Below are 72,089 nucleotides of genomic sequence, written 5' to 3'. Positions count from 1 at the left end.
CATCCGCAACTTGGATTTCTTGGAAATGTGGAGGCCTTTCTTCCAACCATACCATCTCATCATTGTGCAAGATGGTGATCCTAGCAAGGTCATCAAGGTCCCTGAAGGCTTTGATTATGATCTCTACAACCGCAACGACATCAACCGAATCCTTGGCCCCAAGGCTTCTTGCATCTCCTACAAGGACAGTGCCTGCCGATGCTTCGGCTACATGATGTCCAAGAAGAAATACATCTACACCATAGATGATGACTGCTTTGTAAGCAAATTCACTTGTTCTTTCTCATGATGTAGAATCATCATACTGTCATAATGTAGAACTACCGTCCATTATCATGCTTTCCATAAGTTTTAGGGTGATTCTCATGTTTTCCATGATGTAGATTCAGCATGCCTGATGCAAGTGTTATTGTCCATGATGTGGAATCACCATGCATGATGTAACTGTGACCCCTATCATGTTTTCCATGATGTAGGTTCACCATACGTGGTGCAACTGTTTCCACTATCATGTTTTTTATGATTGAGCATCACCATACGTGATGCAACTGTTAGCACTATCATGTTCTCCATTAATAGAATAAGCATACATGATGTAACTGTTACCACTATCATGTTTCCATAAATGATGCCACTCTCATGGTGTCTATGTCCTAAAGGGTTTCTCTCCATCATGTTTTTACTGTCGAACTCTACATTAAGGCTTATGAGGATCTCCTCCTAACATATATTCTGTTGTTTATTTCAGGTAGCCAAGGATCCCTCTGGCAAGGACATCAATGCTTTGGAGCAGCACATCAGAAACTTGCTAACACCATCTACTCCCCATTTTTTCAACACACTCTATGATCCCTACCGAGAGGGTGCAGATTTTGTACGTGGCTACCCCTTTAGCCTTAGGGAAGGAGCACCTACGGCCATATCCCATGGTCTTTGGATGAACATTCCCGACTATGATGCCCCCACACAGTTGGTGAAGCCAGCTGAGCGCAACACGAGGTAATTTGTTGTATTTGTGGTCAATTTGAATCTTTGCAAGCACTGCTATGGGGTATGTGTCTATCCAACACGAGGTAATTTGTTGTATTTGTGGTCAATATGAATCTTTTCAAGTACTGCTATGGGGTACGGGAGGCTGATAAAAATTGTTAGAGCTAACTAGCCTTCCTCGCTATTTGTGTATGTATGTATGTATGCATGTATGTAATGGATGGATGGATGCATGCATGCATGTATATTTGTATGCACATACATCTACTTATGCAGGTACTACATACGTATGTATGTATGTATGTATGTATGTATGTATGTATGTGTGTGTGTGTGTGTGTGTGTGTGTGTGTGTGTGTGTGAGAGAGAGAGAGAGAGAGAGAGAGAGAGAGAGAGATCCCCAGCATTTCATTTTGGCCTAATAACAACTCACCTTATGCTTTGTAGGTATGCTGATGCTGTGCTGACAATTCCAAAAGGTACCTTGTTTCCAATGTGTGGGATGAACTTGGCCTTTAATAGAGAACTCATAGGCCCAGCCATGTATTTCGGGCTTATGGGGGATGGTCAGCCTATTGGCCGCTATGACGATATGTGGGCGGGTTGGTGCTGCAAGGTATGTGTTTTACACTAACATGATTTGAAGCACTACCACGGTTTGAAAAGGTTAGATTGGATGCGAAAACTCTGGTGTTTTGACCATCACATCTATGCTTGTTGGACTTGTCACATTCCTTTGTGTCCGAAAGTGATATGTGCTCTTGATGTTAAGGTGATTTGTGACCATTTGGGCTATGGTGTAAAGACTGGACTACCTTACATTTGGCACAGCAAAGCCAGCAACCCTTTTGTGAACCTCAAGAAGGAGTACAAGGGGATTTTTTGGCAGGAAGAAATTATCCCCTTCTTTCAGGCAGTGAAGCTACCAAAAGATTGTACAACAGTGGAGCAATGCTATGTTGAGCTTTCAAAGCAGGTCAAGGAAAAGCTGAATCTTGTGGACCCATATTTTGGGAAGTTGGGAGATGCCATGGTCACATGGATTGAAGCATGGGGGGAAGCGAACTCTGCAAAATGAGGCAGATGGGTCGTATGTACGGGTTTTAGAATCATACACAAAGCTCGAATAGATCCAAAGAGTTGTTAGAGAAGGCATTAGAAGCAGATATTAAGATTAATTGAGTTCCCAAGATGATTAGGTTGGACGTTATCCGGCATCTTGCTAGAATAGTAAACATGTTATTGAGTTTTTCTCGATCAATTCCAGTGTGATTTATCATGATTTGATCCTCTCTATTCTGTTTGTCATGCATATCCATCCTTGACTGGACCTTAGTGCCCTTGCATCAATGCGTTGGCTTAGCGTGTGCTGCTGGTTGATACTGTGGATGTTTGGTTGGCCATCACTGGGCATACTTTTTGTGCATTTTGAAGGTGATGTATAGCTCAGAAGTGCTGTATACCTGTTTGTATGTAAAGGGTATGCAAAGAATGGTCTATGCATGCAGCTAAGTCCTCAAAATTAAGGTGGATGGATGTTTCCGAATTCTGACGATCGGGTGGTTGTGAGAGATTCTAATAGGGTAGTGTCATTCTAGTGCCTAGTAAACATAGACACTTTACTCAGTGTCTACTAAACGTGGACGCTTTGCTTGGTCTCATTTTGGGGGAATGGGATTAATATGGCTCCTGTTGAAGTAAATCCTAACTTCATTTTATATGGTGAACTTTTGTTTTTGTTTAAGCGTCTTGTCAAGGATATTTTTACACAAACAACCAGTAGGGGGGAAATCTTTTTGTGAGCTTTTTGCCCGAGTCCATAATCTTTGTCAGCTTTTTCAAGAGGTGAAGACCCTTGTATGCCTCTGCCATGTCTGAACTCCACCCATCCCTCCCCTAAGCAACCATGACCCCTTCTAATATCAATGACATGGTGACATTTGAGGTTTAACCTCACAAAATCATTTGACATAAAAGCATTCAAGTAAAAGCGTAAATTCAATCCAAGCATTTGGTAAGACACCGACCATGGATATTGCATTTTACAAAGTAAATTCAAAAGGATCGTTTTGCACCAAAAGGAACCTTTACAAGGACATGTGAAAAAGTGCAACATGCCTTGCTTTACTATGTGATGATCCTAGGGTGGTGAAGGGGCGAAGAAACATCTGTACTAGAAAGAAGCATATCTTGATTTTTATGCAATCCCCATACATGGATTAAAATGAAATATATGTGCTTGCAAGCCATGTATGGTTTTCTACCTAGCTCTCTTTTGGAAATTGAGACATGCATTGAGCTCCTTCATTACTCGTGGCTAACATGTTCCATGCTCCACAAGTAGCCTCATTTATTGTCCTTGAAATTCCATGGGCTGGATCCACTCTTTGAAGGCTGAAACCAATGTTTTGCTGCTTATCTCCAAACTTGGTGTGATGTTTGGTTCTAAATCAATCTTCCACACCTTTCAAAATTCAAGCTTGTACATGATATTAGGATCCATGTGCTATGTGTGGGTGACATCATCAGGGCAGAACCACATCATTTGAGGCTTTGGAGCTCTCAGCCTTGGGTGCCTCTACCCATAGCTTCGTTCTCAAACGTGATCTTTGGTGGTCGTCCTCTCTCCTTATAATCTCTAATCCATCACATATCTTGGTCTATGCACATTGTTGACCACATTGTTGTTCAAAGGCTTACTCCTTTTCCTCTAGACATGTTCCTTGTCTCCATGAAGAGTCCCTAGTTCTTACAACATTGGTGTTCCTTCTATTGCTTCATGCACCATCCATACAACCTATAGTGGTATGGGTGTACTTTGAGTGGCCGCCCTCTAAACCAAAGTTTCCAAGTTTGGGCCATCCCCAACGTGCCTTCCAATCATGTAAGCATGCTGGTTTGCACTCTGTAACAATCCAAGGCTATTTTGGTTTTGTGGAAAATGATAACCTAAGGTCTTTCCCAATTGAAAAATGGGAGTTCTTGAGTGTTCAAGACTCTTTCATAAGTATAAGAGGTGTTTTATTACTCATGAACACCAATTTAGGAAATTTTCCACTTATTCAGGTGCCATTTTTTTGAGACCCCTTAAAATGTAGCTAGTTTTTTTTGGAAAACTTAGATTCATATCTAGTAATATTATATATATTTTTAGCCTTTTATTGTAGGATTTGATAAAATTATGTGAGTTTTGGGACTTACCCAAGCCAAATCACTTCACATGCAACCAATAGTAACTCCTCTTTACTTTGCCTCCATTGTTCTAGATAATGCAATTGTGGGTTGTTTCTTGCTACTCTAGCTTATAACATCACAAGCTAAATGCATACCCACTAGTAGACCTCATGTCATGATAACTACTTCCCTAGCTAAATGCATACCCACTGTGGATCTTTTGTCATAAGAACTTCCTGCCCAATCTACATCCTTGTAACCATACACCATCACATCCTTACCATTCTCATAAAATAGACCATAATGGGTAGTGGTCTTTATATATTTCATGGTCCTCCTCACACCATCCAAATGTGGATTCCAAGGACTACATAAATTGGCTAACTAGTTACACCATATTACATAAATTTGGTCTAATGATAGTTGAGTAAATCAAGTTGCTAAACATATTCCTAGACATGATAACTTCTTTTAACTCTTCACCAAAATTAGTCCTTATCTTTATCTTTTTATCCAATGGTTTCGCCATAGGCTTGCATCTAGTATGCCATAGTTTGCCAACATATCCAAGGCATATTGCCGTTGCACCAACCATATGCCATGTGATGTCCTCACCACCTCAATGCCAAGGAAGAATCTTAACTTTCCCAATTCTTTCTTATCAAACTGGCTACCTACTTCAGTAATATCATTCGCACAATCATCTGTAACTATCAAGTCATCCACATAAATCACAATCTCCACAAAACCATTCTTTATCTTCTTCACATATAGTGAAGAATCTGAATTTCCACCAATACAAAATCTAATGTTTATGAGATACCTGCTAATCTTCTCACTCCAAGCTTATGTTGATTGCTTTAAACCATATAATACCTTCTTCAATCTACATACATGTGTGGGAAACTTTGGATGTGATGTTCCAATGGCTACTCTATAAACACCTCTTCTTGTAACTCCCCATTCAAGAATGCATCCTTCACATCCATTTGGTGTAACTCCCAATCTTTAGACATAGCTAATGAAATCACAGAACTCACAATAGCCATCTTAGCCACTGGACTAAATGTCTCATTATAATCAAGTCCATGCATTTGTGCATATAACTTGGCTTGCTTTATGTCTTTCCACAGAACAATCCGACTTACATTTGAACTTGTAAACCCGTTTGTAGTCAATAACATCCTTGCCATTTGGTAACTCAAACAAATCCCAAGTATCATTATGTGTGTCGATGCATCCATCTCTTTATCCATAGCTTTCTCCCAAACTTCTTTTCTAAGTCTCATCAAAACAAGTAGGCTCCACACGTTTCACCACCATAGATACAATACATGCATAATGCATAGCATATTCTCTATATGTCAACCTTTACACTGGATATCTCACTATTGATATCCTTAATGGTTATGGATCACTGTGAGCTCCTTGAGCTCTTGCATGTGGCAGTACATACTTATTTTGCTTCACACTTGAGGTCTTCAACATTGGAATTTCCAACTTAGCATCAAGCCATTTTGAACTAGACAACTTATAACGTGAATTTTCAATATCAACACCTTCAACTTTCTTCTTTCCTTTGTCCAATGCACTATTCTCAGTGCTGACCACATCATGCCTCAACTTCCTGACTATGGACTCACATTCCCACTACTAGAAGTCTCATGTAGCCCATACATACATAGAACTCTCCAATGGCAATTGCACATCCATATCCGCATCAATGTCATCACCCATCACATTCTCTTTTTCTTTGTACCAACTAGCCAACTCATCACATTCTCCAATGGCAATTGCACATCCACATCCACATCAATGTCATCACCCATCACATTCTCACTTTCTTTGCACCAACTAGCCAACTCATCAAATATGATATTCCAAATAACGAGAACCTTTTTTGTGACTAGATGGTAGCATTTGTATGCTTTTTTATCTTGTGCATAACCAATGAAGATACATTTTTCAGCTTTTGTATCCAACTTAGTTCTCTTCTCATCCGTCACATGCCCATGTGCAATTCATGCAAAAACTTGTAAGTGTACAATGCTGGGCCTAAATTGTATCAACCTTATCTCTAGTATACTCTCATGTATATCAGTTGTATGTGTCTCGTTCAAGATATACACCACTGTAGCACATACTTTTCCCCAATAAAATGATAACATACCCTTCTCATTCAACATAGCTCTAGCCACTTCACCAATCACTATGTTGTTTCTCTTAGTAACCCCATTTTGTTGAGGAGTATACCTGCATATAAGTTGTCTTCTAATCCCATGTTCTCTCAAGAACTCATCAAATGTACATGATGTGTACTCACCTCCACCATCTATCCTTAGGCACTTGATCTAATGACCGTATTGCTTCTCCACAAGAGATTTAAACTCTTTTAGCTTTCCAAAAGCTTCACTCTTCTCTTTCAAGAAGTAGATCGATATCATATTGGTAAGGTCATCAATGAATGTGGTGTAGTACTTACTACCTTGCTTCCATTAATGGATTGGGTCTGTGTAGGACCCTAAATATCACTATGCATAATCGCTAAAGGTCTTCTACTTATTTAACCTTCCTTGGGAAATGGTAATCTTGCTTGCTTTCCAAACTGACATGCATTACATACATGTGAACTATTTGAGCCTTGGCAAACCACCAACAATGCCTTTTAAGTCCATATTAGGGAATTTGGAAAAATCCATGCATTTTGGAAAAAATAAAATTTGTCATCTTTAAATTAATTTTGGTAATTTTGATGACTTTGGTAATTTCACAAAATTCGAAAGAGAAAGTGTTGCTACTCAAGGTTGATAATAACACATATGGGGTATTTACAAACACTGTTTAAGATACAATGTAGCCAACAAAATATCCATAAAATTTGAAAGAAAAGTATAAAAAATCAAATTCTAAATAGTAGGGGAGCACTAACTTATAAACAAAAAGTGATCAATATAGAGCCAATTAGTACTCTAATAATCTAAACTCACCAGCCTTCATCATAGTCCTCGAATGTTGCCAAACTCTCTTTTGCCTTTAGCACACACATTTGCTGGAATGTTAATCTTTTGTGGCATCATTTGCCCCTTAGTGACCCATGTAAAAAGTATCGTATCTGATAGTTCGTAATGCATAGGATCCTTCTTGTTACACATCCAGAATTTGTTCCAGCAATCTCTATAAACCTCAGCATTACTAACATTTCTCTTTTTACATACAAGTGCACAATATTGTATTAAAATCTTCTTGTAGTTTTCAGATGATCTGTTGACATCTATGTTACTCTAAGATACACCCAACCATATAGGATATATTGGTTCCAATTTGTCGAATAAGAAAAAAGTCTCCCTTTCTAACATCAACCATGGGCTAAAAAGCTTGCTTCGGTCTTCTACTTTATGGTTCGTAATAGTGATCATCAAATTCCTTCAATCCTAAGAGTTTAACATCTTTAATCGTAAATATTATGACATAATTAAATAACAAAAACTTGATTAATACATATTGTATACGAAGACAACATTGCATAAACAATGTGAAAATAGAAAGTAGACTCAAATCTCTTCTTCTCCTTAATTATCCATTTATTGATTCATCATTCTAATGAGATATTGTGAGCGGGTACATAGTTATTGTCTTTGAGAATTAGAATGACACATATGATTGTTGGAATCCTATTCTAAACTACCCCTAAGATAAGGTTATAAGATTATTATGGTGGGTTATTTCCTAAGCTAAGTGGCCCAAGGGAGTTTGTTTACAACCCTCTTAGGGGCTTGGCACCATGTAGGGCTCTTCTTTGTTGATGGGAACGGAGGTAGGTATAGACATTGCATGCAGGCTTAGTATTTCTTCTTGTTGCTTGGTGTCGACTAAAGCTTCTAGCTTCCTAAGAGGTGTTCTACGTGGTGGTGTTAGCTCGTGAAACAATGTAGAGCATTGGCTCTCCATTCTTACTTAACCTTTGGGGGTGGCATCAAGGCATTACTATAGGCATGTTGCCACTCCATCTTTGGTTTAGTGCATATGGATGAGGATGGTAACACATACATCCCAAGAATGGCCTAAGAGGTGAGACACATACGAAAGGTCTGGGTGGCACAGAGGGAAGTCTTCACTTCCAGAATAGACCTAGAGCATAAAACTTTGAGCCCAAGAGAAGTAAGGACTTCTCCTTACTTCTCATAAGGAAATCACTTCAAGAATAGGAAAGCAACAAGGTGGAAAGAGGAGAATTTGCATTCTATTTTTCAATTAAAACTACCCACCACCATAAACCCAAAACTTTGTTGCTTGAGATTCCTTCTTGGCATATTTTTTCTCCTTGGGAGGCTTCTAGATAAATGATGTGACTATTGAGTCTTTTCTTAGGCATCATAGGTTCCTTGGCTAGATTGGGTACCTACTCCTTTTTGGGGTGATAGCCCCAAAGGGTTGTTGAGGTTGACATTTTGGGGATAGCCTTCATCTCTACTGGTAAGGTTTTAGATCTCCATAATGGTTTGCAGGGGTTTTAGATCTCCATAATGGTTTGCAGGGGTGGCTGGATGCATCAAGAGGGCAATAGAAATTTTGAGTATTAGGGGTTTTTACCTAAGATGATGATGTCGTGTAATTGGAGGCATCTAATTGGAGATGTCCAATTGGAGAGGAGGCCTAGGATGTTGAAGGATTCAAGGTATATTCATCCACCAATGTCCCACTAAGGGTATGATAAGCATTCTATGGGGAAGTTAAAGTGTAGTAGTTCTTTTTTGCCACTTGACTATGTTACCAGTGGCCCCCAATTATCATATCCTTTCCCAAGGATGATGATATCTTTTCACTGTACCAATGAGGGTCATATAAAACTTGTAAGGATACACATTTAACTTTGCTTCAAAATAATCAATGATAATATATTGGAAGCTGTCTATTATGGTGATGGTAGCTATAGATGGTTTTAGGGGTGGGTGGCCCAATGAGTTCACATCTCCTAAGGAAAAACATTATGGCCTAATGAGGTCCACATATCCCAAGGTAAAATTTTTTGACTAGCCTCAATCTCAACCAACTCGAGCCACATAGCCTTTTTGGGAAGGAACTCTAGCTCAAGGCAAGCAAGTTCTGCCATACTACCATCCACCACTACCATCTAGCTCAAGGCAAGCAGGTTCCGTCATACTACCATCCACCACTACCATCTAAAGGTCTTGATTTTTGCATTCTAAAGGATGTCCAATGGTTTAGTTGTGTCTATAAGTAAACTTGATCATGAGGCTTGTGCCTGTACGTGGTGGCCTCCTCATAGTAATCCTTGGTGATTATGCTGACACTGGCATCACCATCCAAAATTATCGAGACCATCCTTCCCTTAAAAATAATAGGTAACACGTCGTTCATTTAATCACTTTTAAAATAGTCCTAGCTTGTTCATGGGAACTTTTATTTGTCCTTTGGTCTTGGGTATGGAAGGAGAGTGCTCATAGGGCATGGCTCATCTTCCTCCTCTTCAAGCTCAATTATGTGGGCTCTTAGATTCCCATTCATCTAGTCAAATAAATGTCTCCAAAGTTGAAAATGTCCTTAGAAAGAGAACTTATTAGGACTCGGACTTTGAAAAACAAGAAGGGTGTGATGCATGCTATGTTATGTGAGTGATATAGTGCACTCACTTGGAGGGGGCTTGGACCTCATCGGTGCACTAAATCTTCCCTAGGAGTCTAGAGGCCATGCCTTTGACATGGTTAAATTTAGACATCACACCATCATAGCAGAGGCCATGCCTTTGACATGGTTAAATTTAGACATCACACCATCATAGAAAATATTAGTCTATCGAGCTTCTACCTCCTTCCACCACTGGGTCCTCCTTACTGCATAGAAATGAACATAGAAATGCGAGGTCTGGTTAAATGTTGGTTCTAGAAGTAGAGGCTCCAAAACTTCCTCTAGTAATAGTGGCTAGACCAATTTCAAGTTTTGAGTGGCCTAGTGTGAGCACTGGTCACTTATAATAGTGGTCGAACCAATTTTAAGTTTTCACAGGCCTAGTGTGAGCATTGGTCACTTATATATAAGTCAATTTTAATAATGCACATCTATTCCCTTGTAATAGAATATTTGTGAGTTTGTCTCTTCTCTACTCTTTCTTGCGCTCTATTGAACCTTACATGTGATAGAGGTTTGAGTGTAGGTTTCTCTATTCCATTAGCTTCTTCCCCATTCCACCTCGCATGCTTGATGGATAGGATTGATTGTAGGTTTCTCTATTCCATTAGCTTCTTCCCCATACCACATTTTGTGAGAGACAACCAGCACAAAGGACATCCTCTTCTTGCCTCCATCTAGGCATAGAGACCTCTACCTTCACCCCTATAGCCATGGAGCATTTGATGTGATAAAGGAGTGAGGATACGATGACATGGAAAAGCTCGCACATTTCATTCAGCTTAAATACAAGACCCAACAACACATGATTTGGCAAGGCTAAGGTAATCACTTGACTTGAACGTCTTCAAAATGAGAATGCAATAGCCTTTATAATGAAGGTGAAAGATCTCCATTAAAATTAAAAGCAACAGGTGATCAAATTTTAGACAATGAGTTGGCCACAATCATCCATCAATTGTTTAGGAGAAGGTTATGAAGTTCTTTTTCAAGGCCTCATCATTCAAAGGCAAAAGCCTTCATTAGATGAGATAGACAAAATCCTTAGAGATGATAATCAAAGACTTGAAGCAATCATAAATCTTTGTGGTGCAATCATAAATCTTTGTGGTGGTAATGTAGGTAATCCTAAATAACAAGAGGAAGAGGAAGTTAAACTTACCAAAGAGGTAGAGGAAACTACATGAAAGTACATTCAATCCAACTATATTACTAATAATCGCTATGATGGCCCATAATCATCTCATGGAAGAGGTGGTTACTCAATTCATGAAAGAGGGTCACATTGTAAAGGAAGAGGTGGTTACTCAATTCATGGAAGAGGCTCACAATGTGGAGGAAGAGGAAGAACCTTCCACATCAATGAACAATATTTCTATTCTCAAAGACATGGGCATGTTGAGAAGGACTGCCGAGAAGTAAGCAAAAAGAAAAATCAACTAGTCTTGTTTGATGAAGGGAGTTCTCAAAGCTTCCACAATGATTCTACATTTCATACAAAGTGAAGATAATGAGATGGTCAATATTGCAAATGGTGATATGCATGGTTATAGAATCCATGGTGGATTGATAATGGGGCTGGCTCCCTCATCGGCTAATTTGTGTTGTACTAATGGTGGGATGATGTAACAGTTGATAGCATGTCTAATCCTATTGTCAAAAAGGGAGATATTCCAATAGTCTTAAATTCAGGCCAAAAGAAGACTACAATTGGTAACATCTCTCACCAAGAACCTACTCTTAGTTGGTGTCTAATGGTCTAATGTGCAAATGAACCTATTAAATCAAATATAAATAATATAATATTAAATTCATCATTTGATCTCTTGTGGATCATTGTGTGTGTACATTACGATTTCATGGAATCATTGTGCACTACCTTATCCCATGATCGCTTAAAATATCATTTTTCTGCTTTGTGCTATCTAAAAATTATTTTTTATCATGAAAAATAATTTTGAGATATGTACATATTTTTATCTGTGTTACATTCATGGCCTCAAAATTGACATTTATAGATTAAAATGTTGTTCTTTAAATTTTCATTGTATATTTATTTGTGTCACATAATCTAAATTATCAAGTTTAATTTTTTAAACTTTGACTTATTTTAGACATAGTCTAGGGGGGACAAGAGACCGAGGATCAATGGTGGCCACTTCATGTTAGGTCATCTCGATTGTTGGCTTGGATTCCACCTCCCAATTATCTTGGAAAGGGAGCATCATTATCTCTCATTAGTAATTCACATCCTAGGAATGCTTCTAAAATCAATTCACATCCTAGGAATGCTTCTAAAATTAAAATTTTAAACTTTGATTTATTTTATGCACATCCTAGTTTAGACACATAAAGTACATAATAATTTGATATTCTCAAACTTAGATATTTACTAAAATTTTAGAAAAAAATATTCATGGTTTATCAAAATTTTAAAAATGTTTTGGTACATATGAAATTCTAAAATATCGTTTGTATTTTATGATAGATCATCATGCATTCTAGGGAGAAGAGAAGAGAGCCATTAAAGCCCAAGTTTTGATGCTTTATTGATAGTGTCATACACTTTATTCTGAAGATAGAGGACATAAAGCTAACACAAGAGTTCCAACAACTTCAATGCACTCTTGCTTGAGTTAAGCAATGAGGCTTTGCATACATGGCATCCAAGTATCTACAAGAAACTTGGATAAGCCACAGTTGATAGAATCATGCTTGAAGGGTGATCTTTGAAGGATATTTGGAAAATTGGATGCATTAAAGTTGTTAGACACAATTGTTGATACTTTGTAAGGTAAGGTGTAGCTTTGATGTTCTAGAGCTTCAAGTCTTAAACCACAATGGTAGAACTTGCTTCCTCTGCCATTGCCCCCCCTCCCCCCCGTGAGAGCTATCAAAGTGAATCTTTTGTCAGGAAAGGTACCACCTTGTTAACCCCTCTACCCACAATCCCTAGCACACACTCATGAGTGCAGATCTAGTACAATAGCCTATGGAAACAAAGGAAAAGTGCTAATTATTACCTTTAGATGTCATGGAGAAGGTAGTTACAATGTGGTTCCAAATTTGTAGAATCTATCCTTTCACATATTGGTGGTTGCAAGTTTTTAGCATCAAGCCTTTATATTTCATTTCTTCTACTAACACAATTGTTTTTGGTCACAACTAATTTCCCGTGGAGTTAATCGAATGGGCTCTTTAAGCTGAGAACATCAATCACTAGTCAACACATCCGACACCTTTTATGAAGGTAAGCTCAATTCTAAAGTGTGATCATTCTAGTTGATGTTGCACTTGTTAATAAATGAGCAATCCAATTAGGATTATCTCCTTGCCCATTTCACATGTGTTCATGACAAAAAATACCTTCCAAGGAATTATTTCCAATGTAGTAGGAGGTCTTTATAAGCCAAGGTAATGGAGAAAAAATATTCAAGAAGTATAGCACTAATTTTATCTTTTGAAGTTTAGGTTTTCCTAGGCATACCCATGTTCAAGTTTTCCTAGGCTTTTACCCATGTTCTGTTGTTAAACATTAAGTTTTTGTTCACTACAAGACTGGGAGTTCAATGGTTTTGGTCAAAGTCAAGAACCGACCTAGTTCTCTTTCTTCATCTCCTCTTCAGAGTTGAGGGGAATGGCTTCGACCTTATTTATGTACACTCTAATTTGTCATAGCCTAGCTTTTTATTTAGGCTTGATTTTTCATTTCCTTTTCATATTATTTACGATTTGTCCTAGCCTAGCTTTCATATTATTTCCAATTCGTCCTACCCTAGCTTTCTCTGTGTGATCCCTTGCTTAATTTTCCCTTGCCTTTTTATTTCCAATTCATATCGTTTCTAATATTTTTCTTGGGTTTCTATAAGCTTAGTGTGAGCTTCGATAGCCCCCACACATACCTTAAATGTTCTTTGATGAACTAGACACTTGTTTCTAAATGACCAACATGAGTGCAAAGTGATATCAAACTCAAGGTCAATAGAAGCTCGGCTAAGATGATGAGCCCTATGACGTGCCAAGTTCAATGGAACGGTCTCCCCAAGATAACATCATAGTTAATGGGATTTTAAAAGTCCATGATGGCAAAAGTATGTTTGAATATCATTCCAAAGGTATCCATATACACTAACTGAGCTTCTCTAGAGGTCTTTCAAGTGAGTAGTCAGTAGCCGTTTTTACCAAGACTCTAGTGGGCTTTAGCTAGGATTTCCTTGCTTTTCCCAATAACATGCTCTTGTGGTGATGTTGCCACACTCTAGCCCCACCATCTAGGATGGAAGATATTTTATTTCCTTTATACAAAATTGAAATATTCACATTCATATTCTCATCCTTGTAAAATTTGTATTGACCAAGCTTGTAGATTAAAATCTACGGAATACTTCCTCAATGTCAAATTTCACCTTGTCCATCTTCCTCCTCTATGAAGTCAAAACACCTACCTTTGGGATTTCCCTCAAGCCATTCTCATCACATCAATGTCAAATTTCTCCTTGTCCATCTTCCTCCTCTTTGAAGTCAAAACACCTACCTTTGGGGTTTCCCTCAAGTCATTCTCTTACATCCTTCCATAGTGTAGGAGTTGCTGCAGAATTTTGCCCAACAATATAGTCACTGGTGTTGACAAAATTGTTTTCAACAGATCAGATGTCTCAAGGTTTTCTTTTCCAAAAAAAGGAGATAGACTTAGGAATCAAATGGATCTTGTTGTGAATGGTCCAATGTTTTCTTCTTCTTCTAATTTGACATTGTCACCTCCAACTATTGGAGGAAGAGTTGCCAGGTGACCCTATAAGAGAGCCAAGGTTGATTCCTCCCTTCATAGGTTTCTAGGGTAATGTAGCATTGACTTTAGTCCTTGGAGGAGATATGGGAGACAAACATTACCACATGGTGCTAGAGGATTCTCACAATGGAGTTGGAGTCTTCTTGCTCTTGTGATTGAAGTTTCTTGTGTGCTTTTCTTCTCTTCCTTGTTTGCATGCATGCTTAGGGATTATGTGGGTGAGTAATGTTGTTGATGTTTGCTCTCTTCTCCCTCTCTCCTTCTCTTGTCTACTCTTTCATTCTTTCGCTCACCATGGTATCAAAGTAGAGATTGAGATTTCCATAGTTGTCTCTCTCTTTGCTCCCAACCCATTCGCAAAGCTCATTTATTGTGATAACAAAGGAGGTAAGGTTGAGGACCCTAGCTCTCCACAAGAGAGAGTTCTTCTACAAACAGTGGCTTGAGGTGCAAACCGGTATGACCCTTGAATTTTTCTCTCCTTCTCTCTATGTTGAAATGCTTGAGTGTTCTCTCCCATGAACATCTTTGCCCACGGGGAAGTGCCTTTACTTAAGACTCCCTTGCTATTGAAGTATTGACATAGCCATGTTGGACTGTAGAAAATCCACCAGTTTTAACTCTTGTTTGTTATTGTTTTATGGTTTATTTTTCTTACCTTGATGCAATGGAGCATGGAGCAACCCTTTAGGCTTGACTCTACATGGATACAAGTAAGTGTTCAATTCAATTTTCTTTGATTTTGGTTGATTCCTTCTTGTATTTATAATTTTTTTAGTTTTTGTTTATTTCAGGACTTAATCTCACCATAAATCTTTGCATAAAGACCATTAGGATGCATTGTGGACATCATAGATAGGTTAGGTAAAGCTAAAGCATGCAATCAAGTAAAATTTGGATTTTTAGGCCAAAACTTAAAAAAAAATACTCTTTGGTTTGTCTGTGTGTGTGCTCGACTGGGCCTAGGTACACTCATTTCCAAGTTAGAATGCAGATTCACAAGTCTAACAAGGCATATCTACACATTATTTCCATTAAGGAAGGGCCATAAAATATTCTTCACATAACTTGGATGATTTTGTCTTTGATGATATTCTGATTTACTCAAAGAATGCAGCTGACCATGAAGCTCACGTCCGTAAAGTTCTTGAAATTCTAAGGAAGCACCAACTCTTTTGCAAAAAGAGCAAATGCACTTTCTCTGTCGACCATGTTGAATACTTGGGCTTTGTGGTATCCAGACGGAATTTCTCCAGACTCCGCAAAAGTCCAAGCAGTCATAGATTGGCCTGAACCTAAGACAATGAAAGAAGTCAGGGGATTCTTGAGATTAACTGGTTGGTATAGAATTTTTATACCTAAGTATGCTCTCATAGCTTCCCCCTTGACTAATCTTCTCAAGAAGAATAACCTGTTTCAATGGTCTGCCAAGTGTCAGAGCGCTTTTGATAAGCTGAAGACCGCCTTGGTAACCAATCCTGTTCTGAAGTGGCCAAATTTCTCTCTACCCTTTGAGGGTAGTAAAACTGATGCCAGTGGTTTTGCCCTGGGAGGTGCGCTCATGCAAGAAGGTCATGCAATGGCCTATGAATCCCGAAAACTCAGAACGCATGAGAGAAATTATGCTGTCCATGACCTAGAGCTACTTTCAGTAGTCTATGCCGCCCTGAAGTTGTGGAGACATTACCTACTGGGTCAAAGATTCACTTTGATGACAGATCATCAGAGCTTAACTCAGAAGGATCTTAACATGCGCTAAAGAAGGTGGATGCAAACCCTGCAGGAATTTGATTTTGAAATCAAGTGCCGCCCAGGCAAAGAAAATGTGGTAGCAGATGCCCTCAGTAGAAAAGCCTCCTTGCTTGCAATCACAGTGGTGTCAAATCCATTGATTATTAAAGCAAGAGAGAAGATCATGTAGGATAGATTCTTTGGCCCTATTGCTACCTTACTTATGGAGGAAAGCAAAACTCCTCAAGAGTTGAACCGAATTCAAGGGTACAGCTTGGATGAAGGAATTATGTATTATAATAGCAGGCTATGCATTCCCAATGATGAGGGGACTAAGGGTTAAATTCTGAATGAAACCTATGATATCCTTATATCAGGACATCTAGGTTTCATCAAGACCTACATGTCTGTAAAGAAAAGCTCCTTTTGGCCTGGACTAAAAAAGGATATACTTAACCATGTATGTCAATGCCTAATATGTCAGAAAGTCAAAGCCAAGAGAGTAAAAATGCCTAGGAAGTTACATCCATTAGACATCCCCCAATGAAGTGGAAATATATCAGTATGGATTTTATTACTAGACTACCTTCAATGCAATCAAGTTACAACTCCATCTTCATGGTAGTAACTGCACACCTAGTAGAGTTCGCGTACAATGCTTCTTATCACCGAAGTATCACGATGAGCCCTTTAAAAGCTCTCACAAGATTGCCTAACACCATTAACTTGGTCCGACCCATTGATTAGGGTCGAGATGTCTAGACATATGCTTGATGACATGGAGCAGAAGATGTAGTCAATCCGCAAGGATATAAAAGCTGCCCAGGATAGACAGAAGTAGTATGCAGATAAGAAGAGGTCAGATAGAAAATTCGAAGAAGCAGATATAGTCTTCATTCGAGTATGCCCCAAAAGAAGTTCTCTATCTCTTGGGAAGTACAAGAAGCTATCCCCCAGATACTGTGGGCCATATCTGATTACAAAGAAAGTAGGTAACTTAGCCTATGAACTTCTTTTGCCTCCTCATCTCAAAGTACATAATGTATTTCATGTCAGCCTACTTAAGAAGTATGTACCGAGCCTGAATCATGTGCTTATTGATGAACTCTTAACTTCTTCAACCCAAGGGCAGATGGAACTCCAACCTAAAGAAATCCTTGATGTTCGAGAGAAGGTTCTCAGGAACAAAACTTTGAGAGAATTATTAGTCAAATGGAAGTTCTATCCTTTTGAAGAGACCACCTGGGAGAATGAAGCTGAATTGATGCGGGATTACCCCCAGTTTGCGAGATGAGGACATCTCGCGTTTTTCAAGTGGAAAAGGATGTAAGATTCCTCTCAAGCCCCTCAAGATGTCCAGTTTTTTCCCCTATATCACTCCTCTTTTCAGAATAATAAAAGATCTTGTTTTTACCTGTTTTAGCCTAGAGAAAGACCTTAGCCTAAGGGTCTAGATTTTCTGAAAATTTTGGATTAAGGTTCTTATGGACCAATAAGATTAATCCAAATGTAGGGAGGAGATAAATTGAAGAATGAAAGACTCCCCCCCCCAAAAAAAATGAGTAAATGCTCACATAAGATGAAGAGTGGACTAAGGACCAAAGAAAAGATTTAAAAAACTGAATTTTGACACCTCAGAGTGGGGATCTCCCCTCATGAAGTAGGCAGCTTTTTCTCATCATTACCCCCAAATTTTAAATCAATTAAATGAGATATTTCAGCCTCCTCTCTCCTATTTCAAAACTAGATCCAAAAATTAAGGTAAATTGACCCAAAAATGGTCAAAACTAGATCTAAAAAGTAAGTTGAACTGATCCAAAAAGTAAGCTGAACTGACTCAAAAATGGTCAAAAAGTGAGAAAACTGATTTGGGAAATTCTAGAATCAGTTTGCTTGGTTTAAGGCTCACTTTTTCCTATAAATAGAAGCCTCTCCCTTTGTAAAAGCTTAATGGTGTTTATGCACTATTACTCTACTCTTGCCCTAAGCCATAAACATTGAATTTCTTGATGATTCAATTGTTTTTGCCTAATCCTCTCCAAAGTGAATTGGTGGCCACTCTTGCTTCAAACAAGAGTAGAACCCTCAATCCCTCAAGCCAAAGAAAAGCTTACAAGCTCCATGTAAGCTAATTTTTCTAACTTGTTTGATTTTTAAATCTATAGTTTTCTTGATTTTCATGTTTTACTGTTGATTGAACTAAATTCAAATGCTAAGCCTTTGAGGAAAAGGCCACCCCCTTCTCTTCTTTACATTCCAGCCTTTCTTAATCCTAGAAAGATTAACTAAAAGATTAATAAAACTTTTCTTATTGTTTACTCTCTTCAATTTTGAAAATTGTGTAGATAAGAGTCCTATACATCTAATTTGGGTTAATTTAAGTCAATTAAAGAATGATAAAATGAGAAATGGTCAGCCATACAAAGGAGGTTACTGGCAAAATTTTCCAAAATTTTGTGGAAAAGAAAGTTTGTTTTTATGTTATTCCAAAAGAGTAATTCCCACCACTTTTGCATCTAAAAGAAATATTCTAATTACTCCATGTACATATTTACCTATGAATATGCATGGATATCACTGACATTAATTATTAAAATTGATTTCTATGCAGAGAAAGATGCATAATGGAAAATTTTTTATTATAGAAGTGTTATTCTCAAAAAATTCCCCATAGTTGAAATAGGCATCGATATTGTTGTCAAAATAGGCATCAAAAAAAGCATCGAAATTGAATAGTGTGTTTTTGAGACCCACTTTAGCTCACTTTTACATGTAAATTCTCATTCAAAATTTGAATTTTTTGGTGCAGCCCGATACCTTTGTCCATTAAAAATTAGAATATACCAATTAGGCTATGCATTCAAGAGTGTAAACAATAAGAAGAGTTGAATTAATCACTTAGTTAATCTTTCTAGGATTAAGAAAGGTTGGAATGTAAAGAAGAGAAGGGGGTGGCCTTTTCATCAAAGGCATAGCATTTGAATTTAATTCAATCATTTTTAAAACATAAAAAATCAAGAAAACCATAGATTTTTCTTAAAATTCATAAACAAGTAAGAAAATTAGCTTACATGGAGTTTGTAAGCTCTCCTTTGGCTTGAGGAATTGAGGGTTCTACTGTTGTTTTTGAAGCAGTAGTGGCCACCAATTCACTTTGGAGAGGATTAGGCCAAAAACAATTGAATTATTAAAAAATTCAATGTAGATGGCTCAGGACAGGAGTAGAGTAATAGTGTATAAACACCATTAAGCTTTCACAAAGGGAGAGGCTTCTATTTATAGGAAAAAGTGAGCCTCTAACCAAGCAAACTTATTATAGAATTTTCCAGATCAGGTTGGTCAAATTTTAACCATTTTTGGGTCATCTCAGCTTACTTTTTGGATCTAGATTTGAAACAACAGAGAGGAGAGATGAAAATATCTCATTTTATTGATTAAGAATTGGGGGTAATGATGAGAAAAAGGCACCTACTTCATGAGGGGAGATCCCCACACTGAGGTGTCAAAATTCAATTTTTTTAATTCTTTTCTTTGTTCCTTAGTCCACTCTTAATCTTATGTGAGAATTTACTCATTTTTGGGTGGTTTTTCTTTTATTCTTCAATTTATCTCCTCCTTACATTTGGATTAATCTCATTGGCCTGTCAAACCTTTGTTTGGACCTTAATCCAATTTTTTTTTGAAAACAGGGGCCCTTAGGCTAGGTCTTTTGTGCACATTATAATTTATTTCTAATGCACCTTAGGAATTTTTTTTAAACTTCAGTTTCGGGAAAATTTATTTTAATAAGAAGGGATATTTTTCCATCCAAAGATATCTAAAAATTGAATTACCTCTCTCTAAAACATTTTCTCTCTCTAGAAGTAAAAATAAGATCTTTTATTATTCTGAAAAGGGGATTGATTACAGGGGAAGAAATTGGACATCTTGAGGGGCTGGGGAGGAATCTTACATCCTCTGCCACTTGAAAAACGCGAGATGTCCTCATCTCGCAAACTAGGGGTAATCCCACATCACTTCGGCTTCTTTCTCCCAGGTGGCCTCGTCAAAAGGATAGAACTTCCATTTCACTAATAATTCTCTCAAAATTTTGTTCCTGAGAAACTTCTCCTGAACATCAAGGATTTCTTCAGGTTGGAGTTCCATCTGCCCTTGGGTTGAAGAAGTTAAGAGTTCATCACATTAAGCACATGATTCGGGCTCAGTACATACTTCTTAAGTAGGCTGACATGAAATAAATTATGTACTTTGAGATGAGGAGGTAGAAGAAGTTCATAGGCTAAGTCACCTACTTTCTTTGTAATCAGATATGGCCCACAGTATCTGGGGGATAACTTCTTGTACTTCCCAAGAGATAGAGAACTTCTTTTGGGACGTACTCGAATGAAGACCATATATGCTTCTTCAAATTTTTTGTCTGACCTCTTCTTATATGCATACTTCTTCTGTCTATCCTGGGCAACTTTTATATCCTTGCGGATTGACTGCATCTGTTGCCATCAAGCATCTGTCTGGATATCTCGACCCTAATCAATGGGTCGGACTAAGTTAATGGTGATATGCAGTCTTGTCCATACAAAGCTTTGAAAGGGCTCATTCCGATACTTCGGTGATAAGAAGCATTGTAGGCGAATTCGACTAGGTGCAGATACTTAGCCACTTCTTGGGTTCCCTGCCATAGCATGACCGAAGTATATCTTTGATTACTTGGTTCATTCTTCTGTTTGACCATCGGTCTCAGGGTGGTAAGCTATGCTGAGATCCAAGAAAGTTCCTACTCCTTCGAAGAATATAGTCCAGAATCTTCACGTGAATTTGGGATCTCGATCGCTTACTATTCTACTGGTGGGTAGGCCATGCAATCTGAAGATTTCCTTGAGGAACACTCTGGCCACATCCACTGCAGTGTAGGTTTCTTTTACTAGAATCAGATGGGCAACTTTGGTTAGTCTGTCAACTACCAACAAAGATGGAGTTATAACTTGATTGCACTGAAGGTAGTCCAGTAATAAAATCCATACTGATACATTCCCACTTCATCTGGGGGATGTCTAATGGATGTAACTTCCCAGGCATTTTTACTCTCTCGGCTTTGACTTTCTGATATATCAGGCATTGACATACATGATTAAGTACATCCTTTTTTAGTCCAAGACAAAAGAAGCTTTTCTTTACAGACATGTAGGTCATGATGAGACCTGGATGTCGTGCTATAAGGCTATCATGGGCTTCATTCAGAATTTGACCCTTAGTTCCCTCATCATTTGGAAATGCATACCCTGCTATTATTCCTTCATCCAAGCTGTACCCTTGAACTCGGTTCAACTCCTGAGGAGTTTTGCTTTCCTGCATAAGTAGGGTAGCAATAGGACCAAAGAATCTATCGTGCATGATCTTCTCTCTTGCTTCATTAATCAATGGATTTGACACCACTGCGATTGCAAGCAAGGAGGCTTTTCTGCTGAGGGCATCTGCTTCCACATCTTCTTTGCCTGGGCGCGGTACTTGATTTCAAAATCAAATTCCTATAGGGTCTGCATCCACCTTCTTTGGCGCATGTTGAGATCCTTCTGAGTGAAGATCCACTTTAAGCTCTGATGATCCGACTCATCAAAGTGAATCTTTGACCCAGTAGGTAATGTCTCCATAACTTTAGGGCATAGACTACTCAAAGTAGCTCCAGGTCATGGACAGCATAATTTCTCTCATGCGTTCTAAGTTTTTGGGATTCATAGGCCACTGCATGACCTTCCTGCATGAGCACACCTCCCAGGGCAAAACCACTAGCATCAGTTCACTACCTCAAAGGGTAGAGAGAAATTTGGCAACTTCAGAACGAGATTGGTTACCAAGGCTATCTTTAGCTTATCAAAAGCGCTCTGACACCTGGCAAACCATTGAAACGGGGTATTCTTCTTGAGAAGATTAGTCAAGGGAAAGCTATGAGAGCATACTTAGGCATAAAAATTCTATACCAACCAGTTAATCCCAAGAATTCCTTGACTTCTTTCACTATCTAAATAAGGAATTAGTGTCTGTTCCAAAAACCTATTATCTACATCTCTCTCAAAAGGTAGGGGTGATATATAAGTGTGCTATAGATTAAATATCCCCTTCTCAGGGGTATCATCTATCAAGCAACAAAATATTATGTATGTCAATAGGTGGATGGATAATGGCAAATGGCTTAGTGTACAGTGGCACTCTCTCTTTGCTTGGATGAAACATACTGAGATGCACTTCATAAGCCCTTTGATCATAGATAAAATAAAAGTCGCTTAGCTCAAAACCTGTTTTTGTGCAAAGCACTCTGATCATAGATTCCAAGTTCTGCTGAGCCATTGAGGACCAAATGGTAGCTCAAAACCTGTTTCTGTGCAAAGCACTCTGATCATAGATTCCAAGTTCTGCGGAGCCATTGAGGACCAAATGGTAGCCCGAAAAAAATAGAGCACAAACTTGACAAAATCTGCCACTCCTGGCCTCAGCATCATGTGCATATACCCTATACAAAATGTTCTCGCCCCACTAATATTGAAAGGAACAGACTTCCTTTTGAGAAGTAGACCATTTACATCTAGAATAATCAATCTCAGAATTTAGAAAACATTTCAATTAGTTTGATAAGAAATGTTACAAACCTTCACTACTAGTGGGCATGTCTTTAAAGAATGTTACAAATAAATTGTCTACTGGCTCACATCTTCATTTGTGTCCTTGATCTCAACTCCCTCCTCCATTTTTGTGGTAGTTGACAGACTAACCAAAGTTGCCCATCTGATCCCAGTGAGAAAGAAATATACACTGCAGTTAATGTTACCAGAGTTTTCCTTAAAGAGATCTTCAGATTGCATGGCTTACCCAGGAGGATAGTAAGTGATAGAGATCCCAAATTCATATCATAATTTTGGACTGCCTTCTTTGAAGCAGTGGGAACTTTCTTGGATCTCAGTACAGCTTATCACCCCGAAACATCTGGCCAGACTGAAAGAGTAAACCAGGTAATAGAAGATATCCTTCAATCATGCTGTGGTGGCAGGGAACCCAAGAAGTGGTTAAGCCTTTTGCATCTGGTCGAATTTGCTTATAATGCTTCTTATCATCGAAGCATTAGTATGAGTCCTTTCAAAGCTTTGTATGGACAAGATTGCCTTACACCGTTGACTTGGTTCGACCCATTGATCAGAGTCAAGATGTCTAGACAAAGCCTTGATGACATGGACCAGCAAATGCAATCAATCGGTAAAGATATAAAGGCAGCCCAAGATAGGAAAAAGCAGTATGCATATAAAAAGAGATCAGAGAGAGAATTTAAAGAATCAGATATGGTCTTCATTCGAGTATGACCAAAAAGAAGTTCCTTATCTTTAGGAAAGTACAAGAAGCTCTCTCCCAGATATTGTGGGCCTTATACGGTTATAAAGAAAGTGGGAAATCTAGCCTATAAACTTCTTCTGCCTCCCCATCTCAAGGTACATAATGTATTCCACATCACTTTACTTAAGAAATATGTACCCAGCCTGAGTCAGGTGCTTGATGAGATAAACAATTGATTTCTCCGACTCAAGGCCCAGATGGTACTCTAACTTGAGGAAATCCTTGACGTTCGGGAGAAGATTCTCATGAGCAGAGTCCTCAGAGAATTTTTAGTAAAGTGGAAGTTCTTCCCTCTTGAAGACGCCACCTAGGAGAAAGACGAAGAGTTGGCGAAAGATTACCCCCACTTTGTGAGATGAGGACATCTCACGTTTTTCAAAGTGGGAGAGGATGTAAGATTCCTCCTCAGCCTGAATAATAAATAAGCCTTTACCTCAATCCCCTATAATCATTCTTTTCTGAATACAAGAAAATATTATTTTTTCTTGTTTTTGTCTAGAGAGAAGAAAAATTCTAGAGAGTGGTAATTCAATATTGAGATATTTTTTAATATAAAAATTTTACAAATACCAAAAATATATTTTCCTCAAACAAAAAATCAAAATAAATTTTCCAAGGTGCATTAGGAATCAATTAAAAATGATTTAGAAGACCATAGCCTAAGGGTCAAGATTTTCTAAAATTTTTGGATTATGGTCCAATTAAGGTTCCTATGGACCAATAAGATTAATCCAAGTGTTGGGGTGAGATAAATCCAATGAATAAAAGAAAATACCCAAAAATGAGTAAAGGCTCACATAAGATGAAGAGTTGACTGAGTACAAGGTTTATTAGTTAAAAACTATGAGATATTACGAAAAAAAATGAGATATTTTGGTATAATGATACATTTTTGACACCTTGGTGTAAGGAGGGGGGAGACTTCAAGGAGGCACCTATTTCACGCATGTGAATGAGTTTTAAATTCAAAAATATTAAGATATTTTTATCTCTCCTCTCTCCTAGATCAAACCAAATGAAAAAGGGAGACAAATTGGTCCAAATTCAGCCAAACTGAAGCTGGAAAATTCTAAAACTTAGTTGGACTCAGTTAGTGGCCTCCCTCACCTATAAATAGACCCTCATTCTTTTGTATTCTCATCTGTGAACTAGACCATGCCAGTATTACATTAAAATAAGCATACTTTCTATTATCCCCTAAAAATCCTCTACAATTTGGAGAGATTGGAGCTTCTCTCTCTCTCTTCAACCTTCCTTGGAGCTTTCCTCTCAACATACTAACCAATTGATTGGTTGGGGGCCTCTTTTAAGAATAGAGAAGCAAGAAGCAAAACAAGAGGTAAGATGTGACTTTATGGTCTTTCTCTAATATTCTCAATGTTTTCACTTCTCAACCCCTCTCTCAAGCTTGAGAAGTTTCAAATGAATGGGTTTTTCATTGCAAATTAAGCTCTCCAAAAAAATTTAATGAATAATCACAAAAAGTTTATCTTTATGCTTAATTTAAGATGTTTTTATGTATATCTCTCTCTCCCTCCAAAGAATGGTCATTCCTATGACCAATTCTCTATTCAAATGATGCTTCTCATGGAGCAATTCTTAATTCTAAAATCAAACTCTATGCTAGTTAAGCTAGAGGGTAAAGAAATGGCTTTTTAATGCTTTTATGTTACATAAATTATGATAAACTTATGATTTAGATCCATAAATTGGATTTAGATCTATTAATAGTTAATACATCATAATTGTATTACTAAGTTTTATTCTTTCAAAATTTATTAAAAATTATCAATAATAGCAGAGCGGAGCTATGGTAAAAATTTTAGAAATTAATACATAAATCATTTTTATGCATAATGTGAAAAGAGGACTTCCTACCATATTCTAGGATTAGTCATCCTATGCTAAAAGAATAATTCTCATCACATCCATGAAAAATTAATTTTTAATATTTATGTATAATTAATTAACTAGAGAAAAAGATAAATTTTTATTAAATTCATTCTTATGCAAAAAGAGGAATTCCCATCATAATGGAGATCCATGTATTTCAATGGAGAAAGAGAAAATTAGGTATATTAAAATAATAAATATTTTTATTTAAAATTGAAGAGGAATTTTAGATAAATTATTTTATGCATAAGAAAAATTTAAATGATAAAAGAGGAATTTCCATCATATTTGGAATTCAATCATTTAAATAGTAAAAGTATTCTTGTCATATTTAGATTAATGGATATTTTTATTTAATTTTAAGAGAAATTTTAGTTAAATTTATGCATAAGAAAAAATTTAAATGATAAAAGAGGAATTACCATCATATTTGGAATTCAATCATTTAAACAGTAAAAGTGAAATTCTTGGTATATTTGGAATATTAACTTTTTTTATTCAATTTAAAGAGGAATTTTAGATAGATTTATTTTATGATAAAGAGGAATTCCCATGACATTTGGATTGCACTCATTAAATGAGAAAAAGAGGAATTTTAAGCTTATTAAAACAAATGGATATTGGTATTTAGTTAAAAGAAAACTTTTTATGATATTTAAGTTGAGAAATTAAGTGGTAGAAAGAATATCTTTAGATATTTTATGTGGTTAAATCACTAAATTGGTATTTACCCAAAAATAGATGTTTATCTAAAGAAAATCCTTATTCGAACTAAACCAAATGATTTTGGTTAGACTACGAGAGGGACGGACACTAAACCTACTTGTCCATCTCTCGATCTGAATCAAGCAAAAACTTCGTGACCAATTCCAATTCTTAATACAAGGAATAGACTGCCGTAAAATTAACCTAGTTTTTCCTTGATCAAAATCACCAAGAATCTAGTTGGACAGTCAGTCAAATGATGGGTAGATTACCCTGATGAGAGATCAAGGATTCTCATTATGAAATTGGGGATTAAAGAAAAAGGGTTTTGTGGAACCAATCTTAAACTGAGAATTTTACTTGCATAGAATCTCTATTTTCATTTAAGGACTGTTTTACGCCAGAATGATGGAGGAAGCATTTGGCATGTGTTTTACTAAAGAGGAGGTTCGTTGCAACAGCTGGCGGGGAGTCATCGAGGGACATCGCTTGCGGGCAAAGCCTGCCGAGGTCTTGACCAGCCTCGGTACATTTAAAATGGTGTGCTTCCGGTACGATGGGCGAGGACCGATGAAGCGGTCCCTGAGTGAAGTGCTAGGATACCCAAGTAGGATCCTAGAGGGTTCTGACCAGGTGATGCATGGGCTCGCGGTTGCGAGGACACCCATGCATGCGTCGAGGAAGATTCGGATGGACTAAGAAGAATAACTTTTGTGAATCAAATTTTAGATATTGGATCTTGTTGGTTCGCCAGCTGGTCTTCAATGGAGAGTTCAGATGACATATTTTGTAATACAATGGACTCAGAATTTTGGAGGATGATGATCAGTAATATTATGATTTTTATTGAAGGATTGTTTTAAAGCCAGCCGAATCTGTTATAAATGGCAATTTTATATTGGGTGTGTACGTGGTATGTCTACCTTAATTTTTTCATGAATCACCCACTAGGGGACCTGGGAACTCTTTTCCTCGGTAACCAATCAAACACATAACCAAATCTTTATAAAGGAATCCTACCAATACAGTGGTCGGTGGGTAGTCGGCTAACCCATGGGCCGGTTGGGGCTAGATCAGAGGATTCCTACAAAACAATTAAGATGCAATTAGTTACGTTAGTTAGATTAAGTCCTGAGAAGACCTTGTTCTATAGGAGGGGATCAGTGGCTATGCCTCATTTTAAAGGAGGAAAAAGCGGTGATTCTATGGACCAAGTGCAAGTCTCTTCTTAATCTGACCATGTGACTTTAGGTTCGGTTAGATCAGTTTAAATAGTGATGACTTTGACTCGTTAGGATAATTCCCCCGTTTTAGAAGATTTTCTCTGGAGGAATTGCCTGTGCCTTCCAGGCGGCGAGGGAAGTTTTTTCGGGCTCAATTTTGGAGGAACTGTCGGGCAAGTCTCTCGTCCGGACATCCATGGGGCAAGGCCTCGAGTGTGGATCCCTACCCCATGCGGGAGGCCGATGTTGCTTCTGTCGTTAGCGCCCTCGGAGGGGGATCTCATAGCTGGTATCAGATCTTTGTTGAAAGATAATAAGGACAAACAAATTCTTATCAAAAATTGATGATAAAAACTCAGAAAAAGCATTTACATATTGTATTTTCATTCCGTAAGCTTCATTAATGAAGAATTTTCAATCAAAGAAATTGTTTTTATAGATGGAAGTTTCACACTTATTTGGTGTTCCCGACCTCACCCAGTCACAAGACATGACTGTGTTCGCCTTCGAGCATCTCATCTCTTTCGCTACAACTCGAACGAGCCGACGAGCTAGAGTCGCAGGCCATTTCGAGGATCTATATTTCCCTGACCCTGCGAAGAGACGGCAGCACAAGTGGTTTGCAGGGCAATATGTCCACGCCTCTTGTGTTGAAATATACAAGTGAATAGGGTGTGTGTGGGAACAAGCCCTTGGCTAGAGGCTGTAAAAGAGAATCTATAAATGTGAGAGAACCTGTGAAAAGGTGAGAAGAATCTACTGGGAGAGAATAAAGGGTAGCATGAGGAGATTTAGGAGGTGTGGAGATATTCTGGGAGAGGTGGAGAGAATCAAGCAAAAGAGGTGGAGTGAATCAAGGAGAAATCAATGGGATTAGATGCTTGGATGTAAACTCTATAAATTGAGGCATTGGTCTAATGAGAACTTGTTGCTAGTTTTTTATTATCCATGCCTATATTAAGCTATTAATGAATTACTCACTAATCATGTCTTAATTATCATCTAATCACTTTGTTAATGATGTTGATTCTAGCATTTGATCCACCATAGCTCATCACATTGCTGTAATTTTAACATGCTATCAGAGCCTAGCCTAGAATCCATCAATTTGTGAGTCCATTATCTTGCTAATCACCTAGTTAATTAGGATTAGTAGAAAATTAATATTTTTCACCTCTTTTTCAACTAACCTCTGCACCCCCAGCCAATGGAGGAGCTCCCTCTCCTTGTAGGCTCAACATTAGCTCAAATGCTTCTAGCCCAACATAGCTAACTCAGTTGTGCTCCAGCCCATCAAGTCAGTGCAGCAAACCGCCGATTACAGCTCTCGATTTTTACAGATTTGCAAGCGCTATTTTTTTTGAGAAAAATTGACATCTTGTCTTCTCCCATCTAATTCCTCTTAGCGTTGGGGGTTTTCAAGCATGCTCTACAAGCTGGTGAAGTCAGAATTTGATTTGATCAAGTCTGCAGTGAGATCCAAGCTCTTCATCAAATCTGCAGGTGACTTTGGTAAAATAGAGATTAAGCATTCAATGTTTGGTCAAATCTTGTGTTTCTTGGCTTAATCCTCTACTAGACTAATTACTATTGATGGCCTTGAAAGGATTTGAGCTCATTTGAACTCTAAGGCCTCAGATATGGGCTCCTTGCATACTCTGTTTTCTGCACACAAAACAAAGGATTAATTTGCTAATCAATGATTAATCAATACTAATCACTATATTTTGGTACAATTGAGGATTCAAATTAACCATTAGTTATTTGATACAGATCCCTATAACTTCAGATTACAATTTGGAGATGGTTTGATACTCCAACCATTCTATACAAATTGATTACCCTTGATTTAATGTAATTTTTGGTGATTTTATGCTGATAAATCTATTATAATCATCTCTTAAACAACAGATTGAGTTGTAAAAGGGTAGACACTGCCCTTGAATCTTGAAATTTGATCAAGAGGTAAGACCCCCTTCACATCATCATGAGTACAGTAGAAGAGATAGCCAAATTTAATGGGGAGCAGTTTTACACATGGCAGACAAAAACCATGTATCTGCTCATGAGGAAAAATCTGTGGGGGCTAGTTGAGGGAAGAGATGAATGCCCAGAGGTGAGAGGGGAAAATTAGTGGAAGAGCAAGAATGAAAAAGCATTGGGACTTATTGCACTCAATTTAAATGATGAAATCATTCATCACATCATAGGGATACAATGGGCAAAAGATGCATGGGATGAACTCAATAAATTATTTGGCACACAAGCTAAAAATTCAAAGAGAAATCTGTTAATGCAATTCTACAAATTGGATATGAAGGAAAGTGAACCTTTAATCACACACTTGAATAGATATAAAAGCATTAAGCAACAACTAGCAGCTATTGGCAAAAAGGTAGAAGATGATGAGACACTAGCAGTGCTTCTGAAGAGTGTGGAAAAAGGTGAATATGAAAATATTGTAGCAACACTAAAGAATGTACCTGAATTGAAGCTACACGAGATAGAAGGAGCTCTACTAGAGCAAGAGAGCAGAGGCAAAGAGAAGAAATGGCTCGACTCAACAGCAGGAGAAGAAAAAACATTCTTCACCCGAGGAGGATTCTCTCGAGGACCAGGACGAGGAAGAGGCAGAGTAGGAGGAAGGACCTTCACTTGCCACAACTGTGGAAAGCTAGGACACATGGCAAGAGACTGCTACAGCAAACCCACCACCAGTGGAGAAGGAACGACATCAGCAAACTTCATGGAGGCTCCTAAGAAAGCGGAGTCGGATCATCTTTTGTGAGAGAGAGAGAGAGAGAGAGAGAGAGAGAGAGAGAGAGAGAGAGAGAGAAACCCCACAACCCAATGTAACCTGCCCCAACAAAGTAAAACCACCTCTGAGCCACCGATGATGTAGGCCATGTGGTAGATGTATGTGTGAGCTCTTTTAGTCAAGGTCACGGGCACTTATAGTAGTCTTGGACACATAGAGAGAGAGAGAGTGTCAAGGACTATGAGTTTAGGGACTTGAGGCACTGGTCGTGGACTATCAAGTAGTAAGAGGGAAACTTGGTATAGGGTCCAGGTGTGCTAGGAGTATTCACTTGAGGGGAGGTGTTGAAATATACAAGTGAATAGGGTGTGTGCAGGAACAAGCCCTTGGCTAGAGGCTGTAAAAGAGAATCTGTAAATGTGAGAGAACCTATGAAAAGGTGAGAAGAATCTACTGGGAGAGAATAAAGGGTAGTATGAGGAGATTTAGGAGGTGTGGAGATATTCTGGGAGGTGGAGAGAATCAAGAAAAAGAGGTGGAGTGAATCAAGGAGAAATCAGTGGGATTAGATGCTTGGATGTATACTCTATAAATTAAGGCATTGGCCTAATGAGAACTTGCTGGTTTTTTATTATCCATGCCTACATTAAGCTATTAGTTAATTACTCACTAATCAAGTCTTAATTATCATCTAATCACTTTGTTAATGATGTTGATTCTAGCATTTGATCCACCATAGCTCATCACATTGCTGTAATTTTAACATCTTGCAACCAGTGTGCGATGCTGAGGGAGAATCTCTCATTGACCATGATTCTGATGAAGCTGAAAGTGATACATGGTGTTATTTTATATCACTCAATGCCTTGAAATTTCAGACTTTCCTGCCAAATCTACAAAGTCCTTAGTCGCTTTCTTTCTAAGGAGAAGATAGTAGCTCCCTTGGCAGTAAGGGAACATTTGTATCAGGGCATGTCTATAGCCCAAGTATCATCGTCTTATGCGTCTATAGAGGAGATTTTCACTTCTAGAGCCGAGCTGCTCCATGTCTATAGCCCAAGTATCATCGTCTTATGCGTCTCTAGAGGAGATTTTCACTTCTAGAGCCGAGCTGCTCCATGTACATATTGCAACTTTTATATAAATAAAGAAATGTTTTGTGGAAAAGTTCCCTGTTGTATAAGTGATTGTTTATTGACGAATTGATAAAGAAAAATCTGTTACCGGACATATGTCATAGATCGCCAATAAGATCATTTATCTTGTTTATGAAATTATTTTCTGAACCTCTTAAGTTTTAGGATCTCGTGGACTATATCAAAATAAAAATTTAATAAAATATCATTTTTGGCAGAATCATGAGGCGAGGGAACCGTGGCCGTCAGCCAGGCCCTCTCTCACTGATGAAGAAGAGCTTTTAACCCCGACGTTCACAAGGCTCTTCACAGAACTCAGCCCAGGACCCTTCAAAGGAGAAGGGGAGAACCTGGGCGAGGCTGTGGAGAAATGGGTGGAAGCTATGGAAGAGTATTTTGATGTCACCAGTTACAATGAGTGGAGCAAAATGGCTCTTGCCAGGCTGAAAATTGTGGAAACAACTAGGGTGGCATGGAAAATACCATTGTGACACCAACCATCTGGACAAAAATACCCAATCCTGGAATGATCTTAAAGCCTATTTGAGGAAGAGATTTTGTCCCCCCGGGTTTTTAGAAACCAAAATGAATGAATTCTTAGAGCTAAACCAGGGGAGAAAAACCATTGAAGAATATCACCAGGCATTTGCTCTTCTCCTCAAGTATTCACCCCCTCTAGAGACGAGGAGAAACTTATGGCCAGGTTCATTCGGGGAACGAATGAACCCTTAGACACACTGGTCAAGAATGCCAAGCTAGTGTCCATGGTAGAAGCTGTCAGAATGGTGAAGGACTTTGCCAAAGCCTTCATCGTGAAAGTCCCGCCAAAGCCACGTCCCTCATTCTTCAAAAGATTCTAGACACCGGGAAGTTCTTCCAACCTTCCGCCTCCAAAGAGACACCAAGGTCCCAACCAAAATCTGGAGACGGGAAGCTACAGGAATGAAGGAAGACCTTTCCCTCGAAGTACTTTCTGAGGAACTCTGGCTCTCTCAAGAATGCAAAGGGAAGAGCTTCGAAGTGAGAAGAGGTGCTTCGGATGTAAGGGGTTTGGGCACCAGCTCAAGGATTGCCCATCTCCTTCTGTGGGCCAAGGAACCCAGGGTCCCGAAATTCAGAGACGGACTCCTTCATATCTTTCCAAGCACGGTCCCCCAGGCCAAAATTAGGGTAACCCAAGAAGAGTGCTGCCAGCTCAGCCTGCAGTCTCCATGCAAAGCCTCCATGCAAAGCAGTCTCCAAACTCCCTCCCAGAATTGGAGTAACCAAAGAGAGAGAGTTTCACCTTAGACTGTAGCGGCTAGAGCCGTCACTATAGCTGATGAAGTAGAGGAAGAAAAAGGACAGATCTATGTAGCAATAGAGTATCAGGGGAGTAACCATCAATTCTTAGTACTCCAGACTCCAGCAGAGTACCATGGTAAGCAATTCAAGCTTTTGATTGATTCATGCAGTACTCATTCTTTTATTTCCCCAGGATGTCTGCATGAATTAGTCCTAAATCAAAAATCAAGGAAACCTATGCAAGTGGAATAGGCCAGTGGTGGTGGAAAGATTCTTTTCACACACCTTGAGACAAACCTTATTCAATTTAGCCTAGATGGAAACGTAACAGAGTGCCAGTTCAGAGTCTTACCCTTGGGAGTCTATGATGGAATCCTTGGAATGGATTGGCTCCATAATAATCAAGCTGACATTCATTGTCACAAAGGAACCATCTCTTTCCTTGACCTTCACAGGAATAAAGTTCAAGGAACTGGAGTTTTCGAATCCCCAGTACTGCAATTAGTCAAGGCTTCTAAATTGTTAAAAGGGCTCAGAAAGAGGCAAGCTATTTACGTCGTTAAGATGAATCCAGTAGACATAAAATGCAAGGCTAAAGAACTAGAGTGGTTAAGTGAGTATGCAGATGTGTTTCCTGAAGAGCTGACTGAGATGCCTCCATCTCACGAAGTAGATCATGAGATTGAGTTCTCTCTCGGAGCTCAACGTGCATACAAAATGAAGCCATAGAACTTAAGGAACAGTTAAGACAACTGTTAAAGTAGGGATTCGTTAGACCCAGTGTCTCACCTTGGGGTGCGCCCATTCTCTTTCAAAAGAAGAAAGATGGAATGTTAACACTCTGTATTGACTACAGAGGATTGAATCAATTAACAATTAAAAATAAGTATCCTTTTCTTAGGATTGATGAGCTTTTGGATCAATTAAGTTGGACCCAAATGTTCACAAAGATAGATCTCAAATTCGGGTACTACCATATCAAAATCAAGGAGCAGGACATCCCGAAGACAGCATTCAATACTCGCTATGGGCATTATGAGTTCACAGTCATGCCGTTTGGATTGACTAATTCCCCGACGACGTTTAATCGTCTTATGTAGGATATTCTCAGGGAATACTTGGATGATTTTGTTCTTGTCTTCTTTGATGATATCTTAATATACTCAAAGAATGCTGCAGATCATGAAGATCATGTGCAGCACAAGGTCCTAGAAATCCTAAGGAAACACCAACTCTTTGCAAAAAAGAGCAAGTGTTCTTTCTCTGTTGATGACCAGGTTGAATACTTGGGATTCATAGTATCAAAGGATGGGATTTCTCCTGACCTCGCAAAGATCCAAGTAGTTGTAGAATGGCCGGAACCCAAGACGGTAAAGGAAGTTAGAGGATTCCTAGGATTAATCAAATGGTATAGGATCTTTATACCTAGGTATGCTCAGATAGCATCCCCTTTAAACTAACCTTCTCAAGAAATGTACACTTTTTCAGTGGACTGCAATGTGTCAGAGTGCCTTTGATAAGCTAAAGATAGCCTTAGTCACCAACCCTGTCCTTAAGTTGCCAGATTTTACCAAACCCTTTGAGGTAGTTATTTACTGATGCCAGTGGGTTTGCCTTAGGCGATGCTCTTATGCAAGAAGGTCTCACTAAGGGAACGTAACACATCATAGTAGAGCTAAAACTCTATACATGTCACGCTGACGGGAGTAGTGCACACAAACCATGGCTTGCATCAATTAAAAGATCTTTAGCCAATCTTGAGGTGAGGGTGTGCCTCTACAAACTAAGTATATAACTCAGTTTGACTCACCTCAAGAAAGCAAGTCCCATGTTTGATGAACACACCCTTTGGTTTTGTAATGCTTTCTTGAACACTGGTGAGGCTCTACAATTCTCAAGGACCTCGGTGCCCGCTCTCCTCTCTTGATGCTCTCACCAATTCTAGCCCGATACTCGCCTAGGTTAGGATGGTCAATAAGGGATGTGAGAACAACAGATTGTGAGAAGGGAGTGAGATCCTACCCCGGTTAGGTAGAACTACTTTCAAAGAAGATGGGGCCCTGCAATTCCTCCTTTGATGTAGGAATCTATTTTCACCAAACTAGTGACACATTTTTAACAAACCTTAGAAATGGTGTGAATCTTGCATCTTTTGACACCTTCCCTCAAGATCAACATCTCAGAACCTTTGTTTAGATAGCTGAATCCATAGGCTAGAAGCTAACCCCGACAGACTGATTCAGTCAGCTAATTTAGTTAGTTGATTCAAAAAGCTAACACTGACAGAGTCCATATGTAGAAAACTAACTCCATCATCTGCTTCAATTAGCTAGTTCCGATAGCTGAATAAGTCAACTGATTTAGATAACTAACTCATACCTACAAAATTAAAAAATATATAAAACATGTTTATTTTGTGGAAGACTATTATTAAGCCTTCCCTTGCTCCAAGCATGGAGCAACTGTGGAGCCTTCCCTTGCTCCAAGCATGGAGCAATTGTGGAGCCTTCCCTTACTCTTCAAAGCTCCAGCATGCCAAGGCCTACTCTATGCTTGAACAAGAGATCTTTGCCTAGGGCTTTAGTGAAGATGTCTGCGACACTCTCTTTGGTATTGCAATGTTGGAACACTATGTCACCTGAGTACATCTTCTCCCTAATGAAATGTTCTTTGACTTCAATATGCTTGGTCCTTTGATGCATGACTAGATTCTTGGCTAAGGCTTCAGCTGATATATTATCACAAAGAATAGGAGTAGGATCATCAACTCCATTAGGACCAAGTTCCTGCAAACATCTTTTCAGCCATATAACCTCACGGCCTGAGGTGGTTAAGGCTTTGTATTCGGCCTCTATGGATGATAGACAAACTGTATTCTGGTTTGTAGAACACCATGAAATAGCTCCTGCACCAATAAAGAATGCATTGCCACTAATGCTTCTTCTATCCATCAGAGAAAGCTACATAGCCAGAATCACTAAATCCATGCAGACTTAGTGTGTCACCTGCATATAAGATACCCCAAGGCTGGGTGCCTTTCAAGTATATGAGCACTCTTTTGGTTGCAATCCAATGAGATAATTTGGGGTTTTGCATAAATTGAGCAAGATTATTTACTGCAAAACAGAGGTCAGGCCTAGTGATAATCAAGTAAATGAGAGAATAAATGAGTTTCTTGAACAAAGTATTATTAGAAGGATGACTTGATTCATCTTTTGTCAGCTTCAAATTGGACTCCATTGGTGTAGACACTAGCTTGTAGGTCTCTATACCAAACTTCTTGAGAATAGTCTTGAGGTACTTTTGCTAAGAGATAAAGATACCACCTATTGTGGTCTTGGCTACTTCAATCCCAAGGATATAATGCAAGTATCCAAGATCTTTTATTTCAAAATCAGCTTAGATTTTGGATTTGACAGCTGCAACCATGGCTTCATTTCTTCCAGTCAAAATCAGATCATCAACATATAGAAGAACAAGAACAATGTCCTTCCCTTTCACCATGTAGTAGAGAGTATAATCTGCATTACTCTTCTAGAAACCTTGAGCTTTGAGATGCTCATCAATTCTACCATACCAGGCTCTTGGAGTTTGTTTCAGACCATACAAGCTCTTCTACAGCTTGCAAACACGATGCACTTTGACATAACCTGTAGGTTGCTGCCTGTAGACTTCTTCCTCAAGCTGGCTATTGAGGAAGGAATTGTTGACAACCATTTGCCATAATTTCCACTTATGAAGAGAGGCTAGAGAAAGGACTAAACTGATGGAATTCATTTTTTCTATTGGTGCAAAGGTCTCTTCATAATGAACCCCTTATTTTTGAGAAAAACTTTTAGCCACAAGTCTTACTTTGTACCTATCTATCTTCCTTTACTTGTTATACTTCAGCTTGTAGATCCTTGTGCAACGTAGTCATTTCTTTATCCATTACATCTGTCCATTCTTGCTCTCATACCATGTTAAAATTGTGGGGACAAAGAAATGTGACACAGCGACTAGCAGTTAGATTGAATGAACAAGTTTGAAATTGAATTAGTACTGTTTATATTAATTACTTAGATTATGCATAAAATCAAAATTGATGAGAATAACTCTTTTGAATTAAAAATAAATTTCTTTATGCATCTTTCTATGCATAAAATCAAAATTGATGAGAATAACTCTTTGAAATAAAAATAAATTTCTTTATGCATCTATTTATGCATAAATTCAATTTTAATGAAAGTAACACTTTTATAATAAAAAAATCTTTTATGCATCTATTTATGCATAAAAATCAATTTTGATGAAAGCAACACTTTTATAATCAAAATATTTCCAATATGCATCTTTCTATGCATAGAAATTAATTCTAATAAAAATAACACTTTTATAATAAAAATATTTCTAATATGCATTTTTCTCTGCATAGAATAAAAATAACACTTTTAGAATACACAAGTCATGGGGATTACTCTTTTTGAATAATAAAAGATACAACTTATTTCACAAAATTTAAGAAAATTTTACCATAACCTCCGTTGTATGGCTGACCATTTTTCAAATTTTTCTACCCTTAAGTTACTTAAAAATTATCCCCAAATGGTTTAAAGCATTCTAAACTAATCAAATTCCACTTTCAAAGGAGAAATAATATGAAAAGTTTAATTCCAACAATTAGATTACTTATCTAGGATAAAGAAAGGTTGAATTTAAGAAGAAGAGAGGGGGAAAGCCTTTCCAGCAAGGCATAGCATCATTTTACATTTTAAAACAAAACAAAAATCAGAAAACCATTAAAAGGAATAAGAAAAAGTAAGATTTCTAATTTACATGAATTTCTGGGAGCTTTCCTTTGGCTTGATGGTTTGAGGGATCCACTCTTGTTTGAAACAAGAGTGGCCACCAATTCTTTAGAAGAGGGAATGGTCAAAAACTAATGAATTATTAGTTTTTGGCTCTGGGGGGAGGAGTAGAGTAACAGTGCATAACACACTATTAACCATTTACAAAGGGGGAGGCTTCATTTATAGAAAAAAGTGAGCCTCTAACCAAGCAAACTGATTCTAGAATTTTCCAGATCAGTTTGGTCAATTTTTGACCATTTTTAGGTCAGTTTAGCTTACTTTTTGGCTCTGGGGGGAGGAGTAGAGTAAATTCACAGTTTTTGGCTCTGGGGGGAGGAGTAGAGTAACAGTGCATAACACACTATTAACCATTTACAAAGGGGGAGGCTTCATTTATAGGAAAAAGTGAGCCTCTAACCAAGCAAACTGATTCTAGAATTTTCCAGATTAGTTTGGTCAATTTTTGACCATTTTTAGGTCAGTTTAGCTTACTTTTTGGATCTAGTTGAAGCAGGAGAGAGGAGAGATGAAAATATCTCATTATTTGTGAGTTTAAAACTCACCCACACATGTGAAATAGGCGCCTCCTTCATGAGGGGAATTCCCCCACACTGAGGTGTCAAAAATGCATCATTTCTCTAAATATCTCTTCTTTTTTTAACTAATATCCTTGTCCTTAGTCAGCTCTTCATCTTATGTGGGTATTTATTCATTTTTGGGGAGATTTTTTTTATTTCTTCAATTTATCTCCTCCCTACATTTGGATGAATCTGATTGACCCCTTAGAACCTTAATTTAAAATTTTTCAAAAATCTGGACCCTTAGGATAAGGCCTTATGAACAGATTATAATTGATTTCTAATGCACCTTCTGAAAATCTTTTTGAACTTCTGTTTCGGGGGAATTTATTTTAATAAGAAGAGATATTTTTTCATCCAAAAATATCTAAAATTTGAATAATCTCTCTCTAGAACATTTTCTCTCTCTAGACCAAAACAGGATAAAACATGATCTTTCTTTTATTTCAGAGAGGGGAATAATTATAAGATCAGAAGGGGAGGTTCTTACACCTGCACACCTCAAAAGCTGGAGGGAGGAATCTTACATCCTACCCCACTTAAAAAACGCGAGATGTCCTCATCTCGCAAAATTAGAGGAGAACTCTTTTCCTTAGATCCAATTGATTCTGGGGTTCCTTATAGTCTGGTGAACCCAACAAAATCCTGGGATAAAGATCCCTTATATAAAACTCATCATCAGATAATAATTCACTCTAATCGTAACATTCAATCCTTATCACAATAATGGTCCATTAGACCGAGATTTCTATCTGAACAGTTCGTCATGGAAATTTTCAATTAAATAGATTTTTAATTTGACATTCCTTAACTTGATCCATTGGGTCAAGTGTTAACAGCAGCAATCTGCCAACACAATCCACTAATCTCATAGTGATTTGTTGAAGTTATTAACGACATTCCAGTTATGAACATTATCACAGGGACTCATCCCATTCATCCTCATTGTGATTTTGCTTAGTTTATTACATTTCAACCAAAATTCAAGAATCTTTATTTTTCAATCAGAATCCAAATCAACTCATCAGTTCTCAATCAAAATTTAAAATCATATCAACCATATTCGAATTCATCATCTAGATAGTATTAATGCTTATAATTTCAAGTCTTAGATTTACTCGTATACACTGCCAGTAAAGAGCTGTAGTTATATCCTCGATATATACGGGTAGTCACGGTCCTTGGAACTATAAGGTAAATACCATCATGTCTAGGCCTCAAGCAAGTCAGGGATTCCATACAATTGCGGTACTTCCATCTGAAGACCCAATTACCAATTTACAAATTTCAGTTTGAATATCAATTTGTATGAATTTTATCACCTAATTTCAACCTTTTACTGCTTCTTCATAAATTTATGACATTTTTGGCTTCTCGGTTGGTCCACTATAGCCAATTTACTCTAATACCAGTTGTAAGATCCTTGACCCCATCGTGCAACGAATTTGGGGGTGCTAGCAGTGGAAGTAGCACTTCTTACGCGGGGCAGGGTCCCACACTCGAGGCCTCGCCCATGGATATCCAGACAAGAGACTAATCCATCGGTTCTTCGAACTCGGAAAAAACTTCCCTTACCCGAAAAGCACGAGCGATTCCTAACTTTTCTCTAACATAGTCAAAAGCCTGAACTAACTGAACTGATCTGACCGAACTAACTGAACTAACTGAACTGATCTAACCGAACCCGTAAGTCCCATAGTTAGATTAGGGAAAAGATTGTACTTGGATCATAGAGACCAATGCTTTTTTCCTCATTGAGAGGCATAGCCGTTGATTCTTTTCTATAGAACAATTTTTATCCAGGATTTACCTCGTCTATCATACTATACAAAAATTGACTCTCGTTTTACGGATCCATCAGTCCAGCCTATCAATCCCATGGGTTAGCCAACCGCCCAACCACTGTAGTGATGGGATCCAATTAGGAATTTGGTTAGGTTTTTCTCGGAGTACCAGGGAAAAGAGTTTCCAGGCCCCCTAGCCGGATATTCATGCGCAAACATAAAACTAGTCACACCACTTACACACCCAATATGAACTTGCCTTTTTCACAGATTCAACAATCTTTAAAATAATCATTTAATGAAACCATAGTGTTACTGATCATAATCCTTTAATTATCTAGTTGAATCCTAATTTCCAATTCATTTCTTCATCGATGTACTTAGGGCATCATTGGCAACCAGAACGCTCACCACCTGTTCACTCAAGGGCCTTTTCAATAGTTCCTAGCAAATAGTACCCAGCAATATAATCACATAAAAATATCTAGATGGAATCTCCGTTGAAGATCAGCAAGATCAACCAACAGATCCATATAAAAGAGCCATGGACTCATACATTGAGGACCAGCAAAGTCAATCAACTAGATCCACCACCTGTTCACTCAGGGGCCTTTTCAATAGTTCCTAGCAAATAGTACCCAGCAATATAGTCACATAAAAATATCTAGATGGAATCTTCGTTGAAGATCAGCAAGATCAACCAACAGATCCATATAAAAGAGCCATGGACTCATCCATTGAGGACCAGCAAAGTCAATCAACCAGATCCATGCCCGAATTCAGAAAACAACTCTTACTCCTTGTTCCAATATCTTCCCGGACATACTTGTGGGTATCTTCGGTGACCTAGAGCCCGAGCACCATATGGTCAGTATCCTCTAGGATCCTTCGCAGGTCACCTAGCACTTCACTCATAGGCCACTTCCTTGGTCCCTCATCCACTATACCGGAAGCTCACCATTTAAATCAAACCGAGGCTGGTCAAGACCTCGGCCGACCTTGCTACGCGAGACGTCCCCCGATGACTCTCCGTCTCAGCAGTTGCAACTTTAATAGATAGGTCTCCACAACCTCATTCACAAGATGGTCAAAATGCTTCCCCAACATTCTTGACATAAAACAGTCATTTAAAAACCGATTTCATTTTGGGCTCTACAACAGCGCTGTAGGCTCAAAATTTGCACTGTTCTGGCACTGCTATCATTTCTGATGCATTCACAAAAACATTGATGGTACAAACTAGAGAAAACAATGATATACTTGATGAAAATAAGTTTACAAAAATTGTATTGTATTCATAATAAGAAGTGATACATCATATTTACAAAAGCTTTCTTACAATATTGAGCTTCCTTCTCTTGTTATTGGGTAGAGTGTGCTCAAGAGTGTGCTCAAGGAGTGATTGGGCTATTTCTTGAGGTTCCTCTATGCCTATGCTTTTGGCTATACCTATACGAGCAAGAAGCTTACCCCTAAATACAGAACCAAAAACATCGAAGGCAAGGGATTTTTTAATAAGAATCATACATTTGGTGCTCTGTGCCATAGAGGCTACACAGAGCCCCTTAGAGAGGGCTTTCAAAAAGAAGAGAGTGAAGGCAGATTGAGGGGTGTAGTCCCTATGGATAATGGCGATGCCATCCACAGGAAGTCGACCAAGATAGTGCCCCAACGCAGCATTATGTCCATGGACCTTGGCCTGGTCTCTGCTATACCGCCGCCTCTCCCAGCAGTAAATGCATCAATTTCAACCACCCTCTGCAATCAAAGGAAAATCCAAAATATTTCCTATACATAATTACAAATGTTTCTAGGTTGTAAAAGGTCGATTATTACCTCTTGCTCAATGTCTTCTTTTGCCAAAGTGCTAGTGGGGGTGGAGAGATCAATCAAGGACTTAACCTCATCCTTTTTTGGTGCTTTGGTCTCCTCCATCACTCCAGCAGCAAGGGTATCCTTTTCAGCCTCTAGCTTGTCTTATAAGGTTGTGAATTCCTCCTCTGGAAGTAGGGCTTGCTCCGCGGTCTCAACCACAGTTTCCTTCACCAAAGCAATTGTCTCTGTGATAGATTCTCCAAGGGGCAATATAGCACTATCTAGGTGAGGACCAAGGTTGGACGTATCAAGGTCCACCTCACATCGCGTGCATATAATGCCCAAGCATTCATCCATTCTCAAGCCAGCAAAAACTACCTTTTCAAAGTCATGAAGAAATAAGTATTCTTCACCTTTTACCACAATGGTGCTCAAGAAATTGATCTCAAGCTCTGGCAGCACCTTGCTCTCCTCGTGTGGGGAAGATGGCTCCACATCTTCTACTACAGTGGGCTATTCAGCTACTACAGATTATGCACCCTCTGGAAAGGGCTCTGATGCAAGTTGCTCTTCCACACTAGCACTTGTTTTTCTATTGCCTTCACTTCCTTGTCATCCCTCAAATACCCTGCCAACTGATAATGTTGGGACGCAAGGGCGAGCGACTTTTCAAAGTCGACTTCACGAGAGAACATGACAAAAAGCTCGCTCTTGCCCGCCCATGGGGTGGTGGAGAGGAACTCACAGAAGTTGTCAAAGTGGGTAGCCATGTGAATGAAAAGAGATAGTGTGAACTCGTGCTTGGTTTCTATTGCGTGAAAATGAGAAAGAAGGCACCTTTGGCTATTTATAGTTAAAATTTAAAGTTTGGCCTTTTCACACTAGACCGCTAGACAAAAAAATTATAGTTTGCAAAAATATTAAGATTTCATTAAATAAAGATTGGTTAAAAAAGAGCCTACTACAAAATTACAAGCATGTCATCTAATCTAAAATTGTTATAATGTCTTCATTTTTTGCCCCTCTTGTGACATTTACTTCATGTTGATCTCCATCTCCTTGTTGACTTGAAAGCTTTTCATTGCCTTCACCTCGATTTTGAAACTCTTACCCCTCACGTGCATCAAAACAGAGGCTATTTTCCCATATACTCAGTTCATCTTCAAGCTCTTCCACATGCCTAGTATGTGTTGGTAGGGCTATGCACCTTGCTCTGCTGAAAATTCAAGGTCCCCCATTTGCCATGATTCTGAGACCATGGTTGTCCCCTCCTTACGCTTCCCAATTTGTAAAAATATAGAAAGTGGCACAATAACCAGAAAAAGTGTAAGGGTTAATTCTAGACATGTAGTGGAATCAGATATACCTTTCTTCTCATCAACTTGAAACTTGACTCTTCCACAGTGTCAAAGCCCATGATGCTAAAGTGTTGATGCAGGTCTGCTAGGCTCCAATGCTTGCTTGCTACCACTCGCTCAATCCATCCATTTTGCATCATCACAGCTACCTCAATAGGCATAATTTCTTCTTCTGAGGCTTGAAGTGGGATTCATGTCCCGTGCTTTTGCATCCATCTTTGGTAGTGCAGACGCATGTACAAAATAGAGTGTGCCTTCAAGAACCTAAAAGACACTGTAGAATCTACTACATTGCACTTGTACACATCACCTTGATGTGACCCCTCATTAACCTCCCAACCCTCTCCTAGTAATCCTTGAATGAGGTCAAACCATACCTCCTTACAAATATACATTGTTTTTGTTTGGTGCATTAGCATGGAATTGAACATGTGCACAAAAACATATAAGGGACAAAACCAATTTAGCCCTACTGACCTAGATGCCTTTGAAAACTTGAGTGATGTCTTGATATCACTTACCATCTTAAACTTTAAGCATAAGATGGTCCAAGCATCAGGTTTGGGCCATTCGGGATTCTTAAGAGGGGGGTTGGGGATCTCTTCTAGCTTGCCAAATAAACCTGGTTTTTTATTTACAAAATATGAGTGAGAAAAGAAAAAGATATTGTTCTGTACAAGATCACTTGGGCTTTGAGATATAAACATTGTCTCTCCAATGGATGATCTCCAATGGATGCATGCATAGCATAGAAAACTCCAGTGAGGCTTTGGAGTGGTTGTTCCTCAACATAATTAGAGGGGAAAATATCTGCAGAGAGACATAAGAAAATGGAGAATCATAAGAAAATTTGAAACAAAAAATCCAATATCAGCATGTTGTTAAAGCTGTGTTTATGTTACACTGACAATTCGAAGGAAACCTTGGTCGTTGGCCTTGAATGTACATGTCTCCAAGGGTATACACATGTTGCACTATGGCAACCAATCCTTCCTTCTTGGTATGCTTGAAGTCTTATAGCCGCCCCTTCCAATGATGTAGCATATTCCCTAGTTGACGCACTTGATGTGGTCCCTTAGAGCTTGGCTGCATGTAGACCCAAGCCCCAACCCTGAATCTTGTTGGAGCCCAAACTCCATTCTCATCTCTTGTGTTATGCAGCACAAGCTCTTCCACCTTCTCCCTAGGTCTTCTCACATTACTGGAAGAGGCCATGGTGGTAAAAGGAAAGAGAAGAAGGGAAAAGAAAAGCTTGTTTTACAACAGAGGAGTGGAGAGGAGAGAAAGTTCAGGGTTTTCAGTGCAGCAATGGAAAGCTTAAAAGAGGGTTAGAGTTTGAGGATAGGCTTCCTGAACCTAGAGTAGACTAAAGAGGGATAGAGTTTCTGCAGCAATGGAGAGGGAGAAAGCTTGAGAGAGAGAGAGAGAGAGAGAGAGAGAGAGAGAGGGAGGGAGCTTGAGAAGGAGGGAGAGCTTGAGAGGGATGGAGTTTTTGCAGCAAATGGAGAGCTTAGAAAAGGAAAAAAGAGGGAGAGGGAGCTTGACAAGGAGGGAGAGCTTGAGAGGTATGGAGTTTCTGCAGCAATGGAGAGCTTAGAAGAGGAAGAAAGAGGTTCAAAATGAGCCTTCCAAACCTAGAGTATGTTGGGGGGAAGTTTGAGAGGGAAAACACACTTTTGGGAAAAATTTAAATTTTTTAATTTTTAGGGTTTTTAATCTGCGCGATTCTAGGTGGGGGGGGATCTCTAAGTTTGGGCCCAAGAGGTAGGGGGACAAGAGTAGTAATTAGGCCCCATTAGCAAACCAAAGCCTAGGCCCCCTACTAGGGTCAAAGAAGTCAAAAATGTGTACCCAACCCTCTTCCTATTGGTCCATTCCTAATCAAAAGTTAATCCAAGAGGCCCTCTTTGGGTCCAAAAAAATCCTAATGTCTCATTCATTTACATCCCGATTCACATGCTTACACATTCATTCACGTCCCTTATCGTTCATTCACATCCCGATTCACATCACATCACATCCATTCACATCCCTTATCATTCATTCACATCCTGATTCATATGCTATCACATTCATTCACATCCCTTATCATTCATTCTCATCCCGATTCACATGCTATCACATTCATTCACATTTATCTGATTCGCCTCCCATCTCATCACACCTATTTACCTCTCATTCTCATCACTTCTATTCCCATCACATCCATTCTCTATTCATTCTCATCTATCTGATTCATATCACATATCATCTATTAACCTCTCATTCTCATTACTTCTCTTCTCATCACATCCATTCTCTATTCATTCTCATCTATCTGATTCATATCACATCTATCCATTTATTCATTCTTTTATAAAAATCAACTTCAGTGGAAATAACACTTTTATAAAAATCCCTTTATACATCTATTTATGCATAAATTTAATTTTAAGAAAATAACACTTTCGAAATAAAAATAAACCTTTTATGCATCTTTCTATGCATAAATTTAACTTTAATGTGATGAGGATAACTCTTTTGAAATAAAAATAAATTTCTTTATGCATCTTTCTATGCATAAAATCAAAATTCATGAGAATAACTCTTTTGAAATAAAAATAAATTTCTTTATGCATCTATTTATGCATAAATTTAATTTTAATGAAAGTAACACTTTTGTAATAATAAAAAATCTTTTATGCATCTATTTATGCATAAAAACTATGAATTTATTAATAATTCATTAGTTTTTGACCATTCCCTCGTCTACAGAATTGGTTCTTACACCTGCACACCTCAAAAGTCGGAGGGAGGAATCTTACAAGTGTGGGGATCTCCTCTTATGAAGTAGGCACCTTTTTCTCATCATTACCCCTAATTTTTAATCAATAAAATGAGATATTTTCATCTCTCCTCTCTCCTATTTCAAAACTAGATCCAAAAAGTAAGCTGAACTGACCCAAAAATGGTCAAAATTTGACCAAACTGATCTGAAAAATTCTAGAATCAGTTTGCTTGGTTAGAGGCTCACTTTTTCCTATAAACAAAAGCCTCCCCCTTTATAAAAGCTTAATGGTTTTTATGCACTATTACTCTGCTCCTGTCCTTGAAATTTTTAATAATTTAATTGTTTTTGACCTAATCCTCTTTAAAGTGAATTGGTGGCCACTCTTGCTTCAAACAAGAGTAGAACCCTCAATCTCTCAAGCCAAAGGAGAGCTTACAAGCTCCATGTAAGCTAATTTTCTTATTTGTTTAATGAAGAATCTATGTTTTCTTAATTTTTATGTTTTACAGATGTTGAATTAAATTCAAATGCTATGCCTTTGATAAAAAGGCCACCCCCTTCTCCTCTTTACATTCCAACCTTTCTCAATCCTAGAAAGATTAACTGAAGGATTAATTAAACTCTTTTTATTCTTTACTCTCTTGAATTTAGAAAATTATGTAGATTAGAGTTCTATAAATCTAATTTAGATTAATTTAAGTTAAATAAAGAATGATAAAAATGAGAAATGGTCAGCCATACAAAGGAGGTTATGGTAAACTTTTCCAGAATTTTATGGAAAAGAAAGTTTGTTTTTATGTTATTCCAAAAAGAGTAATTCCCACCATTTTTGCATCTAAAAGAAATAATCTAATTACTCCATGTACATATTCACCTATGAATATGCATGGATATTAGTGATATTAATTATTAAAATTGATTTTTATGCATAGAAAGATGCATAAAGAAAAAATTTTTAATTACAAAAGTGTTATTCTCATTAAATTTGATTTTTATGCATATAAAGATGCATAAAGAAATTTTTTTATTACAAAAGTGTTATTCTCATTAAATTTGATTTTTTATGCAAAGAAAGAAACATAAAGGAATTTTTTTTATTACAAAAGTGTTATTCTCATTAAATTTGATTTTTATGCATAGAAGGATGCATAAAGGAATTTTTTTATTACAAAAGTGTTATTCTCATTAAAATTGATTTTTATGCATAGAAAGATGCATAAAGAAATTTTTTTTATTACAAAAGTATTATTCTCATTAAAATTGATTTTTATGCATAGAAAGATGCATAAAGGAAATTTTTTATTACAAAAGTGTTATTCTCATTAAATTTGATTTTTATGCACATAAAGGAATTTTTTATTGCAAAAGTGTTATTCTCATTAAATTTGATATTTATGCATAGAAAGATGCATAAAGAAATTTTTTTATTACAAAAGTTTTATTCTCATTAAAATTGATTTTTATGCATAGAAGGATGCATAAAGGAATTTTTTTATTACAAAAGTGTTATTCTCATTAAATTTGATTTTTATGCATAGAAAGATGCATAAAGGAATTTTTTTTATTACAAAAGTATTATTCTCATTAAATTTGATTTTTATGCATAGAAAGATGCATAAAGGAAGTTTTTTTATTACAAAAGTGTCTCTTATTAAATTTGATTTTTATGCATAGAAAGATGCATAAAGGAAGTTTTTTTATTATAAAAGGGTTATTCTTATAAAAAATAATTTTTATGCATAAATAGATGCATAAAAAATTTCTTTTTATTTTAGAAGTGATATTCCTATCAAATTTAATTTTATGCATAAATAGATACATAAAAGGATTTCTTTTATAAAAGTGTTAGTCCCATTGAAGTTGATTTTTATGCATAAATAGATGCATAAAGAATTTTTATATCAAGATTAGAATTCTCTTTAATTCTATGTTTAAATTCTATGAGTATTTGATAAATGAATAATTAAATACTTTAAGAGAGAAATTTTTATCGTTTTATATTCACACGGATTGTAAAAAGAAAATTCAAGAAATCTATCGAGATCGAAATATTCAGATAAATGATTAATCATTCCTCATTGGAATTCATAAAACTATTTTAAAATTCAATTAAGTGATTATTCAAAGAAAGAAATTTAGTAAAATAGTAATTGAATTACCAAACCTTTTCGAGAAAGATAGTTCATGAAAAATCTTATCCGACTCAAACCTTGAATCAGACTATGACCAAGACCAAACTCTTTCGTCAGTTTTGAGGAAAGAAGGTGTGACCAGTTTAGAAAAATACTCAAAACTCTCGCCAAATCTGAAACTAAGTTTGAGACCATTCGAATTGATCTGTGGATCAAGGTTATAGAATTCGAGGAATTCTGGTATGAAATTCAAAATTCCAATCATCAAGAAGTTTTTGGGGCACTGATTCAAGAAATACTCCTTGTATTCAAAAGAAAATCAAACTGAAAACTTGCATAGAAATGTGATATGATATGAATAGATGTGATGAGATGTGATGTGAATAGATGTGATGAGATGCGATGTGAATCAGATAGATGTGAATGAATGGATGAGATATAATGTGATGTGAAATGGGATGTGAATGAATGAGATGTGATGTCATGGAAATCGAGATGTAAATGAATGATATGGGATGTGAATGAATGTGAATGTGTATGTGAAAATGGATGTGAATGTGTATGTGAAGAATGGATGTGAATGTTTGAAAGAATGGATGTGGATGTATGTGAAAGAATGGATGTGGATGTGTATGTGAAAGAATGTGATGTGATGTAAAGAGATGTGATGTGATATATATGTGTGGATGTGAAGTGATAGATATGAACATATGGATAGATGTGGGTAGTCGTACATGTGAACAATTGGATGGATGTGGATGAATGAGATGAGATGTGTATGAATGCGATATGATGTGGATAGATGTGATGTGATGTTATGTGGATAGAATGTATGCGATGGGATGGTGATGTGAATGAATGTGATGGATATGAATGAATGTGATGTGATGTGAATTGAGATGTGAGTGAATGAGATGTGATGTAAATTGGGATAGATGTGAATGGATGATATGTGATGTGAATGAATATGATGTGAATCGAGATGTGAGTGAATGAGATGTGATGTAAATTGGGATAGATGTGAATAGATGATATGTGATGTGAATGAATATGATGTGATGAGATGTGGATATATGGGTAGATGCGAGTGGATGAGATCTAATGAGGATAAATGAGATGTGAATAGATGATATGTGATGTGAATGAATATGATGTGATGAGATGTGGATATATGGGTAGATGCGAGTGGATGAGATCTAATGAGGATAAATGAGGAAAGATGTGATGAGATGAAAATGATGTGATTGGATGAGAACGGGAATACATATGAAATGGATGTGGATTAAATAATGTGGGAATACATATGAAATGGATGTGGATTAAATAATGTGGAACAATGTGGAAAGACGAGAGTTCATTATAGAAACTATATTTATGACCTGTTTTTAAATGACTGTTTTATGTCAAGAATGCTGGGGAACCATTTTGACCGTCTTGTGAATGAGGTCATGTGGAGATCTAACTGATAAAGTTGCAACAGTTGACGGAGAGTCAACAGAGGACGTCTCGTGTGAAAACCATAAATGAAAAATTACATCTAGTCCATATCAAAGAAGCTACCCACCTCAATACCAAAAAATTGAACCCCAAGACTTCTTCGTTCTCTTGGCATTCTCCATATCCAATAAAGAATTGAACATAAGTTGTAACCTACCATGTCCACAAAACATCACTATATAAGCTTTTCAAAAATCCACAAGGCAAGTACATCTTTATACAGGCTCACAAAGTGCCTCTATACCATGGCCTCATTTTCTAGGCCACGTGCTTAGCCTACCATGTCCAATAAAGCATTGAACACAAGTTGTATCCTACCATGTCTACAAAACATCACTCACGGAAGCTTCTCCAAAATCCACAAGATAAGTACATCTTTATACAGGCTCACAAAGTGCCTCTACCATGTGTTGAAATGTGCAATATAAAATTGCAATGAGTTTTGATGTGTGAGTTTATGTTTGTGTGGAAACACACCTTATGGGTGAGATGAGATATTATTTGGGATGTGATTTAATAGAGTCACACAAGAAGATGTGGAAATCGGGATGTAAATGAATGATATGGGATGTGAATGAATGTGAATGTGTATGTGAAAATGGATGTGAATGTGTATGTGAAGAATGGATGTGAATGTGTATGTGAAAATGGATGTGAATGTGTATGTGAAAGAATGGATGTGGATGTATATGAAAGAATGGATGTGGATGTGTATGTGAAAGAATGTGATGTGATGTAAAGAGATGTGATGTGACATAAATATGTGTGGATGTGAAGTGATAGATATGAATATATGGATAGATGTGGGTAGTCGTACATGTGAACAATTGGATGGATGTGGATGAATGAGATGAGATGTGTATGAATGTGATATGATGTGGATAGATGTGATGTGATGTTATGTGGATAGAATGTATGCGATGGGATGGTGATGTGAATGAATGTGATGGATATGAATGAATGTGATGTGATGTGAATTGAGATGTGAGTGAATGAGATGTGATGTAAATTGGGATAGATGTGAATGGATGATATGTGATGTGAATGAATATGATGTGAATCGAGATGTGAGTGAATGAGATGTGATATAAATTGGGATAGATGTGAATGAGATGTGATGTAAATTGGGATAGATGTGAATAGATGATATGTGATGTGAATAAATATGATGTGATGAGATGTGGATATATGGGTAGATGCGAGTGGATGAGATCTAATGAGGATAAATGAGGAAAGATGTGATGAGATGAAAATGATGTGATTGGATGAGAATGGAAATACATATGAAATGGATGTGGATTAAATAATGTGGGAATACATATGAAATGGATGTGGATTAAATAATGTAGAACAATGTGGAAAGACGAGAGTTCGTTATAGAAACTGTATTTATGACCTGTTTTTAAATGACTGTTTTATGTCAAGAATGCTGGGGAAGCATTTTGACCGTCTTGTGAATGAGGTCGTGTGGAGATCTAACTGATAAAGTTGCAACAGTTGACGGAGAGTCAACAGAGGACGTCTCGTGTAGCAAGGTCGGCCAAGGACTAGCCTCAGTTCGATTTAAATGGTGAGCTTCCGGTACGGTGGATGAGGGACTAAGGAAGCGGCCTATGAGAGTGAAGCGCTAGGTGACCTCAAGGATCCTAATTCCTAATGCACATTGGAAAGCTCATTTTGAACTTTTGTTTCAGGGGAATCCATTTTAGACACTAAGAGGATTTTTATATCTAAAGATATCTTAATTTAGGATTATCTCTCTCTAGGGTGCTGACCATACAATGCTCGGGCTCTGGGTCGCCGAAGATACCCACACGTACGTCGTGGAAGATATTGGAGCAAGGAGTAAGAGTTGTTTTCTGAATTCGGACATGGATTTGGTTGATTAACCTTGCTGGTCCTCAACGGATGAGTCCATGGCTCTTTTATATGGATCTGTTGGTTGATCTTGCTGATCTTCAATGGAGATTCCATTTTGATTTTTATAAGTGAATATATTGCCGGGTACTATGAGAGCTAGGAACTATCGAAAAGGCCCTGCGTGAATATCCGGTTAGGGGACCTGGGAACTCTTTTCCCTAGTACCCGGGACAAAACCTAACCAAATTCTTAAATGGACCCCATCACTACAGTGGTTGGGCGGTTGGCTAACCCCACAGGAATGGGGTTAGGCTGGACTGATGGATCCCTAAAATGAGACTGAATTCTGTTATGGTACGATAGATGAAGTAAATCCCGGATAAAAATTGTTCTATGGAAAAGAATCAACGGCTGTGCCTCTCAATGAGGAAAAAAGCGTTGGTCTCTATAATCCAAGTGCAATCTTTTCCTTGATCTGACTATGGGACTTACGGGTTCGGTCGGATCAGTTCAGTTAGTTAAGGCTCTTGACTACATTAGAGTAAAAATATCCTGGAAGAATCGCCCGTGTTTTTAGGGCGAGGGAAGTTTTTCCGGGTTCGGTTTTGGAAGAACCGAGGGATTAGTCTCTTGTTCGGATATATGTGGGTGAGGCCCCGAGTGAAGGACCCTGCCCCGTGCAAGAAGTGCTACTTCCGCTGCTAGCACCCCAAAATTCGTTGCGCGGTGGGGACAGGGATCTTTCAATAATACTAATCTAAGGTGGATAGAAATGAGCCAAACTCATTGTGATGAGTGTGTGCTAATTAAGTTTAGACTCAAGTTTAGTTAGGTTACAAGATGGAAACTTGTACTCATTAAAAGACTTGAGATGTTGTGCTTGTATTCCATTGCTTGAAATGTCCTCCTTTTATATGAGGAGATTACAACTTAGCTTTGCATGTGGGATAATTCTCACTTGGTGATGTGTCTACTCACACGCACTCCATACTGTCCTTGTGCTCTTTGGCACACCACATATCTCAATAGGTACCTGTACTTAATGTGCATCATTCTTTTGAGTATTATTAGTTCATGATTTGCTCTGTGAATGGATCAATCTCATTGAGAGTCTCTTAGCAAAAAAGTTTACTATGGACTATCCAAGCCTAAGCCTATATCTCCCTTATGGTTCTTCCTCTCATTCCCTACTCATTTACCTTGATATCCATACCTTTCCTCTCTTGAAAGTAGCAAATCTTTATCTCCCTTGCATTTCTTCTCATCACATTCATTACTTGGTTACATGAAGATCCATAGATGTCCTTGTAGGCAATAGACTTTGGCTTCTTGATCTATGAAGTCATTTTTTGTTCTATTATATAAGGGCCAATATGTGAAGACCATGAAAAAAATACATAAACCCTCCTTTAAATCAAGTTCAAAATATATATATGAGAATTTTTTTCTCTTTCACCTTAACATTTTCATAACTTTTTCCCCCTTCAATAAATCAAAGAAACGACATCTGCATGTAAGCAAACTCCAACTCTCCAAGGAGGTAGATACACATAGAGGGGCCTCTGTCCATAGTTGACTGCTCTTGAATGGAGACTACATTGGTGGAGAGGAGGGAAATAACCACAGAAGGAGCTTATAATGCTAGGTGACATTAGGTCCATTGAGATATCTCCAAGGAGGTAAATACACATAGAGGGGGATCTGTCTACGGTTGACTGCTCTTGAATGGAGACTACATTGGTGGGGAGGAGGGAATACCAAATAAGGAGCCTATAATGCTAGGTGACATTAAATCAAGTTAATATATATATATATATATATGAGCTTTTTTTTCCTCTTTCACCTCAATGTTTTCATAACTTTTTCCCCCTTCAATAAATCAAAGAAAAGACATCTGCATGTGAGCAAACTACAACTCTCCAAGGAGGTAAATACACATAGAGGGGGCTATGTCCATGGTTGGCTATTCCTAAATGGAGACTACATTCCTTGAGTCTAAACTTAATTAGCACACACTCATCACAATGAGTCCGGTCCATTTCTATCCACCTTAGATTAGTATTGTCATTAGTGTAGGATTAGCTCTTCAAAAATCTATAAAGCAAGTACATCTTATCTTAATGTAGGCTTATAAAATGCCACTATCGTGACCTCATCACTTAGGTCACACACTAGCCACCTTACTTTCTAGAATTTAAGCTAGGTGAATCTAGTACTTTGGTAGTTTTCACCTTACTTCATGAGTTTAACCTTAGATTAAACTATTAGTACTTATACAAAGTGCTAGACCAATGTCACTAAGACTGTTACATGGGCATCGTGGTGGGTTGGTTTGCACCTTGCGAGTGCAGTGGTAAGGATTGAACCCCAAGACTTCTTCGTTCTCTTGGCATTCTCCATATCCAATAAAGAATTGAACATAAGTTGTAACCTACCATGTCCACAAAACATCACTATATAAGCTTTTCAAAAATCCACAAGGCAAGTACATCTTTATACAGGCTCACAAAGTGCCTCTATACCATGGCCTCATTTTCTAGGCCACATGCTTAGCCTACCATGTCCAATAAAGCATTGAACACAAGTTGTATCCTACCATGTCTACAAAACATCACTCACGGAAGCTTCTCCAAAATCCACAAGATAAGTACATCTTTATACAGGCTCACAAAGTGCCTCTACCATGTGTTGAAATGTGCAATATAAAATTGCAATGAGTTTTGATGTGTGAGTTTATGTTTGTGTGGAAACACACCTTCTGGGTGAGATGAGATATTATTTGGGATGTGATTTAATAGAGTCACACAAGAAGATGTGGAATAAAGATTACCAAATGGCATGATGATTTGTAAAGAAGATTGGGTCAATGGCTATCTATATTAGAAGCCTTTCTTTTTATGGTGAAAATATATGCAATAGAGTATTGTTGAGTATGCTATTCTCTCTCTAGTCATGTGTTACCATATTATAGTAGTGATGTGTGTGAACACACTTAGGACCGCCGGGGCACTTTTTCCCTCACTAGGAGGTTTTTTCCCCCGTGCATTGTATATACGCCCATTATCTTCTAGGGCTTGTTATCTTTCATTTTTGGCACTCATAATACACTACTGTGTTGTGCTCAAGCTTCCTCATCTTCTTGAAGTTGTGTGTGCATTCCTGCAACCCTAATTCCAACAATTGGTATCAGAGCAGGCTTCCTCCTCCCGGGCAGCATCACCGGCACCTGCCGCTTCATCTCCTCCGATTGCGACGAGGTTTCACGAGCGTCTGCAGGTTAGTATATGCCGTGGGAGAGCCCGTAGGACTTGTTCGTTTCAGAATTTTGATCTGAAGTCATTTCGCCCTCCGTTTTTGCATTCCAAGTACTGCGCAGGCAAAATCGTCCTACTGTGCAGATTTTCTGTCAAGATTAAAATCTGCAGGACAGGTGCCCATTCGTCTGTTTTGGGCTGTGCTACATAGCACAGGTCGATTTTATACAGGTTTACCTCTTACAGACAGCATTTACATCTAGTAGTGCAGTCATTGGCCATGGCTGACAACAATGATGTATTCCGCATGTTGGCTGCTGAGGATAAGTTGGATGGCACCAACTATCCATTGTGGGCATATATGATGCGACATGTATTGGTAGCAAAGGGGTTATGGAACATTGTGCAGGGTATTGATGCACGTCCTATTGTGGCTGGGAATGCTGCAAACACATCAGAAACAGGTACTGTTGATGATGGTGCAGGCACAAGTGCTGTAGCAGCTGTTCGAGAACCACCACTTTCAGCAGAGCAGATTCGTTGGGATGGTAGAGATGCGCAGGCTCATGCCTTGATTGCGCTGTCTGTCAAACGTACCATTATCCCACATATTCGCTCCTGCAGGACTTCTAAGGATGCTTGGGATGTACTTGCCACATTGTATCAGGCAAGAAATGAGGCTCGTGTTGCTTACCTCCGAAAACAGTTGGAGAGTGAGCATATGAACGAAGGTGATTCTATGGATAGCTTTTTGACAAAGATCAAGGATTTCAAAGAGCAGCTCATTTCTGCAGATGAAATCCTGTCAGACAGTTCACTTGTGCAGACTGTTTTGAATGGTCTACCAGATTCTTATCAGGGTTTTGCTTCCACTCTTCGCTTGATGATGAAAGGCAATCCCAATGCCTTATCATTTGAGGAGTTAGTTTCTGTTTTGCTGCAAGAAGACCAGTCAAGGCAAAACAAGAATATTATGCGTGTCGCAGATCAAGCTTTCGTTGCTAGTCAGAGAAGCGGGAAAGGTAAAGCTGGCTTTTCTTCTAGTAAGCAGAAATCTGCAAATGCTGCGCAACCAAAGAAGGAAGACAAAGATGAGAAGAAGGGTGACAAACAGAAGACATTTTGCAAGTACTGTAAGGGAAATGATCATGTCATCAAAGCGTGTCCTAAGCTGGCTGCGAAAGAGGCTAAGAAGAAAGAGGCTGGTATGGCTGTTGCAGATGCCTCTCCTTCTAACAATGAATCTGCTAATGTTGTTCAAGATACAGAATGGGCATTCAATGCGCAGTGCAGTTATGACCCATCTTTGCATGACACATGTATGTCTGCAGTAGATTCAGATGTATGGTACTTTGACAGTGGTGCCACTAAGCATATCACCTCGCAGCGCAGTTTATTCACTTTCCTTGAGTCTGCTCCCACAGGGAATACTGTCACTTGTGCCAATAACTCCTCTTATCCCGTTAAAGGAGTTGGACAGATTGTGCTGAATGTTGCAAATTGCAACACCTTTACACTTTTTGATGCATTGTATGTGCCAGGGATCAAAAAGAATCTGCTGTCAGTCTCCGCATTTGCCAAAACAGGTTTGGTTGTAAAATTTGTGGATGACAGATGTACTGTTCATGATCTCTCTTGTGGTGACATCATTGTAGCATCTGGTTCACTATGTCGAGGGCTGTATAAGCTCAATATGGATGGCAAATGTGTAGAGGATTCAGCATGTGCTATTATGGATACGCAGGCTATTTCAAATGCAAAACTGTGGCATGCACGTTTTGGTCATCTGAATTTTGCAAGTTTGCTGCGCCTGCAGAAATCTGAAATGGTGTCTTCTTTGCCTAAGCTTGAGGCACCTGTCAAGCATGTTTGTGAGGGCTGCATATTGGGTAAAATGCAGCGTGCTTCCTTTCCCAAAGATGGATCAGTGAGAGCTGAACGCAGATTGCAGCTTGTTCACAGTGATGTTTGTGGTCCCATGCAAACTCCATCATTTGGAAACTACCTTTACTTCGTGACTTTCATTGATGATTTTACCAGGCATGCATGGGTATATCCTTTGAAGGCAAAGTCCGAAGTGTTTTTGTGCTTCAAACAGTTTTTGGTTATGGCTGAAAATGTGTCAGAAAGTAAGATGGGCACCCTCCGTTCAGATCGAGGGGGGGAGTATATGTCTTCAGAATTTAATGCATTTCTGGCTGAGCGTGGGATAAAACACCAATGTACAGTGCCGTATACACCACAGCAAAATGGTGTGGCTGAGAGAAAAAACAGGTCTCTCATGGAAATGGCAAGATGTATGGTTAAGAGTCAAAGTCTACCACATGGTTTTTGGCTTGAGGCTGTCATGTGTGCCACTTATGTACTAAACAGGTGTCCCACCAAAGCATTACAGGTTGTCACTCCATATGAGGCTTGGCATAGCCGCAAGCCATCTGTTGGCCATTTACGTGTTTTTGGTTGCCTGGCATATGCATTAGTGCCTGTGCAACATCGCAGAAAATTGGATGACAAAGCTGTCAAATGTATTTTTGTTGGATATAGTGCTGAGAGCAAAGGCTATCGTTTGTATCATCCACAGACAAAGCGCATTTTGGTTAGCCGTGATGTTGTATTTGTGGAAGATGCAGTTCAGCCCTTGGTTTCATGTACTAAGGAGACAGATATCAACTCACGTGATGTCTATGATACATTGTTGCCTCTTTTCAATGGTACACAGTCAAGTGCAATACCTCATGAGGCAGTTTTTCAGCCTATGCAGGTTTTAAATGATGGCACAGATCAGCCTATATCTGATGCAGATGTGCATGATGCACTTGAGGATGAAAGACAAGAGATTGAGGGCTCTAGGAACATGCCTAGATGGCTGGTGCAGACTTTGCGTGACAGCAAGTTGGATGCCCCTTTGTCTAGTCGCACTCGTTCTGGCTCTCATGGTGCCTCTTATGCGTCAGATTGTTATGCATTGGCTGTTTCTAGTATGTGCGATGAAAGTGAGCCTATTTCATTTGATGAGGCACAAAGTTCAGAAAATTGGATGGCTGCTATGCAAGCAGAATACGATGCTATTATGAAGAATAGTACATGGTCTTTATGTGACTTGCCCCCTGGCAAGAAGGCCATTGGCACTAAGTGGGTATACAAATTGAAGCGTAAGCCTGATGGCACAGTGGATCGCCATAAGGCTAGGCTTGTTGCAAAAGGTTATGCTCAAGAGAAGGGCATTGATTTTGATGAGACTTTTGCTCCCACATGTCGTATGACCACTGTTCGTAGCATCTGTGCATTAGCAGCTCATAATGGTTGGAATGTACATCAGCTGGACATAAAGACTGCGTTCTTAAATGGAGATTTGCATGAGGAGGTGTATGTATCGCAGCCTCGTGGTTTTGTTCAAAGAGGGCAGGAAAACAAAGTGTGCAGGTTAAAAAAGGCTTTATATGGTTTAAAGCAAGCTCCACGAGCTTGGTATGAAAAAATACATGCATATTTGACTGCACATGGGTTTCAAAATAGTCCAACAGAAAGCACTTTGTATGTTAAACGTGTGGATGGTGTACATCTAATCATTGCTCTCTATGTCGATGACATGCTGCTCACAGGACCAAATGAGAGTCATATTGCTGATTTTAAGGCTGATTTGAATGCCTCTTTTGAGATGTCAGATTTGGGGCATTTGCATCATTATTTGGGGATACAATTTAAGCAGTGTGATGGAGGTATTGCTTTGTGTCAGACAAAGTATATTGAAACATTGTTGCGGAGATTTGGCCTTGAAGACTGCAAGCCTATTGCTACTCCAATGGAGACAGGTTTGAAGTTGAGTCTTCATGATGCTGGAGATCACTTTGATGTCACACTCTATCAGACAGCTGTTGGTTGCCTCATTTATGTATGCATTACGAGGCCAGACATTCAGTTTGCAGTCTCACAGGTGAGCAGATTTATGCATAGCCCAGGCATTAAGCATTGGCAGGCAGTGAAGCGTATCTTTCGCTATTTGAGTGGTACTCGGCATCTTGGGTTGTTTTATCCCAAGGGGGGATCATTGCCGCCAGATTTACATGTTTTTTCAGATTCTGACTGGGCTGGTTGTTATGACACACGCGTGTCCACGAGTGGTTTTTGCTTCATGCTTGGAAGCTCATGCATATCATGGTTGAGCAAGAAGCAGCCTACTGTGGCCACTTCTAGTTGTGAAGCTGAGTACAGGGCAGCTTTCACAGCTACGGTTGAGTGTGTGTGGCTCAGACGCCTTATGGCTGATTTAGGTGTTGGGCAGCCATCTGCCACCACCATCTTCACTGACAGTCAGAGCGCATTGGCAGTTGCGCGGAACCCAGTGTTCCATGCTCGTACGAAGCACATTGAGGTGCACTACCATTATGTCAGGGAGAGACTCTCTGCAGGAGAGATCAGTTTGGCTTATGTGCCAACACAGGATAACCTTGCAGACCTTTTCACAAAGGCTCTGCCTCGTGAGAAGTTCGAAGCTTTTCGCAAAGCTTTGGGCTTACTCCCTTTTGTGGATTCGTCCACATAGCTAGACACTTCCCTATACATGAGTTAGCGCTAGCTCTTGTTCACCGCATCACTCCAGGGGGGATTTGTTACCATATTATAGTAGTGATGTGTGTGAACACACTTAGGACCGCCGGGGCACTTTTTCCCTCACTAGGAGGTTTTTTCCCCCGTGCATTGTATATACGCCCATTATCTTTTAGGGCTTGTTATCTTTCATTTTTGGCACTCATAATACACTACTGTGTTGTGCTCAAGCTTCCTCATCTTCTTGAAGTTGTGTGTGCATTCCTGCAACCCTAATTCCAACATCATGGAGTTCTTGGTGTGGTATAACCCACCATAGTTTCTGCTTAATCTAGTTTGCACAACACCATAATCAATCCCATATTAGGACTTCTAACATCTAATATGGTATCAAAGCTAGGATGGACTCTTGATTAATCTAGTTTGCACAACACCATGATCAATCCCATATTAGGACTTCTAACATCTAATATGGTATCAAAGCTAGGATGGGCTCTTGATTATGGTGAAAATCTATCTATAGTAGCTTTTATGAAAGTTCATTTGATTAAGCATATTATATAATTTTGCATCTTTTGTTATGAAAAAATTAAGCACACTCATTACCATTAGTATTACATTTAGAGAGAGATTATGCTATTGGTGATTGGAGAGATCATGAAGCTGCCTATACAGATGAAAATGGAGATTTCAACAGTATGAAGACCTTTAGAATCTACATTATCAACAAGAAAGATGCCAAATAGACAATGGTGTCTCAAGATAAGGTTGGTTTTGTAGTTTTGCGTCATAGTTTTTAGTTTGAGCATGAGAGAATGCTCAATGTAAAGAAGGTTTACTGATTTATAGGATGAGAGGATCCCATGGTTCTTTGCACTTGGGCAAAGAGCATAAGTAGTTGTAAGCTTGTCCAAGCAAGGGACAAGCAGAATGGAGCCCATGAATGAGCACATTGGAAGGGATGTGCTGGTATAGCTTGCTAAAATAAGGGAAGCAAGTAATGTGGAAGGATTTCACGGTATTTTGCACCTTTGGTTTCAAGAGAAAGAAGCACTCTTAAAGGTTCAGCATGGAAAGAGGAGAGCATGCAAGGTTATGGAGTTCATTAAGGAGCTCATTACAGCCATATTAATGGTTGTGTAAATCTCAAGGAGTTACAAGGCAACAAGGAGTTTTGCAAAAGGTGAAAGAAGCAATCTAGCAGGCAGCCCAGTGAAGTCACCTCAAGTGTCTTAACATTGTGGGGAAAATTTGATCTTGCAAAAGAGCAATAGGACATGGAGATAGACTGGCATCGAAGAGTTCAATTGCTATGGGGAGGAGTTCCTTAATCACAGGATAGAGATTGATCTACTAGCAACTTTAAAAAAAATCGAGAAAGAACATATCTCGCTCTGCAACAGTCAAAGACAAACTTCAACGCAAAGTTGTTTGGTTTGGCAGTTAGGAAAAATGTTACAATTATTAAGGAGGAGTAAGAGCTATTACTTCTTTAAGAAAGAGTTGTATAGCATGAAGAGAGGTTGTAGAGTTGGCTACAACAAAGCTGCCATGGAAGCTCAGGCACCCTATTGAGACGGCTTCACCTAGCCGCCTATGGTGGCTAACTGACGCCAAGACAAGGCGACAAGGGTTGGTGTGGCGGACTGAACTACCATGACACAAAACTGAAACTGATGCACGATAGTTGGCGACCATGTAGACGAACAGAGCAGACAACGGACCACTAAGGCGACTTGCCCTTAGAGGTGCTGCAGTCCGAGGAGATTAGGGAACGAGACTGGTCCATGGTCTCCCGCTGCCCAAAAACGTGAAGATAATGTTTTTTTAAATTGTGTGGTTCATAGTGTGCAGGATATCTTCATTAAAGCCGGTGTAATATGACTTTAATAAGCCCCACTCTCATGTAAAGGTCCCCTACCATGCATTGTTCACACACGGGTCCCTGCTTAGCTTCACCCAAAATGGTTTGTATAATTTCTCACTTAATGAAATGAGGATAACCATACCCAAGCTCACCGAGAATCTCAAAACGAGTAGATGTACACGTGTGTGTATGTCATGATGGATTTCGAGATGGATGTGGCTTATCACATGGGTACCCTGCCCGAAATCATAGATCTTAAAATGGATTTTTTGGTGTGATACGTTAGTGTACACAAGATGAGGTGTACATGTGAATTTAGTCTGTCATCCTAGACATACTTGTCCAAAAACAAGGATGGCTCCACCCAAGCTTATGCTCAAATAGACTCAGTACACACACACATGACATGGTTACACATGCACAGGCGATCTAGTGTTGGCTAGTCGCATATGAGAACACTCCAATTTGCATCGAAGGAGAGTGTTGAGATTGGCAATGCCAAATTGTTATGGGTGAGAGATGAGTTGGTCAAAAATAGTTGGAGAGATTGTGAACACCCAATTTTACATTGAGGATGTTGAAATGTGTAATGCAAAATTGCAATGAGTTTTGATGTTTGCCATGGGAACACACCTTATGGGTGAGATGAGATATTATTTGGGATGTGATTTATGAGAGTCATACAATAAGATGTGGAATAGAGATCGCCACATGGTATGATGTGTAAAGGAGATTGGGTCAATGGCTATCTATATTAGAAGCCTTTCTTTGTATGGTGAAAATATATGCAATAGAGTATTGTTGTGTATGCTACTCTCTCTCTCTCTAGTCATAGAGTTCTTATATGGTATAACCCACCATAGTTTATGCTTAATCTATGTTGCACAACACCATGATCAATCCTATATTAGGATTTCTAACACCATGCCTCATTTCATAGGTCATATGCTTAGCCACCTACCTTCTAGAATCTAGAATAGGTAAATCTACTCCTTTGATTATTGCCATCTTACTTTTACCTTAGGCTAGAGGGAGGCTAGACCAAAAGCACTCACGTCACGTGCCCAACAAATGTCACTAAGACTCACATAGCATCCCAACTAATGGATGGTTTTTGATCATTTCCTAACAATGTTCCATAGAGAAGCATATATTTGGCTAAAAGGACTTCGACCCTCTAAAATGCAACGAGAAACATCAAGTCCTAGCAAAACCAGAGAGGGAGCCATTAATTTCTAAAATAGGGCCCACTTTCTTTTATCTGGTGTCTCATTAGATTATGTGGGCAAGCTGGAAACAAGATCAGTGTTTTTCCCTTGTAAAGTTGTGTATACAATGATTAGCTGGGCTCCTTATACATAGGGCACCTCAACACACCTTATTTGTAACCCTTCTAAATTCCTTCCGAGTAAAAGAGAGATGAACCCATCACAATGTATTTGTGATGGGCACCTCAACACCCCTTATTTATAACCCTCCTGAATTCTTCTGAGTAAAAAGAGATGAACCTGTCAAAATGTATTTGTAATAAGATGAAAGTTGAGCTCAACCTTAAGTAAAGATAACCTTTCCATGCCAAAGAGCCTTCGCTAGTTACATTTGGTTTTTCTGTTAATGTATGAAGGCATTGCTGCACGGGGATTACTGTGTGTTTGACAGCTTGTGTAGTCATGCCATCGACGGAAGATGACAAAAATGCCTTTCGATTGTTAGTGCCTGCCTGCCCACTATCATGCTTCCCCCAGTTCTTGCCTCTCAAGAATCCTTTGAGAATATCCCAAATCATCACCTGATCGCCGCTTGTGTACACTTGCTCGCTGGAGTAGCCGGACAAGAGATTGCACAACTTCCGACATGGGAGGACGAAATTCGGGTTCAGGCTGCACATGCACTCAACGACAATCCCAGACAATGAACATCAAGATGTGTTGCCTTTGAAAGGCAGTTATAAATGAACTTATGAGAGTAGTTGACATGAGAGAATGCTTGCAAAATATGTATTAACTTGAACAAGTGCATGTGTATGTGTGTATGAGTTTGATGTATGTGTGTGTGTATGTGTGTGCGTGTGCGTGTGCGCGCAGCACACGAACGCACACACATGCACATAAATGTACATGCATGCATGTGTGTATGTGTGTGTGCCCCATGTACCTGCACACAGAGGGCAATCACATCTGCAAACCGAGATAACGATTTTGCAGGATATATGCCCTTCAAAGCAGGGTCCACCATCTTAGAGAGGGCGTCGATATCATTAAGTTGGGGAGCTGCCCAACGCACAAGTGACTGCTCTGCCCGGGACCTTGAACTGCAAGAAAAGCAACAAAAGCAAACCACTAAAATTATCTCACATAGAAAGAAACCTATCATCATATGCAGGTACAACTGCTTTTTTTTCTCCTAAAAATACCTGTCTAGAGGTTTCCGGCCTGTTAAGAGCTCCAACATCATTACACCAAAACTGTAAACATCACTCTTTGCCGAATACATTCCAGACATAGCGAACTCCGGGGCACTATAACCGAATGAGCCCATATGCTGGGACGAAAACTGCAAGGCTCAAGTAATATGTCATTCAAAGGAACCAACTTTCAGTATGTCAAGCGAAAACTTCTCTCTCATCAGGGATGTGAGGGATCCCATGGCAGGTACTTCTTTCTCATAAGGGATGTGAGGGATCCCATGGCAGGTACCCAGATGCACACAATGTGTATGTATGTATGTAAATGTATTGACATGTTGTTCTATAATGATTCCCTATAGTACACAAAAGACATTCTCCAAACCCCGCACCTGACACTGTGAGCCAAAAGATGTAAGTGGTAGAAGACCACAGTCTGACAAATGAGGATTGAAGTCTTCATCAAGCAGAATGTTTGATGATTTGAAGTTGCGGTGTACAACCATCGGCTGACATATTTCATGGAGGTACCTGATCAAATTTTAAACATGGGAGGCTTGCATAGCGTTTAAAAAGCCTTAATTATTAAGGAACACTAGGGCTGATGGTAAAACATCCACATCTTACTCCAATGCCCGTGCTGCACCTAACGCAATCTTGATCCGAAGATTCCACGACAGCCTCCTGCTTTTCTCCTCTCCAAAATGTAAAGCTTCATGAAGAGTCCCATTGCTGACATACTCATACACTAGAATGCGGTGCCCATGATCGATGCAGTGTCCAACAAGCTCTGTTATGTTTGCATGCCGCAGCCGAGAAATTCCAGCAAGAACCTCAAAGAAATCTTTCTCATGCACCATCGAGATGGATGAGTCCAGCTTTTTAACAGCCAGAATCTGCAACCAACCATAGGCAAATGAGACCAAATCATGCTTCTCATTGCAAGATAAAGGAGGAACTAAGGGTCTTTAGAGACACAATCTAGCTGCTCCGAAGGACTATAAATGACACTCTGACCTTTCCATTAGCAAGCTTTGCCTTGTAAACCCTTCCCGAAGAGCCTTCACCGACAAGGTTTTCTTGATTGAAGCTATTTGTGGCAGTCTGTAGCTCCCCAATTGTATAAGCCGTGGCAGCTATTGAGCTTTTCATGTTCTTATTTTGAAAGTCTCCATCTACAATCTTCTCTTTTGGCATCAAGCATCTCATAGTGGCCACATCAGGTACAGGCTCCAGTTTTGTAGTCGCATCTTGTTTCCCTTTCACATCCACTGCAATTTGAAAATGGCTTTCACATTACGGTGGACATTCTTCAAGTCTTGGATAATAGCAGCACATCATTTATGGGTATGTATGCGTATACATATTATAAAGTATGCATACCTTGAGCGGACCGTTCATGCTTGTTTTCTACAGCATGCTCTTTGGTTTTCCATTTGAAGAATAAAAGCACCAAAATGGCTAAGATGACAGTCAATGCAGATGCAACAACAATGCCTGCAATATGCCCTCCTGTTAAGTACCGTTTAGATCCATTTGCATCCAGGGCTGTTAACCCTTGAGATGAAGTGCTTGGCATGGAGACATGAGCAGGTGATGGTGGAGGCGAAAACACAATAGGAAGGGTCCCCGCTGATAGATTGAAATGGTTTCCCAAATACCTGCATATTATAAACAAATTCCATGCAAGAGTTGAATAAGCCATAGCTCTTGCAGCAGGGTCTGCCTTCCCATGTTTAAAAGGCTTACCCAAAAGAAGGTATTGAAGCCAATGCTGCAGGGATCACGCCTGTGAAATTATTGTTTGAAACATCTCTGAAAGTGCCAAGTCCAAGCTTTAAAAGGGACTCCCATACAGCCCGTGTGCAGTTCAAGGTCACCAGAAAACCTTAAAAAAGATGCACATTGCAGATATATATTTGAAATTTTCAAGGAACTCACACGAGTTATCAAGGGACCTTACAAGTCCTTGAGTGGCAAGCCAGCAAGCACGTCTATGGTACCACCCAGATGATTGTTCTGTAAGTGTCTGTATGTGTTGTTCGAGAATGAGATCCGATTTTTTGAAATGTACACATTCAACAGCAAGAATATACTTAATAAAAAAGGGGATGATGAGTGCTTACAGGGTATTGAGACTTCTTAGATCACTAAATGATGATGGAAGGGTGCCCGTCAGGTTGTTATTGGACAAGTCCCTGAACAGAAAGATGAAGGGTAAAAAGATTTAGGGAACACTATTATCTCAGATCACATCAACGCATGTGACATCACACATGTTCAGAAAGCAACAGCGTATGCCTTACATGTGGGTTAGAGTGTTTAAGTTATGGAAGATGTCGGGAATGCTTTCATATAGATGATTGTTGCTAACGTTTCTGCATATCAGTGTAAGCCATATAAGCATCTCTAGTTCAAAAAACATTGGGTGACACTAAATATAGAGCTCTCTCTCTCTTACCCCTCTCCCTCTCTTTTTCTTCCTATATATATATATATCTATCTAGTGGGGTGTGTGTGTGTGTGTGTGTGTGTGTGTGTGAGAGAGAGAGAGAGAGAGAGAGAGAGAGACTTACAAAAATGCTAACCTACTCATGTAGGTTACAGAATATGGGAGACCACCAATGAGCTGATTGTTGGAAAGAAGCCTATAACAACAACAGAAAACATAAAAGATTATTTGTTGGATCATGGATGTTAACAAATACTGCTTGTTGTTTGGCTCATGTGCAAGTCTTTTATTCACTCACAATTGCTGGACATTTGGTGGTAGCTGAAAGGGTATTTCACCTGCTAACTGGTTATTGCTGAGATCCCTGTAATTCAAGATACTCAAATTTTGAGCCAACCCATCTTCTGTACACACACATGCACACACATTCTTGCATACATCCATGCTCCTACTTCTACATGGACATACCATACCCTCCTCCCCTTTCATACCTGACAAGCCTCCTGCAAAGCCATTTTGTGTCCATGCGCACAATTAAAGAGCAAAACCATGCATGGGAATGCATCCCCACACACATGCTCACACATACACAACCCTGTGAACATGTGCACAAACCCACTTGAACAGGCAGGAGTTCACACCCATGACCCACACACACGCCTGTACCCATGCATTTGCACACCTGTACACTCCCTTGGACACTTGCACACACACTCTGTGCACACTCCCACACTAAAATATCCATGCACTGGAACAGCTCTTTGTGCACACATGCTTGGTCCGTGCATTCACACATCCGGTCCCATGCATAAGGACCTGTGCGTCCTGCATGCACACTTACACATCCCTGCATGAGTTTCACACATACACACGTGCACACCTGCATGTAGCCTGTGGTCACTTGCACACGCCAACACCTCACATACTTAAACACCAGCATTCCTATGCACTCACATGCCAATGCACACATATACCGTTTACCTGATCTGTGTGCACTCATGCATGCAACTCGATGAACATGGACATTTGCTGTTGCATCGCACAGGCACACTTAATGTACCCATGCATATGCACTCACGCATGAGTCTGTCACACTAGCGCATGTGGCACACACAGACACACACGTTCCAAAACCTAGATGAGTATAGACAGACACTCATGCATGTGTGCACAACTGCTTACCCCACACACAGGCCGTGCACATCAACATTTGTGGAAGATACTCTTCACATGCACTTGAATACCCGGCACGTGTCTAGACACTAAGCACACGTGCAAGAAGAAGAAAATGGCAAGGATATAAGAGCTTACAATATAATCAAAGCTGTAAGCTTGTCCAGGGCATAACCCAGCCCTCCCATCAAATTCAAGCCAGAGAGGTTCCTGTAGCAAGACATAATTCAAATCTGGGTAAGAAAAATAAAACAATCCTGAATCTTCCTTAACCACTCTAACCAAAAGCAGTTTAGCTGAAAAACACATGATTAGAGTAATCAAATCTGAACTAAAATTTGCATTGGCGCGGATAAATACAGTTCAGTGATGTTGGCCCCAACACAGATGACCCCTTTCCAATTGTCAGAGCAAGGGTCGCCCCCAGCTGCGGTCCATCCAGGTAGAGAAGGGGAGCCCAAAGCAGAAAATAACACGTTCAACGCAAAGACTGGCCAAAAAAGAAAGGGAAAAACAAAAATTAGAAAATTGAATGAGTATGTAGTCTCTTATCACTTCACAATTTGTAAAATTACAGATCTCAGAAGAGAAATGCAGGTAAAATCCTATGATTCTACTTAATAGAAATATCCTTTCTGGAAAAACAAAAACCCATTTTAAAAACCATGAAATTAAGTAGACCCACAAAAGAAAAACACAAAATTAAGGGCCGGGAAATATAGAGACCCACAAAACGAAAATCGCGAAAATTAAGAGACCCACAGTACCAAAACTGGAAATTTAGAGAGGCACGACAGAAATTCCAGAAATCAAGAGGAATTAAGCTACCCACAAAAGAAAAACCATGAAATAAAGAGACCCACAAAAAAAGGACCATGAAACACAGAGACCTGCAAAAGAAAAATAAAATGAAATTAAGAGGAAATTACTAGACCCACAAAAGAAAATCAAGAAAGTAAGAGAAATTTGGGTATCTTTACCTTCTTCGTTGTTGGTAATGGAGCTGGCCAGTGCAATAAACAAGGGGCAAATCACCATTAAAGCTGAGAATCTCCCCATGTTTTAGAAAACCATCAAGAGCCCGCCACTACTCCTTGTAAATGTTGTGATGTGCTCAAAAAACCTGAACAAAGATTTGAGAGAGAGAGAAGGATTTAAAGGGAATGCTCAATCAGAGAAATAAATTAAAATGCAAGCTGTATGCAACAATAGTCTAAGGTACCAGATGAAATAAAACCAAATATAACCGTTTCAATTCTTCATTCAAGTGCCAAGGTAGGTCACAGTTCACACAGAAGAATTAAATGAGATGGCCGTAGAAAGACATCTTATGATGGTATTATGGTAGGGATAATAACAACAAGTTATGGATGTGGGCTTTTCTGTGCAAATGGATACAATGCTAGAGATTGATTACACATAATTAAATCGATAAGCATGTTACTCAAGACATGAAAAATAATTAAGTGGAAGTGGGCTCTCTGCAAAGGTTGAAGCAAAATGCATGCAAGGCTGCACAGTTGGAGGATCTATCTCAATTTATTTATTGACTCCTTTATTTGAGAAACTGTAGCAAATGCTTTCACCAACGGCAGAAAAAAGAAGAAGTCTGGAAGGCAGTCTATGAATGTACAGTTGAAGCTTTACTCTGTGTAAAGGGCGAGTTTTGAACATTTTAAAAAAAAAGCCCAACATAAAGAAAAGAAAGGAGTTATTAAAGTGGGCTTGAGCTCTGCTTTTTCAAATCGTGAGGGCAATTTCATGTGCTGAGAAATCAGATTTGAGGACCCCAATTTCTTTGACAGAACACTTGATTAGAAACTAAGGATCTCAAACAGCCAAGATGAGGACCTTCAGCTTCTGATTCTTCCCATGTTTGGAAGGAATCTTGACAGCAAGATAAAGATAACTAATGAGCTACACAGCTATGCCGGCAATAATTATAAGGATACTGTAATTAAGAGAAATCATAAGTATGGTAGGAAGCAAGCACGGTAACCTTTGCTACTTTCTCATAGCTAGAGCTTTGTTGATAAAGAAATCTAGCTACATTCATAAAATGGAGGCCAAGTGAAGGGGATTAAGCTAAGATAGTACTGATAATGTGTGTGCAGGGGGATTAAGTGGAGAGCGTAATCAGAATGTTTGCAGTCAATAGAGATGGCTGGTGCAAGTCATACTCAAAGTGACTGATGCTTGGTTGGAGAAAGCTTTTCTTCTTTGACTATCCTGCACTTGCAATGGGCAACAAACAGCTGTAGAGAAAGAGAAAGCAGAACGGCCCTCATTTTCAAGGAAAACACTCCTTCACCCAAAACGAGGGGAGAAAAAAAAAACCCAATTTGGAAAGGTTTTCAAGAGCAAGGGTTCATCATAAGAGACCCATATTTCGATGGGTTGAAGCTTCTGTTGGCTATGGTGGGGTTTTTAATTTATGCATTGCATGGCAGAGCAGGGAAGGAGATGCAGAGCAAGCTTACAGGAGAGGAGATCTCGTTTTGGAGAATATATTTGATTTTATTTATTGGGCAAGGATTAAGGTCGATGGAGGACAAACCTCTGACAGAGAGACTGAGATGAGGGCAGCCAGGAAGCAAGCAACGTGGCTCACTGCACTCACAAGTACTAAAAAAGGAAGAAAAAAACACGCCCTCCATAGGCTCCATTAGTCAGAGAAAGAGAGAGCCCAAGTTTCAAAACACGCAAAGGGGACAACATGGAGGGTCTTGATGACAGGGAAAAAATAAATAAACTCCCATGACTCCCACCCATGCCATCATCACCATCACCATCACCATCACCTCATCAACTGCACAGGTTACAGGACTCCTCTTCTCGAGATCAGTGTGCTCCCCATTACTCAACCCATTGTCTGTAGTGTAGACTCTTCCTATTACATATTTCAATAATTTCATCACATCTACTGCTAGTATATCTGCTATGTGTAGCATGTAAATAACTACCTAACTTCCTTTTTTTGGTCTATCACCATTACATATTTCAATAATTTCATCACATATACTAATAGTAGATACACACTGTGTGGCATGCCACTAACTACCTGACTTCCTTTTAGACTATCACCATTACATATTTCAATAATTTCATCACATATACTTCTAGTAGATACACTATGTGTAGCATGTAAATCACTATACCTATTAGCCATTACCACTTTAGTAATTTCATCACAATACCAGTACCATCCCAAATTCCAATGTTAGAGAAAGTGTGGCCTCAGCTTATCCTTTGGCTACTGAAAATCCGAAATGGCCACTTGAGGGCCTCTTGTAAGGAATTGAGAGGTGCAATAATAGTGTACCATTTTTTCGTAAAAGTATGGCTATTTGGATTCATAAGGTGTATGCTTCCTTAAAGTAACTTTCCCGAACGCATAACACGTGTTGCCTAGTCAACCTTTTGTCCTTCCTCAAGAACATTGTCCTGCCTCAAGGAACATTGTCCTACCTCAAGGACATTGTGACTCATGAGCCTTGGCCCAATCGATGGATATTTGATCAAGTATCATGGGATCCAATGGTGGAGATTGCTTTGTAATTTTGGATTTTCAAAAGCAAGACTTGGTAAGTTTTTTAAAATTCACATTCATACTATGATTTGTCTTTCTCATGTGGCTGCCTGTTTGCCAATCTCTATAGCATAGTCTCTTGTAGGTTGTTTTGCAACGTCTTTGTTACATGCGGTTGAAGGGTGTTTTTTGTTGTTTTTTTTCTTGCTCTTTGCCGCTTGTATGTAGCCATCTCATTGATGTCATCTTTTGAATGTCATTTTGTACGTCTTGCATGCCGTTGAATGGTATTTTTATACGTCTTGCATGCGGTTGAATGGTATTTTTCTAAGCTAGTTGAGGAGAACTTTGCCAAAGTGGAGGCATTGAAGCATGCTGCTGCATGAGAGAGAGAGAGAGAGAGAGAGAGAGAGAGAGAGAGAGAGAGAGAGAAAGAAAGATATATTAACGTCTCCTAAAGGCCGAAATGGCCCCCATGAGACCAAAACAAGGTACAACTGATGGGGGGGGGGGAGAGAGAGAGAGAGAGAGAGAGAGAGAGAGAGAGAGGGAGAGGAGGGGGGGTAGATGGGGGAAAATTACAGAGACGATGGCCATGCTCACCCATGTGCGAGATACTATAATTGATGGCGTTGCTATAAGGAATGTGAGCACTATGTCTAGTTGGAAGGGAGCAAGTAACATGTCCAGTGCACTCCACTCACAACAAGTACAAAAGAAAAAAGAAACACACTCTCATCAGGTATAGAAATGAGTTGTTCATGTAGAGTTGAAATGCATGCATTTCAGTCCACCAGTGGCCTTAAAATTAGTGCATCCGAGGAATCTTTTAATGCATCCGGCCACTAGTTGCAAGGCCACTGGTGTTTGTTTAAACAACCACAAAGATAGAGCTCTAGGTTTTAGACATTCAAAGGATGGGAGAACATGGAGGACCTTCATGATAAGAAATAGAGTCATGTGCATGCCATCATCACCATTACAATTACATCATCAACTGCATAGGGCGTCTCTTCTCAAGACTAGTATGTTCCTCACTTGGGGAGTCACTTCGCAAAATACCCGTATAACACATGTGAGCAAGCATGTATTTAAAATACCCATTTTTTAAATTCAATTACACAATTATTTACCCCCCTTTTTGTAATTATGCATGTCTGGCTTTTGAATTTAAACCCTCCCTCTATTAGTTTACATAAATTATTTACATTGAATAAGTATTAATACTCTCTTGCGCTGGCATGCAACACTATGTAAGTTCCTGAATTAAAAAAAACACATTCGTGCTACACTAAGGTGCTATTTTACATAAGTATAAGTGACCCCCCTAGCCCCCTTAAGGTTCCCCACCATTCCTAGATTTCCTTGGCCTAGTGTGTGTGGTGTGGCTATAAGGCTATTACACACTTAATCATTAGATATATGCTAATAGATATACTAAGTAAACTGTGTAAGTAACTATACCTTTTGGCCATCACCAGTTTAATATTTTCATCACAATATTGTAGGCTAACATATAACACATGTTGCCCA

The 72,089-nt window shown here is 38.9% G+C and overlaps 2 protein-coding genes across 6 annotated transcripts in view; one reads left to right on the top strand and one right to left on the bottom strand.

The window, feature by feature from the left end:
• LOC147631743 (putative UDP-arabinopyranose mutase 1) overlaps window positions 1–2,275 on the top strand; it is a 3,022-nt gene extending 747 nt beyond the window's left edge. For both annotated transcript variants that reach the window (XM_086808289.1, XM_086808290.1), the window contains exons 2-5: window positions 1–259; window positions 749–999; window positions 1,438–1,606; window positions 1,763–2,275. The exon at window positions 1–259 is cut by the window's left edge. In XM_086808289.1, coding sequence (XP_086664415.1) covers window positions 1–259; window positions 749–999; window positions 1,438–1,606; window positions 1,763–2,068 — 985 coding nt within the window. In that variant the 3' untranslated portion in view covers window positions 2,069–2,275. The remainder of the gene's footprint in view (window positions 260–748; window positions 1,000–1,437; window positions 1,607–1,762) is intronic.
• Window positions 2,276–62,230: 59,955 nt separating this feature from the next.
• On the bottom strand, window positions 62,231–69,728 carry LOC147631742 (protein STRUBBELIG-RECEPTOR FAMILY 8-like). Of its 4 annotated transcripts, none has more exons than XM_086808288.1 (17): window positions 69,585–69,728; window positions 68,008–68,150; window positions 67,388–67,517; window positions 67,166–67,237; window positions 66,153–66,218; window positions 65,979–66,050; window positions 65,709–65,780; window positions 65,529–65,600; window positions 65,366–65,431; window positions 65,152–65,217; window positions 64,786–65,063; window positions 64,420–64,673; window positions 64,030–64,298; window positions 63,795–63,933; window positions 63,412–63,551; window positions 63,153–63,309; window positions 62,231–62,878 (listed from the first exon to the last, which is right to left on the bottom strand). In XM_086808288.1, exons 2-17 carry the CDS (start codon window positions 68,084–68,086, stop codon window positions 62,729–62,731), a joined length of 2,082 nt encoding a protein of 693 aa, XP_086664414.1. In that variant the 5' UTR covers window positions 68,087–68,150; window positions 69,585–69,728; the 3' UTR covers window positions 62,231–62,728. The 4 variants fall into 4 exon arrangements, with proteins under 4 accessions (XP_086664414.1, XP_086664413.1, XP_086664412.1 ...); XM_086808287.1 differs by lacking the exon at window positions 69,585–69,728 and adding an exon at window positions 68,879–69,149; XM_086808286.1 differs by lacking the exon at window positions 69,585–69,728 and adding an exon at window positions 68,250–68,550.
• Window positions 69,729–72,089: the final 2,361 nt, after the last annotated feature.

This window comes from Cibotium barometz, chromosome 14 (assembly GCF_041138505.1).
Source record: "Cibotium barometz isolate CiBa-2024 chromosome 14, ASM4113850v1, whole genome shotgun sequence".
Taxonomy (NCBI): Eukaryota; Viridiplantae; Streptophyta; class Polypodiopsida; order Cyatheales; family Cibotiaceae; genus Cibotium; species Cibotium barometz.
The sequence above is the reverse complement of the archived record's forward strand: the minus strand, read 5'-3'. Positions and strand labels throughout refer to the sequence as shown.

What these genes read in the sequence shown, in the direction of transcription:
- LOC147631742 (XM_086808288.1), bottom strand. Translation starts at nt 68,086, where the DNA reads ATGGGGAGATTCTCAGCTTTAATGGTGATTTGCCCCTTGTTTATTGCA. An exon ending in CTTACAGCTTTGATTATATT is followed by an intron (nt 66,219 to 67,165) that starts GTAAGCTCTTAT and finishes CTTGAATTACAG; the next exon opens with GGATCTCAGCAATAACCAGT. An exon ending in GCTTCAATACCTTCTTTTGG is followed by an intron (nt 65,064 to 65,151) that starts GTAAGCCTTTTA and finishes TATAATATGCAG; the next exon opens with GTATTTGGGAAACCATTTCA.